This window comes from Magnolia sinica, chromosome 4 (genome assembly GCF_029962835.1).
Source record: "Magnolia sinica isolate HGM2019 chromosome 4, MsV1, whole genome shotgun sequence".
Classification (NCBI taxonomy): Eukaryota; Viridiplantae; Streptophyta; class Magnoliopsida; order Magnoliales; family Magnoliaceae; genus Magnolia; species Magnolia sinica.
Window position 1 is genome coordinate 16,761,811 of NC_080576.1, and position 72,089 is coordinate 16,833,899.

Here is a 72,089-nt window from a genome sequence, read left to right on the forward strand (position 1 = left end):
TCATCACTTGAATCATAAGATCATGGTTTCCATTTTCTTCATCGAATGTTACAATATAAGTATTTTTATTCTTACCAATCTATTTGTAGCCTACCCTTCGCATTGCCTGGATCTGCTATTTTTTAAATGGCTTTCGCCCTTGAGAAAGAAAAATTATAGAAAATTATGGCATCCAACGGTATTTTTTTTGTTAGATTCGCTGTGGAAATCTTCAAAGGTTGACAGCTATAGATAAAAATTATTGATGATCATGGAAATTTAATTTAATATCACTATCATTTATGGTTTATCACAATTAATTGGGCTAAGCTAGAAATCTACTTTTAAGTAATAATGAGCTTTTTAAGAAAATGAGGTCATGCGTTTGAGCATCCTTGTGGTGTGAGTGTGTGAGAGTGTGTGAAGGTGTCTGCATGAGTAAGGTGTCTGCATGTGTAGGGGTTGGAGGTGTGAGTGTGTGTCAAAAAGAAAAAAAAAATCATTCTACTTTTTTGATTTTTTGAGAAATAGTTTGAAAAAGGGAATCAATATTCTTTGTATTTTCTTTTTTATTTTTCTAAGTAGAAAAAAACAGTGATACATCATATTAGGTCCAGGACTCAAATATCAGGATAATCTTCCATTGAAGAGGTGTGACAAAATCTGATGGTTGGAGTGGGACGGTTTGCCTAGGAACTGGACGGGTGCTCCGTTGGTCCACCATAATTTTTGTTTTATCCGCTGTCCATTCGTTTGGCCAAATTATTTTTAGGTATAACCCCAAAAATATACCCAAAAATGAGATTGATTAAAATCTCAGGTGGTCCATACCATAGGAAACAATGGTGATTGAACACCCGCCTTTAAAAATGCCTAGGGTGGTCATGAGTTTTGGATCAAACTGATATTCCTGTTTTCCTTTATCCACATCTTTGTGACCTGATCAACGGGTTGAATGACAAAGAAACCTTATAATAGGCTTGCGAAGATTTCAACGGTGAATGTTCAATCATCGCCGTTTTCCTATGGCATGGTCCACCTGAGATCTGGATCTGCCTCAGCTTTGGGTCTCATGCCCTAAAACAACGATCCAAAATCGATAGACCGTGTGGATAAAACCATGCATTATTGTGGGGCCCACAGAGAACCGTCCAGCAGCGAAGTTGAGGTCGCCAGTGACCCGTGTCAGTTCGCAATCCGCGTCCGTTGGAGTGGATTGCACATGCACAAGATGGGCCGTATACAAATCAAGGGTCCGCGTCTTCCTCTCAACTACGTTCCCTTAGCATAGCCCACCTAATAATGCATCTGCTTGATTTTTGGCCCCAGGCGCAACATGGGTGTGACCCACCTGATAAAACGAAATAGATTTCACATGTGCAACATGGTGGCCCTAAAAAAGAATAAAAATCAAGGGTGGTATTCCTTTAAAACTGTTTTGCTTGATGTGGCTAACCTGAATCACCGATTCCTCTGATTTTTAACCCTTAACGACTAACGTAGGGTAAAACACGTGGTGGTCAGAGTGGATTTTACGTGCGTACCTGTTTGCTGGCACATAAGATCTCCCGCGGCACAGCGAGAAGAGCTCGTCCGTGGAGAAGCAGAATATAACGACGATAGCGTAGATCCTCTGCAAATAGGCGAGGACGGGACTAGATCCTTTCACAAGAATGTCCTGGTGTAATATGGAGCTTTGACAATATACAAGTGAGGCCCATCGGGTTTGTGATCCTGAACGTTGATTCGATAGGACCCTGATTGGATGTATCCTATCTCAGACGAACGAGGATTGCGTCCTACCCGCCGGTCTCCAACTGGGAACTGGCAGTAGCTGTTGACTATGTGAGTGGTATGATTGTACTATCGTATTATTTAGGAAGCATGGTATGGTATGGAAGCGGATTGGGTGGTGCACCACACACCACTGACCTGGCTGGTGTGAGTACGTGTCGTGCGAAGCGCTGACGGAAGCGGATTGGCTGGTGTACTCTACACCACCGATCTGGCTGATGTGTTGACGTCGCTGAGTTTTATAGGTTCCACCATGAGGCGTGTTTTATATCCAAACCGTTCGTTCATTTCGAGAGCTAGTTGCAAGGCTTGAGTTAAAAATTAAGACAGATCCAATGATCAATGGACCACACTTTAAAAAGCAGTAGTAGATTGAATCGTCTACTATTGACACCCTTATCGGGTTACAGAAGTTTTGGATTAACATGATATTTGTTTTTTCTCTTCATCCGGTTCTTGGTAACCTTACGACCAAATTGGATAGAAATTAAATGTTATGATAAGCCATATGAATGTTTCAGTGGTGAGAATCATTGTCCCATGTGGTTCACTTTAGCCTTAGATATAACTCCATTTTGGGATTATTTTCTAAAATGATCTCGGAAAATGGATGAACGGTGTGGATATAATAAAAACATCATGGTGGGGCCTACGTTACTTTGATATCCTTTTGACCGTTCGTACAACTCGGAGCTCGAGGAGCGTCAGAGATCGTCTTCGCACGACACGTACCCACACCAGCCAGGTTGGTGGTGTGTGGTACACGAGCCAATTCGCTTGCCATCCACGGATGGGCTTATCAGATCAACCGTTGGATCAGTGAATTTGGGCCCACTGACAACCCGAGTACACTGTGCACAACCCCTGCTCGAGGATCATACAGTTCATCTAACCCGAGTAGTTCCTAATCAACAACGAGGATATTTTGGTAAATTCAAATCTCTCCTTTTAATAAAGGCGGGGGATGGCAACATGGATGATGGGATGATACATGAATGGCATATGCTTCCATGATGATGATGATGATGCATGATATCATGACCCGCTACCGGAAGAAGATTTGACTTAATTGCATCGAAGAGATGTTAAGAAAAAGCAGGAAATGAAAGAAGAAGAAAGACGGATTCAATCCAATCCAATGCAGCTTTGACGTCCGCAAATACAACACAACACCACCATCACTCACTCTCTTCTCTCTCTGAAACAAAGGAAACGAAGCAGAAACACAGAGAGAGAGAGAGAGAGAGAGAGAGAGAGAGAGAGAGAGAGTATAAAAGAAGAAACCACAGTATCTGAAGCAGCTGAAAATAGTGTAGAAGGGAAGAGATTTCCAGGTTCTTCTCTATCTTTTGTTATAATTTCTTTACTGCTTTAGATCAAATAGCTCTCGGATTTCGTCTCAATTCCCGTTGCCTGTAAGCTCTTCTCAATCTCGACTCTAAATCTTGCTTCTCCCAAGCTCCGGATCGTTGAGTTTCAGCTCTAATTTCTCGAATTAGGGCGTGGTTGAGGGGTTTCTGTTCCGTGGATCTCGTTGTAGGGATCTTGGCTTGAAGATCGTGTTTTTTCCTGAGTTCAATTGCTTTGGTTTTGGGGAGAAAATGATTTCTCTCTGTTTTCTTTGCAGTTGAGATGAGTAAAGGAATGGAATTTGATTCATTTGAGTGTAAGACCAAAGCAGTCTTCAAAGATAGGATGTAACGTACTTAAAACCTCTTCTCTGACTGTTGGAAAATGTTTCAGATGGAAGTCTGCAGAAATGGCATTTGATTGGTGAGAGGCTTCTTGGGAAATTAGACAGAAGATTCTGAAAATCGATAGCTGACGGTTGCCCTTTCCTGGGAAATAGTGGAATTTTAGGATGTCCAGAATCAGAGGCTGTTTCTTGGTTTTGGCTTTCGTTTCTGGTATTCCCATGTTCGGTACTCATCATTCTACTCTTAGATGGAAAGAATCTTCTGTTAGATTGGGGCTGAGTGAAAACTCCGACGTTGTGAGCTATGGATGCGAGAGTAAAATGCCTGTCGGGTTGAGTAAGAGACGCCTAGTGTTGTAGGTCTTGCTGTGTAGTCTGAATCTGGTGGTGCCAAATTGGAAATCCATGTGGTTTTAGTTAGATTTGTAGTCTCTGTTGTTTGTTTTAGCTCGTATTTTTGAAAGATGGTGCCGTCAGGGCCTCCGACTCCCGTCGGTGGTGCCCAGTCCGTTTCGCCTTCACTTCTACGAACAAACTCTGGCATTTTGGGAGCTCAAGGTGGTTCCGCCCCTTCTCAGCCCACATTTCCCTCGCTGCTGTCGCCACGTTCTCAGTATAATAACATGAATGTGCTTGGGAACATGCCTAATGTTTCGTCTCTCCTCAATCAGTCGTATGGTAATGGTGGGTCGAATTCTGGGCTTTTGGGCTCGGGGAGCCTTCAACGTGGAGGAATTGACATGGGTGCCGAGTCGGATCCGCTTTCCAGTGTAGGCAATGGTATGAGTTTTACTCCTTCGCCCGCGTCGTTTGGGCCGTCAAATGTGGTGAACCCTGGTTCGTCGGGTCAAGCGCAGGGGCAGCATTTTCCAAACTCGTCTGGCAACCAGCTGGCGCCAGATCAGCAGCAGCCCCAACAGCTTGAGAGTCAGAACTTTCAGCATGGTCAGCAGTCACTACAGCAGTTTCCTGTTCCTCATAATCAGCAGCAGCAGCAACAATACCAGTCACTTCGAGGAGGTTTAAGCAATGTGGGTACCGTTAAGTTGGAGCCGCAGATGAGTAATGACCAAAATGGGCCACAGCAGCAACAGTTGCAGCCTTTACGGAGTCTGGCTTCGGTGAAATTGGAGCCACAGCAGCTCCCACCTTTGAGAAACCTGGGTCAAGTAAAAATTGAATCCCAACACTCGGAGCAACCATTGTTTCTGCAGCAGCAGCAACAACAGCAACAATTGTTGCACATGTCCAGGCAAACTCCACAGGCAGCTGCTGCTCAGATGAATCTTTTGCAGCAGCAGCAGCGCTTCCTGCAGCTGCAACAGCAGCAGCAGCAGCAGCAGCAAATTTTTAAGGCGGCACTTCCCCAGCAACGCTCCCAATTACAGCAGCAGTTTCAGCAGCAGAATTTGCCTGTGAGAGCTGCTGTGAAATCGGCTATTTATGAACCGGGGACATGCGCTCGTCGTTTGACTAACTATATGTATCACCAGCAACACCGACCTGCAGTAAGCTTTTTTGCCCCTGATTGTGATTCATATGTCTGGACATGGCAGAGTAGCAATATTGCTAGTTTCTTGTGCTTATGCTGTCTTTTATGCAGGATAACAATATTGACTTTTGGAGGAAATTCGTTGCTGAGTACTTTGCTCTGAATGCCAAGAAACGGTGGTGTGTTTCGCTGTATGGAAGTGGCAGGCAAACAACTGGTGTTTTTCCTCAGGTCTGTTGCTCATGAAACTTGGTGTATTTTTCTTTCCTCCCTTCCCCCTTTCGTTCCTTATTGTTGGCCTTTAGTTTTACCACAAAGAGTTGTAGATGATCTTGCCACATTGATTTGCTTCGGATCTGCTCATTACTCTATCTGGATTTTTCGCTCAGGGCTGGATCTGAGATATTGATGGGTTAATTGACATTGGAGTAATTATTCCAATGCAATTAGTAGCAGTCCTTGTGTTTACTTGCTCTCAATTTGAATTGCCTATCCTAACTCTATTTAATTGCTATTTTGCAGGATGCGTGGCACTGTGAAATATGCAACCGTAAGCCTGGCCGCGGTTTTGGTATGCACCTTTCCATGGTTTGAGAATTTTGTTACACTAGGCCTTACTGGATTTAATTTTGATTCATGGAATTCTTCTGCACATCCGTGTCAGTATAAATGGAACTTTGCCTCTCTAATTCATTGTATTTAAAGAGTTTTCTATGAACATATCTTATTTTATATTTTCTTTTTATGCTTTCAGAAACCACTGTTGAGGTTTTACCAAGGTTATGCAAAATCAAATATGATAGTGGAACATTGGAAGAACTTCTTTATGTCGATATGCCACGCGAATATCAGAATTCGTCAGGTCAAATTGTCTTAGATTATGCAAAAGCAATCCAGGAAAGTGTGTTTGAACAATTGCGTGTAGTTCGTGACGGTCAACTTCGGATTGTTTTCTCTTCAGATCTGAAGGTTCAACATTGTATACAACATACACTTGTAATATCTGAGGCATCTATTCAACATTTATCATTAATTTTTTTTCCCCTTATTTTCTGCTCCAGATTTGTTCCTGGGAGTTTTGTGCTCGGCGTCATGAGGAGCTCATCCCTCGAAGGTTGATAATACCTCAGGTAACCCATGAAATGGATCTACTCGTTAAAGTAGATGCTGGTTTAGGGACCTGCTGTGTTGTTGCTTATAGTCATTACAGGCAAACACATTGAGTTTTCTTTGGGATCTTTTGCCTTATGAGAGGTCGAGTAAAAATGACACTGTTCTTGTATAAAAGCTATCTAATTTGGGATCTGGTGGCTCATCTGAGTCCCAGGTTGATTACACTAGTAACTCCTTACCCACATTTATTATTTTTCTTTATATTGTTTGAAAAGTACTAATTAATTTCTTTTTCATTATTTCTGTTATTGGTAATTATCCACATTTCAATTTGTCATCTTAAATTTTTAACTAACTCTATGACAAGATTAAATTGTGATGTAATTGAGGATGCTCGGTGGTTGTCTTATGAATTATGATTGAACTTGTAATAGTCTGGACCTTGTTTGTAATGCATCATGTTAATGGAAAATTTTGGTGAAATTTTGTATTGAAAGATTGACTGTAACTATAATTGGCTGGGTCTGTATTTTCATCTTTTTTTTTTTAGTGGCAACAATAGAAATTGATTGGCACCAAACAGAGGATCTACAAAAGAAAAAAGGTGTAAAAGGGATGATGAGTAGGGGCGTCAATGGGCCAGGCTCAGGCCTGAAAATCAGAATTTTGAATAGGCTCAGCCTGACGGCCTGCCCCCAAATAGTTCAAAATCCAGACTGAGACCTACCCCAGGCCCAGCCCATTGACAGCCCTAATGACGAGTCATCCCACCGCACATAATTGAGGGAAAAGCTCCCCCAAATACACCAAATATTTTTCCATTCACAACCCTCGAAATGAGTATCCCACAAAGCCCAAAGGATACTCCCTTTTGCCCTCAGGAATGCCACATCTGCACTCTCCGATATGTTATTAAATTTTTTATTATCATGCTCTCTTCATAATGGCCATAGACTAGACAACAGGGACATACACCATAAGATTTTCTTTCTTGGAATCCCCCATTTATGTGCTTGAACGATAACTACAATAGATCTAGGCATCACCCTTTGCATTTCAAAGAGACCCAAGAACCACCTTCAGAGGTTAGACTTGAACTCGTGATTAATGACAAAAGTTATTCATTGATTCCGTATCCTAGAGGCACAGAGAGTAAATGTACAACTTGTTAACTGTCAGGACATGTAGCACCTGCCTGAGATGTTCCATGTGCTCTGTCTCACTCTGGCTATATATCAGGATATCATTAAAATATACTACCACAACCCGACCAATAAACGACTTCATCACTTGATTCATCATATGCATAAGTGCTTGGTGCGTTCGTTAGACCGAAGGGGATGACCAACCACTTATACAACCTTGGTCTTGAATGCCTTTTTTCACTTATCACGGGGTTAGATATGAATTTGATGGTACCCGCTCCTCAGATCTAGTTTAGACAACACCTTGGCACCTTCTAGCATATCAAGCATGTCGTCCAACCGTGGTATCGGGAACCGGTATTTAATGGTAATCTTGCTAATTGTCTGGCTGTCGACATACATGCACCAGCTCCAATCTTTCTTCGGCCTTAATAAAACTGGCACGACGCATGGGCTCATGCTTTCTCTCAGAAGACCCTTACGGATCAAATTCTCCACATGGCCCTAAAGTATCTCACACTCTTTCAGATTCATCCAATAGTGAAGACGGTTGGGCAAGCTAGCGTCAGGGACGAGGTCTGTGATGTTGGATGTCCTGCATGGGGGGGGTGGCCCTTTGGGCCAGATTTCTTCGAATTTATTCAGCAACGGCCTTAAACCTGGGGGAATGTTTAAGAGCTCCGATTCCTCACCCTTTACTACTACGGCATACACTCGGCGGTTTTCTTCGATTCCTCCACAAAATCCTGAATGGTCAGAAGAGACCTCTCCTCCACTTTAGAAGCTTCAAGGTGGTTCTCTGATGCTATAGGGGCACAGATCGTCTTGTGGTCGTCCTTGACGAAGACGTAGACATTGTCTTGTCTTCGGTGGGTTATGTCACTGTCCAATTTTCATGGTTGATCGAGCCACATATGACATGCTTCCAAGTTGACCACGTCACAAAGTACGTAATCTTTATAATTCCTACCAATTGAAAACAAGACGGTGCATTATTCAGTTACCTTAGTATCGTTCATCTTTTTCATCCAGCCAATCGAGAAAGGGGAATGATTTTTTGTCATAGGTAGCCGCTACTTATCCACCATCACCTTCAAGACGATGTTGTCGCTATTGCCACTGTCTATGATTACATTACAGAAATTGCTATTGATGGTATATCACGTGCAGAATATATTGTGCCGCTATGGGTGCACCTCCTTCCTTGGAGTATATAATAGCCACCTTACGATCAAGGATTCGCCATGATCCTCAGACAACCATTCTTCGTCACCAGTTCCTTCTTAAGCGACTAGTTCATTCTCATCAAGTCCAGGGCCTTCTTCTGCTGTCTCACCTTCATTGTCCCCTTCGTTAATGTCCAAGTGGGCTGCGGGGCATTGAGGGCAGGTGTTTGATAAGTGGCCCGGTTGGCCACAACAGTAACAATGGTCTGGCCTTGGTTGACCATAAGAATTTAGAATCCTGCTCGAACCTGCTGTAGTGGGCGCTGCACGTTGAGGCCTTGATGGATCGCTCATCGGGTCACAATTTGCGGTTGTAGGAGGTCGAGGACGCTCTCCTACTTTCTTTTCTCCGAGCACGTCAATGTAATCAAAATACCGTTCTACTTTGGCTAACCAATCGAAGAAGTCTTCTATACACGATAAGCCATTAAAATTGGAAAGTTTGGCCTTACCTTGATAGTCTCTTTTAGCGTGATATAGTCGATCGTCTCCACAGACCGGTCGTCGGGCAATGACGCCACTGACGTCTTTGTTGCTGGAGCTCGACTCATCTGGGATAGCCTTACGATTTGTCTTCGGAAGCGCTCTATGGAAAACAGGGTTGTGCTGTACAACGATCATGGGCGGTTGAGCGTCACGTTGGGTTCGGGGTGGAATTAGCGCATCCGTAATACGGTCGAGCGTTGCTGCAACCCTTGCATGGTCAACTGACTCTCTCAGTGGAAGTCTTCCATTCTTTCTGATAGATAACAAATCCATAGATCACTATCCACGGGATTTTGGTCCATTCCGTTGTTAATTGCCATCGGCACGAGGGGAGTCCTCGCTTTGATTCCACTTGGCGCAAGGAGGGACATGATGAGGTCGATCACCATCTTCCTCAGGGGATAACTACCACAAATCCACAGAGCTCTCTAGACTTCTCATAGAGCTTGCTCGAATCGATAAGGGATAAAAGTAGAAATAATTCCTAATAAATTCGAAATAACTTAATTGATGATAAAAATAAAATAAAATTACAACTCTTTAAATAAGGAACTCAAACCTAAGACGGTGTTTTAGACTTAGACTCCAACTTAAACACCCTAAAAATGTGACTTACTATAAATAGTAAACTTACTATTTATAGACTACCTCTATTCTTACTAGACTTCATGGTTTTTGGCCAAAACTAGTAAGTGTCCAATTTGGCCCAAGCACATTATTCTCCTAACTTTTCTAAGCCCTTTTCATGTTGGGCACGACTTCTACAACAAAAAAGGATCAAAAGATATACTCCAACTAAAACTTACTATTTATAGTAAAAATGAAAATAAAAGGGGCTTTTGACCGTCGATCTGATGGAATCTCGCAAATCCGGCATGGGCAACCTAGCATAGCGGTGTTGGTTGGCTTAAGTAGGTTCTCTTACCCCAAAATCATATATAATATGTCAAAAAACTCATCCGGGTTTGCGAGATACGACTGATTTAAGGTTCTGACGGTCCGGATCATTTCCGCCTCCGATCGGGCCTTCTCCGGTCCATCTTTGCCATGAAAGTGTCTGCGACCCGCTCAACATCACATGATCCTACCCTAGCTTACCAGGTATTGAGGTAGCGTACCACATACCCGTTCATGTAGCACATACCGGAACAAGTTTCAATCCAGGCTAACCTTGGATTGGACTGGACATTCATGGTGATAGATGTACTTAAAAGGATATGACTCTCACAGTCTCACATTTTAAAATTTTTGAATTTTTATGGAAGTCTATTCCAATCTTGAAATTCCTCTATTAAGCTGACCCTAAATTTCTGGGAGAAAGACTCTGGTGATGATGATCACAGAGTCACTAGATTGGTTAACTAAGTGATGGATTGCACCCTAAGTTTACTGGTTGTCAAAAGCTTGTCATTATATTTTGGAAATCATCCTTGGAGCGGGAGGAAGCAACCTGTGTGAGAAACTTGAAAATTGACCCAGTTTATAGAGCTCATTAGAGCTCATAAAAATACCATCATCATCAATATAATGGCCTTATCTGAGCTAGTTGGATTCAGCTGATTCTCACGATTTGTTTAATGACTGGCTGTCCATATTACATCAACCCTGCTCCTTTACCCAGGTTTGGGACAAGCTGGTGGGTTGCATCCCTGGTGGATTTTAAGAAATCAGGAAAAGGGAATCGATTCTAGAAATTGTTGTCAGGGGCTAATTTCTTCATAATTTGAGGAGAAAGAGGTTGTGGCTGTGGATGAGTGTGGGTATCTACCCTTAAACTTGGTTATTTTCTCTTCCCGAATCTGTAAAATTGATTTTACAACATTGGCTCGTGATTGCTTTATGTTTCATTAGTAAACTCCCAACGTGTATGACTGTTCTGAATGAGATTATTGAGGGCTTCCAATCGATAGATAAAAAAGGGAAAAGAAGAGGCACCTTTTGATGCCGTGGTAAAAACTACGTCAACAAGCAAGGATTTAGTTTGGTTTATTGATGAGAAAATGGGTGTGGATAGAGCTAAGTTATATGGGTTTTCTGTTGAATATGCAGATTAAGGCAAATCAACAAGTTACCTTGTAAATTCACACAATACATGTGTAGAAAAAGGCAATAGGCAAGTGAAAAGGATATCCAATGTAAGACCATATATAGTACCGAGTTACAGAAAAGACAAGTAATATGATATACCTAAATATGCTATGGCAAAGAAGTAATAATAAATCCAATTAAGTGAACCCAAGATACACTTAGAAATGCCTTTTACATTTACTGTATACTGATTTGTTTCAAATATAGTTCTCTGCCTCCATTTGTTTTAGTTTCTTTATCACCTTGCTCACATTTATTTCATTCAGGTCCAAACTAGAAGTTCAACTGATTTTTTAATTTTTATTATTTTTTTAACCTATTGCTGCATCTAGCATCCTTTTCACTAGTTGTGATGCATCATTGATTAGCTTATGACATTTCCTACTGAATTAGGCATTGGCAAAAAAAAATAATTTACTTTCTTCTTGTTGTAAATTCTTACTGCGCCATTTGATAAGGCTGTATTTGCTTGTCTTGAAATAATGGCTGGGAATTATTAGTTTCGGCAAAGGAAAACATAAAATGAAGCAGGCTCGTTTCAGGTCTTGGATGAAACAAGTGGAATCGTTATGTTGGACCAGGTTTGATGGAAAACAGAGCCTACTCAAGTGAATCTGTTTTCTATGCATTTCCTGACCCTGCGCCCTTTCAGTTCTAGGCGGCCTCAAAACCTTTGCACTGGGAGCGGGCAGTTCCACACGCATGCAGCCTAAGTTCCAAAAGGAGCTCTAGTTTGTGTAGTGGATCATCATCATCATCATTATCTAAGCCTTATCGCAACTAATTGAGGATCCTCCCAAATATATGATGCCTTTGAGGTACATTTTTATAGCTTCCAGATGATTGATAGCTGATGTTTCCTATGGGCAGGTTAGTCAGCTCGGTGCAGTGGCTCAGAAATACCAGGCTGCTACGCAAAATGCATCTTCCAACTTATCTGCTCAGGACTTGCAAACTAATTGTAATATGTAAGTCACTCTATCATGTTCTACTTCGGGCTTCGGCCAAATTACCATTTCCGATCTGGGATTTTTTTTTCTTCCTGCAGTTGCATGAATCTGTGATTGTACTGGATTGAATTTTCTAAATCAGGAAATAGTTATTACTCTGTCTGCTATTTATTTTTCTCAGCCTCAAATTTTTGTCCCTGGGAGATCTGTCTCATGGTTAATATTAATTTTTTGATTTATGAATGCCCTCATGTAACACCAACAAAGATCAACTTCATGTGTTTGACAATTAAAGCAGTGAGAATAAAAGCGAGAATAATCGTCCACAAAGATAATAAAGTACTTGAAGTCAAATAAACTAGTAGTACAATCTGGATCCTAAACATCAGAATGCACTAAAGAGAAGGGGCTACCACTCCCTTTGTCTATATACATAAGGTGAAAAAGAGACTTTATGATGCTTGCTTAACTCGTAAGTTGCACACTCCAACTCAGAGACATAAGGCAATGATGAAACGAGACTCTTTAAAACTACTCAATGAGATTGACCAAGCCTGCAATGTCACTGATAAGGTGAGATATCTATTCGCAATGCAATTCCAATTATTCCACTGTCGAGATAATAATGACCATTCGCTTCATGTCCTTCACCAATCATCCTCGTCTTTAAATCCTAAAATTCATAATATGAAGGGTAAAATGTAACAGAACTGTTCAAGGATTTGGTTAGCTTACTGACAACTAATTCAAAATTTAGGAATATGTAACATTGATGATAATGGCAGTGATGGAATAGGATAAATAGTACCCAACCTAGACACATGGGTTGTAGTTGCCTTCAACTAATGCTACAGAGGAAATATGAGTAGACTTATCTAACCGAGATGAAATACTATGCTAACTAGTCATATGGTCGAAGCTCTAGAATCAATAAGCCAAGGAACACTTTCAGAGGAAGCAAGATATATCATGCCTGATTGAGCAAGAGTAGTAGTGGAGGACACGTGGGTGGAACGATATTTTAGTAATTTGGCATACTCATCTTTGGACAGCGTAACTATATCACCTATTGTACTTTATTTGAAATGAGTTGAGATGGGCTTGGAGATATAGCCCTCAATACCGTCATCAACAAAATGAACCTAATTTGCCCAAGCTGGCCTATTAGCGAGGCCCTAACATGTATTGGCAATGTGGTTAGAAAGACCACAGTTAGAGCATTTTCGATTAACACGATCACGACCATGGCTGCCACCAATCTGAACCACGACCTCCCCAAGTATCCATACCTCCAAAACAACCTTCCCCTGAATCTCTACTACCAAATTGTCTACCATGACTATGACCACCACAACTTCCCTCCATCTCCCCTACTAGATGAAGAAATAAGGGTCAAGCGATCAGATGTAGATGAACTTGGTGTATTTGCACTAACTGCATGATGAATATGGGCAAACACCTTTGTATCATATGGAATTTCACTGCCTCCAAGAATCTGAGCTTGCATGAGTTCAAACTTAGGACGAAAACCAGATAGGAATTTGCCAACACAAAGGTCCTCTCCGCTGTCTCATGGTTTCATAATCAGTCGACAGGGGTTGATATACGTTTAGTTCTTCCCACATATCCAAGGATGCCGAATAATATTTGCCTACGCTCTTATCCCCTTGTTTGAAGCTTTGATGTCACCTGAGTACATTCCTTTAAAAAAAAATTCAAACTTTTTTCTTTAAAAGATTTTTCCAAACTTCTTTTGTTGTTTTGAAAAAGATAACATTTGCACATATTTGCACTAATGTGTTTCTGTGCTAACAAGGCCCTAATCTAAGCTTTTTCTGCCACCCAATCTGCATAATATGTTAAACTTTCAACAAACCTAAGAGGATGTCAAATACTTCAATTTTCTTCTTTCTATAAGAAACACTTCTAACGATGTGGCCCCTTGTAAATAATTTGCACCGTTAAGTTCGGTCAATGTAATTTGAAGATTCATCGACTCATATGGAGGTAGAAGACTATTCTTAGCATTATTTTTACATCCATATTTAGGAAGGAGAAGAAAACAAACACATAGAGAAGAACCAGAACTTGAACTCACCTAACACTTGGTTCAAGAGAGTGTAGATCGTTGATTTCCACGACACACGTACAAACCGGTTCATAACGAATACGATAACCGATTTACATTTCATCTACACTGGCAGTTGATATTCAAATATGGCTATGGATGGTCGTATACGCCTCAAGTACACTAACAAGATATAACCAAACATCCCAACATATGGTGGTTGAACAACAAACAGAAGTGGTTTGTGTAAATCAGCCCCCTAACAATTCAAGTTTTCACCCTGTAAAAGCAAAAAAAGGAAGGGGAGAAAGAATGTGAAAGAAAGGGGGGGAGAAACAAGGTATGAATCTGTTACCGCTTTGATATTCTTGAGTAGGATTTAGAGAGAGAATGAATATGAGGAGCAAGGGAAAGAGAGAAGAGGGCACATGGTAAAAAAATAATAAATGTGAAAGTACAAAAATACCCCGCATACTTGTTACATAAAATAAAGCCCATGAACTAAAGTCTATATTCTAACACCCCATCTCAAGGACTAAAAGGAAAATAGTTTGAAACACTAGAAAACTAGGGCTGTCAATCGGCCGGGCTTGGGTCAGGCAAAATCAAAATTTTGAATAGGCCCGGCCCGAACAAATTCAAAATCTGGGCTGAAGCCAACCCTAGGGCTGGCTGTTGACAGCCCTAATAGGAACCATAATACCCTTGTACAGTCGGTCACATGTGAGATCATCCCAATCATCCCTTATTGATTTGCGGCATCCCAAGTTATGAATTGATTAATCTCTAATAACATAATACTTTATCTGTGTCTAGGTTTGTTGCATCTGCTCGTCAATTGGCAAAAGCCTTGGAGGTACCTTTGGTAAATGAATTGGGATATACAAAGAGATATGTGCGTTGCCTTCAGGTAGTTTGCTCTATGCTAACTCCTGTCAATATGTTCTTGATGAATTGCTTGGCTTGTCAACCAGTCTTATAAGTCCTTGGAGGTAATTGATACCTAAAAATTGTTTCTTAATTACTCCCTCTAGGCCTGCCAAAATGTAATTTGTCTTGTATGTTGTCATAAAGCTTTTTGAGTTTTGCTAAGCCCCTATGTGTGTAGAGCCTTGCACATACACACTCAAGAAATATGTATGCTGATATGACACGTGTGAGAGAAATCCAAGTTTTGAATCAGGTGAGCCACACTGTTTAAATCTTCTTCCCCCCAAATTGGGCCACTTCCTTCCTCAGGCAGGCCATAGTTAATAAAACAAACAGCTGGTTGAAACTATGTTTTCTCTAGACATCCATTGTTTTGTAGACTGGATTGCCTGAGTGAAACAGCATGACTTTCAAGCAAGACGATCTAAGTGGGTTTCCAACCTGTTGGAAAGCCCAGATCTCACATAGTTGTGCCATACTGGCATGTGTGCTTAGGCGTGGATGGGCAGGGTCCAAGTGTGTGGAATTAGCAAACTTCAAGCCTTATATTGGCTTTATTCATTGATTTGTAAATCATGCAGTATTTTTCTATTCTGGGGCCATCCTATCTTGTCTTAGTTCTCCTTTGTAAATAACTTCACTTGCTATCCTTCCTAGATGCCCTAGATAAGTAAAGAATTTATGCCAACATCCTGTTTATTTGTTTGGATTTCTTCTATCATTATGTTTCTGAAAACAATGAAACTAACCTTCTATTTATGTGGCTTTGAGACAGTGGCAGTTGGTATATTTTTGGTTCGGTAGGGTATGATTTAGGGTAAGGACATGAAAACCCTATATTCCTAGTTGTCAAACCTGGGTATGTCTTATGCTAACGTGATGCTTTTGCTGCCATACCCATTCGGGTTCAACAAACACAATTAATATCGGTTAACATTGTGGAAAGTCCTAGAAGTTAAAAACATGATATGAATTATTTCATCATCCAAAGTATTTATTTAAAAATCAAACTAAAATGTGTAGTCAACCCCAATTAGCTGGGATAAGGCTTAGATGATGATGATGATGACGATGATGAATCTAAAATGTGTACTAGATGTATGGTGCCATGGTTAAATAACTCTAATTTCTCATGCATGAGGAAACCTTTTTGAATTCCAGTGGTATAATAAAACTTGAATACACATCAGTCAATGCTATGCTTCATAAAAAATTGTGAACTTACAGTTGATGGAATGATGCATTGAATACACATCAGTCAATGCTATGCTTCATAAAAAATTGTGAACTTACAGTTGATGGAATGATGCACTAAAGGAATCCTACACTAGAAATAGGCAATCCTTCAATTCATTAGCCTTCTCCAATGCCTGGCTGGGTATGTTAAGTCACAGATTTTGGATTTTTTTTTTTGAATCCCTCTTTCAAATTAATGTGAGTTTTCACATTTGAGGATCTTGTTTACCAGTATATTCCTTGAAAAACTGCAAGTTCTGATATTCAGACCGTACATGGCCTGGTGCAGGCATATAGTACTTGAGGTTAAACTAAAAGTTATAATTCACACCATAAATGATCAAGAAACATGCAATCTGATTATCGGAAGTGGACATGTGCTCATGAATCATGATTTTTAATTTTAATAGAAAAAATTATGTAAAATAAAACAGAGAAGTATTCACCCTTGAGGTGTGTTTTGGCTTGTTCCATTTAGGCACAATTAGTGTTTTTTCCCCCTTATAATCTCAGGTTGAGTTACGAATATAGGTGAGACCCAGATGTTCTGTCAGCTGATATTATTGTTATGTTGCTACTTTATCTACGGCTGATTTGTTGGATCTATTATTAATTGCAGATATCAGAGGTGGTTAATAGTATGAAAGATTTGATCGATTACAGCCGCGAAACAGGGACTGGACCGATGGGTAAGCTTTAGTTTTCTTGTTCCTTTTCTTTTCAGAGATTCTACAGAGTAACTCTTGCTTCCTAAATGTCTACCATATTATCCATGCTACTCATATTTTATAGCTTGTTTTTATCATTTTATCAAGTAGATGGAATCTTCAATATGATCTCGAGTCTTGTTTCCATTGTGTCCTGGAAAAATTATTCTTCAGAGAGTGCCTTTTTCCTGTTATTTATTGACTCGTTCCCTTGGCAACTCTGACCTGGAATTGCTAATGTCTTTAACATGGCTCGTCCTTGATGAGTAGTGGTTGCTTTTTAAAGATCTGATAATTTTTAGTGATAACCTTGCACAATACTTGTAACCCTGTCTTACAATTATTCTGATACGCACCTGTCTCGGCACAGAAACATGAAATTCGATTTAGATATGGGAATCATTTGATTGTCATGAACTGGAATGTTGATTTTATTGAGCCTATGTAGTAAACAATTTCCATTTTCTTGTTCAGCAAGCTTGATCAACTTCCCTCGAAGGACCGCTGCTGCATCTGGGCCCCACAGTCAAAGTCAACAGCCTGAGGAGCAATCCATGACACAGAACTCGAACAATGACCAGAATTCCATTCAGACAAATGCAGTGCAGCTTGCTGCTAGCAATGGGGTTGTCAATGTAAATAACTCCCTCAATCCCACATCTACCCCCACCTCCACCAGTACCATTGTCGGACTTCTCCACCAAAACTCGATGAATTCCAGGCAGGAGAACTCAATGAGCACTTTAAACAGTCCATATGGTGGGACCACGGTTCAGATTCCGTCGGCCAGCTCATCTAATTCACTACCACAATCCCAAGCCAACCCATCTTCCCCTTTCCCATCGCCGACGCTGTCTGCGTCTAATAACCCCCAACAAACATCACATAATGCCTTAACCTCAGCCACCACCTCCCACTTAAATTCTGCAAATTCACCTGCAAACATCCCCATGCAACAGCCTTCGCAGGCCAGCGAAGCTGAGCCAAATGATTCTCAGAGCTCCGTTCAGCAAATCATACAAGAAATGATGATGTCGTCCCAGCTAAATGGAGGTGGTGGCATGGTTAGTGTCGGTTCGTTGGGGAATGAGATAAAGGGCATCAACGGAATCACACACACAGGCAACACAGTGCTGAATGGCCTAGTTGGGAATGGGATCGCCAACAATTCAAGTGTGGGATTTGGCAACATGGGGCGGATTGGCTCATCAGCTACACCTAGTGGAATCAGAGCTGCAATGTCCAACAATTCTGTGATGTTGAATGGAAGGGTCGGCATGCCTTCGATGTCTCAAGAAACTACGATGAATCATCAGCAGCAACAAGATATGGGGAACCGGCAATTAGGTGGGCTTGGAACAGTCAACACCTTCAATAATCTCCAGTTCGATTGGAAGTCATCTCCTTGAGGGGTTATTGGTCCATTTTAATCTCATTTCCCACACAGCTCGAGCTGCCCGAGGAAAAAGAAGCATGTTGCCTGCGGCCATGTGAGTCGAAGTCCATAAAAAACTTAGGTTTTCCATGGCTTCCCTTTTCTGTATAATTTCGGGAATGGGAAATACATATGGCTTAGCCTTTCCAATGGGGGAAAGCTGTACCTTCCCTTGTTTGCTTGCGTTTGGGATTCTTACTGTTGTTGTAACTGGGCAGAATCCTTGTATTATGGGGTTTCATTGCATATATTCTACTAACAACCTCAGGAATGGGACAACGGAGGGAAGAATTGTATGGAGCATCACAGTCTGGTTGGGGTTTGATGCTTTCCACTGTTGTGTAGGTTAAAAAGAAGATGAAAAAAAAGATGGGAGAGTCACATATTTATACATAGGTGGAGGGACCGTTGAATGAAATGTATCACTTTTGTCATTTTCATTGTTGCATTTGTAAACTAAGCGTTATCTAAAAGATATGGACTCTCTCTCTCTCTCTCTCTCGCGTTATCTAAAAGATATGGACTCTCTCTCTCTCTCTCTCTCTCTCTCTCTCTCTCCATATGACTGTCTGCACACAAGGCCAATTTGTTACAATTGTCCATTGTTTACAAGCCATAAATCACAAGATTAGAATCTATTAAATCTTACTTTAGAATACATGGGATCTATCCAGTAGATGTTTTTAGATGATGTTTGGACCTATTTTGTTTCTTTAGTCAATCTTGACTGTTCATTTTCTTGCTACCCATTGGATCGCCTGATTGGCATGAATTTTGCACCATGGTTCGCTCCTAGTTACATGAATGAATGAACAGTTTGGATCGACAATGGGTCATGCTGTGTGCCATTTAAAAGGTTTGAGGATGGTAGCAAAATCCCATATTTACGCATACCATGCAGAGTGTGTGACATGGAGAATGCCATCTAAAATACCATCTAATCAGCACCATAGGAATAGGCAATATGGGAAAAAATGGTAGACTATTAAAGTCATTGGTTGGACATTTATGATCATCCAAACATGTTTGATTTGCTCTGGCCTCACGGGTCCGTAGCGGCCAGGTTAGGCTTCTCCGCCAAATACAGAATTAACCCTGGCTTAAGTACTGATATACCGTGGAGGTGCAAATCAGGTCAGATATTGGTGGGAATCATTTCTTGACATCCTTAAAAATGGATAACCGTCAAGTCATAAATGTAATCAAGATGAAAGTTGCAGATATGTAATCATGTAAATACAATAAGTAACTTTAGATGGATGCTAAACTAATGGGGAACATAAAACAATAAGTGATTATGACAATGCCCAAACTCTAGCACAGCCACTGACAGACCACCGTATACTGCAAATCACATGAAACGAGGGTAGCAATGGTTCCAAAGCCTGGTCTAACCCTGATCAAACTGGCCAGGTCTCAGTTAAGGTTAATGGTCCAACGCCTGGTCTAACCTAATCAAACTGGAAGGGTATCAGTTAAGGTTTTCGTGACAATAGATCAAAGTAAACCATGTTTTGACATGCCGTAGGAATTGGTTTATTTTTTCTTTTTTCATGCATACTTCCTGCAGTACATCACTGACCGGCTCATCATCATCATCATCATCATCATCATCATTATTATTATTTGCATGCACACATCCTGCAGTACAGCAATGGCTGGCCCATTACCGTATTGTGGAATGAAAGGGATGGATTTGTGCTTGCATTGTACTGATGGGGAAAATGTCGCATGCTCCAAATAAAATTGTATAGTACTAATCTTCTTTTCCATTGAATATACAAAAGATATGTGGGTGGAAATAGTCTTAAATTACATAACTTAGAGAGCTTCAATCCTTCATTGCCTTGTACTATGTTGAGGAGATCACTTCTGGACATGCTTGAGGCACTCAAGAAATGGTAAACCCTTCCAAATTTAGAGATCCTGTTTCAGCTCGTTTCTGTTTTGAGACACCCAATGACATACCTACAGTAACTAAAGTCTCCAGTGATCTTTTGCTGTTTGCAAGGAGATCCTCGTCAATCTCTATCGTGTCCTGAAGAAATAAAAATAATTAGGTAATTTGGCAGGGATGGTCACTTGTTATTTCCATCATGAAATCATTTGACAGGAGTTGTGGAAGACATTATGTCCTTGATGTTAAAAACATAAGGAAACATACCATACCAATTCAGGGAGCACTTTTTCAATCAGCCAGAAACACACTACATGTGGGACATATACCTTTCCGTGATCCAAACCATTCAGGTACTGGACCTCATCATAAATGGATCAGCGCCAAAAGATCATCATTGAAAAATTAATTACCCATGTAATTGGTGTAAATCATTTTCCCTTTGGATATGTACTGCTGGATAAACCGTTTGTTTTGAGGGTGTGAAGTTGAGATTAACCGATGGATTTTTTCGCTATATGCCATACATAATTATGGTCTACCAGATGAATTGTCTAGATGACACAGAAGGAAGGTACCACCATTACAGTTGCTTAGCCATTTTGTTTGGCAGAACATCACATAGCACCTCTTAAAACAAACTAGGATGATCTGTGCTCTTCTGGGTCATGGGAAAATGACGTGTCCAGCTATTTTTGCAAATTGCTAGATAGCATCACAAGCTTCTCCAAATGAGGGATCGTAGGATTGCTTCCCCCAAGGCTTGGGTCAATATACTCGAGTTTTCAGTTCTGACAAGTGGGAGCTATGGGTCAGTAATTCAGATCATCGGTCTTGTGTTACACTGGATGGACCCTGCCCCAAAATTCTCCCAGATTAGAAAGATCATAACCGCCATTCTTGGGCTTTGTTTCAATTAAATGTGTACAATTGTCGTATCTCTTTCAACCACATGTTTGTATTCCACAAATTGAAAGGTTAGGACTTAGGATTGTCCCATCCACGAGATATCAGGGAATAAGTCCATACACGGTGGCACACAATAGACCAATGGTCTGAATCACTGAACCATGGCCCCACTTGTTGGAATTGAGAACTTGATCATAGTGTACAAAGCCCTGGGTTAGGATCCTACAATTCCTCTCTCAAATACCTGCAAAAGCATTATCAACTAGTTGAAAAAGAAAAGTGAAAACAGTTGAAACATGACATATTTGAGTACTCCTATTTTCCATGTTTTACGATAAACATGGGGACATCCCGCGCACACGTGCACGCATGCCGGGCCCCCTACGCATGTACGCTAGAAGGAGGGCCCCACCATCGATCTAGATCGATGATAACGTCCACGGAGGGCCTCCTAGTTAGAAGACAAAGTTTTGGTTCAAGAGAGTGGACCCGATAGCCAAGAAAAGCCCATCATGGATCTCATGATCGTGGCCCACTAGTCGGATTGATTTCATATTTTAGGTTTTACTTATTTATGTTATTTAGAACATCATGAACGCTTTAGATTTATTTGATTGGTTTTTATTTTAGTTTACTTCATTGCCAAGTAATAAGTTGCGCACATGGTGCGAGTTTTGGGGTATACGGTTTTCCTATAAATAGGCACCCCTTGTAGTTCTTTTGATTCACTGAAATTGAATAAAAATTCCTGCGTGGTTTTTCTGCTCTTTGAGTTTCTAAGTTGTAGAAAAATTAAAGTGGGTACGAAGTCCTCCCTTTTCGAATGGCTGAGATTAAAGTGGATGCGAAGCCCTTCCTTTTCGAAGGGCTGACAACCGTAGTGCGAAGCCACATCTATCCCTATCCGTCCCTACCCTCTCATCTATATATCTCATCTTCTATCATCATTATTGTTTTGAATTTCCTAGCTTTTGCAGCTATTCATCCCCCTACAGCCAGTTTCCAGAATCTGGACCTGTAGGAGGGCTGAAAGTTCGACGGAGCACTACACCTTAACCTTACGACAGATCATCGTCAAACTTGGAGGGATTGCAGGTCTCCCCTGGCCGACCAAAGCCTATGTGTCACTTTGGGGAGACGGGCTTCCATCACACGTGCGGCCAGCCCACCTGCGCACGTGCGTCAGCCCCGGGCCAGCATTTGTACGCAAGAGCTTTCTCTGGGTCAAGTTTTCCTCTTTTCATTCCTATTTCTTAAACTCTAGCCTTAGTTTGCCCTAAATCCCCAATTTCTATCTTTTTTCTCACCCTAGGATTCCTTAATTTAAATTTGGTGAATTCCTTGGATTAGGGATTGATTGTCATGCATGTGTAGATGATTTCTATTTCCCTTTGAGTATTATTTGGTTCATAATTTTTATTGATCCAGCCCTAACGTGTGTAGGCCTGGACCCACATAGATTCCCCTTAATTGAATATTTGGACTTTTGTGTGAGATGTGGAATTTGTGTAATTGTTTATGACTATGTGATCTTAAGCCTGAAATCTTGCACATCATATCTGAATTTCATGTCCTGCATCAAATTTGGTATCAGAGCTTAGAGTTCTTATAGGGGAATACATTATTTGTTTAGGGTTAGTTTGTTTGAGTCCATCATGCATCTAGTCCATCACAAGTAGCTTTTAGGAGTCCATAGTCCCTTATTTTATTAATTATATTGCTGGAGTAGCATTGGATAGTCCCCTTATATAGAGTCTCATAGGATCATTTAGTCTCATATAGTCGTCGTAGAAAGTCCTTAGGTGGAGTTAGCAAGTTGTACACCCATACGTACGGGTCATGGTTTTGGCTAGCACCCTACACTAAACATGGAACAATTGTTAGAGTCACTAAACAAGCTATCCCAGCAAATCGAGTCTTAGTGTAAGTGCTTGGAACGAAGCATAGATCAACGCCTTGACCAAATAGAGGCCTCCCTCAGGACAAACCCTACCATTAGCGAAGATGGTCAATCTTAGGCAGGTGGCCAGGAGGATAGACCAATGAATGGAAGTGGCCAAGGAATCAGTCATGAGCGTGCACCCGTACCCCCACTCCATGAGAGACATCAAGATCATTATTTTGAGGGGTACAACATGTGCAGCCTCGTGGCTAGAGAGAGTGCACCAGAGGCTAGTGTAGAGTTACCCACTGAGGTCATTCCGGTAATGGATGAGTTTCGTGATGTCGTTCCTAATGATCTACTGGATGAGTCTCCCTCTAGGATACCGTAATACCTATAGCCGAGTTTGCGTTTAATAGTTCTGTCGATAGGTCCACAGGTCTCAGTCCTTATGAAGTCGTTACTGGTTATAAACCTGGGAAACCTATTGATCTTGTCCCTATGTCACTGTCTCATAGGCCGTCAGAGCCTGCAGAGTCTTTTGTGCATCACATTCATTCATCGCATCAAGAAATCAGGCAGAAGATCATGACTAGTAATGAACATTACTTACTTTCTGCAAACCAACATAAATGTTTCAAGGAATTCAATGTAAGAGACTGTCATGATCCGCATCAAGCCAGAGCTGTACCCTCAGGGAGCCGTTCGAAAATCACACGTGTATAGTGTTGGATCATTCAAAATTATAAAACGAAACGGTCTCAATGCGTATGTGGCAAATCTTTCACCCTCCATGGAAATTAGTTCCACATTCAATGTGGAGGATCTAGTTGCATTTTAAGGGGTCATTGACGCATTGTCCAGCCTTTCGCCTAACCATCCTGATTCCCCATACCTTTTCCTTGATCCATGGCCCCCTCCCGACCCATTTTCTCAGCCTCTACGTCCCATTCCTACCCATCCCAACCCATTTTCCTAGCCTCTACCTCCCATACCTAGCCGTCCCGACCCATTTTCCTAGCCTGTACCTCTCATACCTACTTTTCCCGACCTTTCTTCCCAACCCCTACCTACCATACCTAACATTCACACACTCAGAGAAGAAGTAGAGGATATCCTGGACCATCAGTTAGTTTCAACATTGGACGACGGATTTCAGAAGTTCTTGGTCAAGTTGAATTCACGTCCAGATTCAGCCAATATGTGCCTCGCTGAGGAGGAGCTTCAGAGACTTGATCCTTACATTTCGGAGCGATTCAAGAGTTTTATTTCTCCAGTGGCGAAATCTTCGTAGCCGGGGAGAATTGATGGGGACATCCCGCGCACGCGCACGCACACCGGGCCCCCTACGCACGTACACCAGAAGGAGGGTCCCACCGTCGATTTGGATCGATGACGACGTCCAGGGAGGGCCTCCTAGTTAGAAGACGAAGTTTTGGTTCAAAAGAGTGGGCCCAATAGCCAAGAAAAATTCATCATGGGATCTCATGATCGTGGCTCACTAGTCGAATTGATTTCATATTTTAAGTTTTGATTATTTATGTTATTTAGAACATCATGAACGTTTTAGATTTCTTTGATTGATTTTTATTTTAGTTTACTACATCGCCAAGTAATAGGTTGCGCACATGGTGTGAGTTTTGGGGTATAGGGTTTTCCTATAAATAGGCACCCCTTGTAGTTCTTTTAATTCATTGAAGTTAAATAAAAATTTCTGCGTGATTTTTCTGCTCTCTAAGTTTCTGAGTTGTGGAAAAATTAAAGTGGGTGCGAAACCCTGCCTTTTCAAAGGGCTAAGATTAAAGTGGGTACAAAGCCCTCCCTTTTCGAAGGGCTAAGTACCGTGATGCAAAGCCACGTTTATCCCCATCTGCCCCTCCATCTTATTTCATCCTTCCCACAACCATATTATCGCCAAATCCGTTTGTTTTGCAGCTGTTTATCCCTCTACAACCAGTTTTCAGAATCTAGCCCTGCAGGAGGGCTGAAACTTCAACAGAGTACCACGCCCAGACCGTAGCTCGGATCGACGTGAGATTTGGAGGTTTTGCAGCCCAAGCCTGGCCGACCAGGGCGAAGAAGCCGATTTGGGAAGGCGGGCCTTCATCGCACGTGCGGCCAGCCCACCTGTGCACGTGCGTCAGCCTCGAGGCACCGTCTGCACGTGGGGACTATTTCTGGGACAGATTTTTCTCTTGTTTTCCTCTTTTCATCCCTAATTTTATAAACCCTAACCCTAGATTGCCCTAAATCCTCAATTTCTATCTCTTTTCTCACCCTAGGGTTCCTTGAATTGAATTTAGTGAATTCCTTGGATTACGGATTGATTGTCATGCATGTGTGGATGATTTCTATTTCCCTTTGAGTATTGTTTGGTTCATAATTTTTATTGATCCAGCCTTAACGTGTGTAGGTCTAGACCCACATAGATTCCCCTTAATTGAATATTTGGACTTCTGTGTGGGATGTGAAATTTGTGTAATTGTTTATGACTATGTGATCTTAAGCCTGAAATCTTGCACATCATATCTGAATTTCATGTCCTACATCAAACAGGCTTGTAATGTCTACCAGTCTGTGTCCCTAAGGGTGCTCTAGTACTTGCACGGAAAATGGAAAGAACGGGAAAAAAAGAAAAAAGAAAAAACCAATCAACTAAAAATGAAGGGTAATTTCATGATTTTTTTAGACTACGATTCATACATACCTTTTCAAAGACGCAAATTACAGTACTGCCTCCAAACGAGAAATATCCAAACTGTCAAATGAGTGAAAGAACAGTGTTATTGAAGAAGTGCTAAATCCATGACAAAAACAAACCTAAATAGAGACCAGACTTATGAAAAAAGAACCTCATCTCCTTTCTGGACACGTTCCCCTTGCTTTCTAGTAAAGGTGATGCTCCCCACCATCGTTGCTCCAATTGCAATAAACGCAACCTGCAATGGAAACATCAACAAACCAGATAGCAGAAAGGATTTTCACTGGAACATTTGAAATTAGAAGTATTACATATATTTCTAACATATTTTATTATTAAGACATTTTAAACAAATTTTCTTCTTTTCTTTTTATATCATTTTACATGAGCTTTTAGAATATCATGTCGAACACAGATCCTGTCCCCATACCCATGTTGTTTCGCATCTGACATGGGTACCTTGAGGGACTGGAAGAATCTGCATATCATAGTCCAGAGGCATCACATAACAGGTAAAGTTCGAATGATATGATAAACTATAACAAATGAGATGCATGCCAAGCTCACTATGGTAGCCTACTTTCTGTCCAGAACCATGATGTTGAATCCTGTAGCACCCAAACGTCTCATCAAATCATAGAAAATAGTTGAAACTTGAAATTGTCTGAGTCATCATGACTAGTACAGTCACTGAGATGGGATTCACTACTACATGCCACGAAAACATTGGAACTTGAAAGAGTTGCAGCAATATCATATGGCAGATTCAACGGACCTTTCCAAAATCTTCAGTTGAAAGAAGAGAAACAACTCTCTTATTCTCGGTGAAGACGTTACAATACTTGCTATTTACAGCTATAGGATTCACCTAGCAAGATAAGACATTAGAAAGCATGGATCACATAACTACAAAAAAAATAAATTGAAAAGACAAAAAAGACCGTACAAGGAAGCCATTCAACTATGTCAAAAGAGATCCAGTTGGATGTACCGTGTACAAGGATCCGGGAATATCAACAAACTGCTCAATGGTTCCAGAGACTGGAACATGGAAACGATGGTAATCCTGCATCCATTTGTAGTAGAAATAGTAGGAACTACTGGTGAATAAAACTCAGTGGGGTACAATTCAATCTCACTAAAAACCATGGCCATTTGACGTTTTTATAATGGTAATACCTGGGGTGCCAACCGAAATATCACCAAGGATCCATGGCTAAAAGCACTGGAGCATATATCTTTTCCCAATAGACCTTCAACTGAAAATTTCCGACCCTGGGAATAACAAATATTGTTCCTAACAGTGATAAGAAAACCATATAGTGGCCAAAGTTTGATGATAGGAAAGCTTGATTCTCATTCACTATCACCCCATATGAAGTAGATGCATGCCACTTGTAGTGGTTAGTAAAGATGCAAAGATTTTTTGACAATGTGGTTTAAGGGCATTATTAGGGAATATAGGGCCTCAAAAATGATACAGAGATCCACACACAATGATAGGGACATCTCGCGCACACGCACGCCTCCTTTATGCACGTACGCAAGGAGGAGGGCCCCTCCTTCAATCTAGATCGATGACGACATCCATGGAGGGCCTCCTAGTTAGAGGACTGTGTTTTGGTTCCTTGGGGTGGACCCGATCATCATGTGGATCCCATCATTAGATCTCATGATTGTGGCCCACTACCCTAGGTGACCTAGAATTTTGAGTTTTGCTTATTACCGTTATTAGGAACATCATGAACGGTTTAGATTGCATTGATTAGTTGTTATTTTTTATTACTTCGTCTTTAAGTAATAGTATGCGCACATGGCACGGCTTTAGGGGTATAGGTTTTTCTTATAGATAGGCAACCCCTTGTAGGGTTTTTTTTTTTTTTCATTGAAGATGATTAATATAATTATGCGTTTTCCTGCTTCTCTAATTATCTGAGTTGTGGAAACCTAATTGGGTATGAAACCCTCCCTTCTTCAAATGGCTAACTATCGTGGTGCGAAGCCACAGTTATCCCAAATCGCCCCCATTTCCTACCCTCCATATTCCTCATCTCTTACAATCATCCTATCATCAAATCCACCCACGTTTGCAACTAATCTTTCTCCTACAGCAGATTTCCAGATCTGGCCCTGCAGGAGGGCTGAAACTTCGGCGGAGCACCGTGTTCAAACCAATTATCCGTTTGGCCTGAAATTTAGAGGGAAGGTGGCCCATCCCTGGCTGACCAGGCCCTAGTTGGCCGATTCCAAATTCGTGGGCCGTCCAAGCACCTGCGTCAGGCCAGTTTACTGTCCACACGTGTGGGCTTATCACAAGTTCCCTCTCGTCTCTATTTCACTCCTCTTTCGCCTTGTTTCCATAACCCTAACCCTAGATTATCTCAAATCCCCAAGTTCTATTCCACTTTTGAAACCCTAGATTTTCTCGAATAGAAACGTGAGGATCCTTTGGATTGGAAAACAATCCTTTGCATGTGTGGATGAATCTACTATCCTTTGAGCATTGTTTGTTCTATAATCATTAATTAATTCAGCCCTAACATGTGTAAGCTTGGACCCTCATAGATTCCCCTTGTTGAATGCTTGACTTTATGTGGTATGTGGAATTATTGTGAACGTTTCTAAATTAGTATGATCTAAAGCCTGAAATCATGCATGTCATATTTAATTTCCATGTCTTGCATCAAATTTGGTATCAGAGCTTAGGTTTTTCATAGGGGATTGCATTGCATGTTTAAGGTTTAGTCTACTCGCGTTTATTTTGCATTAAATTTCATCATATAGGGTTGTTTAGGACCCACCATTCACAACATAGACTGCTGAATTTTCTATCGTTAAAAATTCCCCAATTTTCATTGCTGAATTTTCTGTTAACAAACTGTTTGGACAATTATGTTGCTGGAATTTTGGGAGCGTTGCGTAGTTTCCCTCATATAGTCCTATAGGAGCATTTAGTCCCATTTAGATGCATATAGTTGCATTGGAGGACCTTTGAGTTGAGTGGGTAGTTGTAGATGTACTGGTCGCAGTTTTGGGTTGCACCCTGCATTAAACATGGAGCAATTACAAGAGTCAATGGACAACATAACCCGACAGTTTGAGTCTTTGGGTAGGCGCTTGGAATAACGTATTGACCAACATTGGAATTAGCTTAATGTGCGCGTTACCCAAGTAGAGACATCCGTTTGGGCAAACCCCGCCATTGGGGAAGATACCCAATCTTAGGCAGGTGGTCAAGAGGATAGACAAGGGAATGGGGGCGACTGAAGAAACAGACATGGGCGAGCACCCGTGCACCCACCTCGCGAGGGGCATCATGATCATTATGACCTAGATGCGCAACTCCTCAAGGGAGTTAAAGTAAAGACCCCTACGTTTAATGGCCACTTGGGCCCTAAAGCTTTTTTAAATTGGTTGGCGCATATGAACCACTATTTTGAGTAGTACGACATGTTGGATGCTCGTCGAGTCTAATTTGCCAAGATGAAGCTTGTGGGCCAAGCAAAGAAGTTTTGGGCTAATGTGGAGTGAAAGAAAGAGAGGTTGATGGAACCACCAATATCCATTGGGGAGAAATGAAAGAAACTCTTAAGCAAAAATACCTCCCTTTCTCTTATCACTTGAGGTTGGTTGAGGAATCGAAGTCCAATTCTAAGCCTCTCCATATACTAAATACCAAAGACTTTGAGCGAGAGACTGAGTCGGACTCGATGGTGTACGCCCTTGTGGCTATGGAAAGTACACCAGAGGCTAGTGCAAAGTTACCCACTGAGGCCATTCCGGTAGTGGATGAGTTTCATGATGTTTTTCCCGATGATCTACCGAATGAGCTTCCCCTTATGAGGGATATACATCACGCCATTGATTTAGTCCCTAGAGCGACTCTACCAAACATGTCTGAGGTGGTTAATAGGAGTCTGGGAATTTTGCTCAGGTGTTTAGTGGGGGAGCACACCAGAATTTTGCTACCTATCGCCGATTTTGCATTTAATAGTTCTGTCAATAGATCCACAGGTTTAAGTCCTTTTGAAGTTGTTACTAGTTATAAACCAAGGAAGCCTATTGATCTTGTCCCTATAGTCCTGTCCCATAGGCCATCAGAGTCTGCAAAGTCCTTTGCACATCGCATTCATTCATTGCATCAAGAAATCAGGCGAAAGATCAATACTAGTAATGAACATTACAAAATTTTTGCTGACCAACATAAACGATTCAAGGAATTTAATGTAGGGGACTCTGTGATGGTCCGTAGCAGGCCAAAGCGGTACCCTCAGGGATCCATTCGTAAATTACACGCACGTAGCGCTAAACCATTTAAAATTATAAAACGAAATGGTCTCAATGCGTATGTGGTGGATCTTCCACCTTCCATGGGAATTATTTTCACATTCAATGTGGAGGATCTAGTTGCATTTCAGGGGACCACTAATATATTGTTCAGCATGTCACCTAACCATCCTGATTCATCAGACCTTTCCCTTGATCCATAGCCCCCTCCCGACCCATCTTTCCAGCCTCTACCTCCCATACCTACCCTTCTCACACTTAGAGAGGAGATAAAGGATATTCTAAACCATCAGATAATATCGACATCACACGGCGGATTTCAAAAGTTCTTGGTCAAGTGAAAGTCATGCCCAGCTTCAGACAGTACGTGGCTCACTGAGAAGGAGCTTCAAAGACTTGATCCTGACATCTTAGAGCGGTTTAGGAGTTTTGTTTCGCCAGTGGCGAAATCTTCGTAGCTGGGGAGAGTTGATGGGGACATCTGGCGCACACGCCCGCCCCCCTTAAGCACGTACGCGAGGAGGGCCCCACCTTCGATATGGATCGATGACGACATCCATGGAGGGTCTCCTAGTTAGAGGATTGTGTTTTGGTTCCTTGGGGTGGACTCGATCATCATGTGGATCCCATCATTGGATCTCATAATCGTGACCCACTACCCTAGGTGACCTAAGACTTTGAGTTTTGCCTATTACCGTTATTAATAATATCATGAACGGTTTAGATTGCATTGATTAGTTGTTATTTTTTATTATTTCGTCTTTAAGTAATAGTATGCACACATGGCGCAGCTCTTGGGGTATAGATTTTTCTTATAAATAGGCAACCCCTTGTAGGATTTTTTTTTTTTTTTCTATTGAAGATGATTAATAAAATTCTGCATTTTCATGCTTCTTTAATTCTCTGAGTTGTGGAAACCTAATTGGGTGCGAAACCCTCCCTTCTTCGAAGAGCTAATTATCGTGGTGTGAAGCCACACCCATCCCAAATCGCCCCCATCTCCTGCCCTCCATATTCCTCATCTCCTACAGTCATCCTCTCATCAAATCCACCCACGTTTGCAGCTAATCTTTCTCTTACAGCAGATTTCCATAATCTGGCCCTGCAGGAGGGCTAAAACTTCGGCGGAGCACCGTGTTCAAACTAATTATCCATTTGGCCTGAAATTTGGAGGGCAGGTGGCCCATCCCTGGCGGACCAGGGCCTAACCGGCCGATTCCAAATTCGTGGGCCCCACACATGCAGGCTGCCATACACGCAGGTGCGTCAGGCCGGTTTGTTGTCCACACGTGCGGGCTGATCACAGGTTTCCTCGTCTCTATTTCACTCATCTTTCACCTTGTTTCCATAACCCTAACACTAGATTATCTCAAATCCCCAAGTTCTATTCCACTTTTGAAACCCTGAGTTTTTCCGAATTGAAACGTGAGAATCCCTTGGATTGAGAAATAATCATTTGCATCTGTGAATGAATCTACTATCCTTTGAGCATTGTTTGGTCTATAATTTTTAATTGATTTAGCCCTAACATGTGTAGGCTTGGACCCTCGTAGATTCCCCTTGTTGAATGCTTGACTTTATGTAGGATGTGGAATTATTGTGAACGTTTCTAAATTAGTACGATCTAAAGTCTGAAATCTTGCATATCATATTTAATTTCCATGTCCTGCATCACACAAAATGCTACAATAAGTACACCACGTAGGTTCCAAAGGAAAGGATTAACAGTAAGTTGAAGTTCGTAGTAGCTAGGTCGTAACAAATTAATAGTAATAATGATTCAAGAGAATTGATTTCATTGATCAAATGTGACGTGGGTATGTGTGTGCATGGGGATACGATAAGAACCAAGGGGAAATGAGTGGGACAAACCCTTGGTTTACCTATCTTATATTGATGATAAGATGCTGATACTGCAGACCAAAATTACAATGCCAAGTAATACAATACCCAATCACAAAAATTTACATAAAATGACAATAGCAACTTAAGAGGATTCTACCGTCTCTGCCACTCAAGTTGGTTCACTTCATGGAAATCCTCTCATGCAAATCTTACCCAGCATGAACTCAGACAATTTACCAACCTTCTACAGTTTTTCCATACCATCTCCTTGACCCTGTATATTCGTATGGCCTGTACCCATACCAACACAGCTATAGCATTTAACTGTTTCGAATTTTTTTCCCCGTCATCAAACTTCTTTTGTTTTACATATCTGGCATAGTCTGCGTATAATATTTTTGCCTCTAGATTTTCTTCTTTGGTAAGCTCAGATAGAACCGATAACGTCAAATATTATGATCCTTTCATGCTGACTATAGGGGTCTCAACCCTTCCCCAAGATATTACCTCTAGTTGAATAACCAGTTAAGTTACACATTGAAAGACCAATAAATGTTAACCATTGCATCATAACACTTCAACTGGAAATGACTTCCAATGACTTTGTGCATGCAAGAGAGAAAACTAGAAGCTTTTTGTCTCAGAATGTCTTCAGCAATATAACATAAGGAAAATACTTTCAAATAATTTATTTTCTAAAGAAAAAGAAACCTCAAAAGAATTGTGCTTCTTGCGTCTCTTAAATCTCTGTAAGGTGGAAAGTTAGAGATTTCACCTTAATCCAAAATCTTAAACTGTCATCAATTGATTGAAATGCCATTAGACGGCAATCGGAAGCACAAATAGCAATATCGTCATGTTCTTTGTGGGCAATTGGTCTTGCATCAGGCTTCAACTCTCTTATGAAAAACTCATTAAATGTCTGCAAATAAGGTAAAAATTCATTTCTACATAAGAATGCTAGATGCAAAAGAACTCATAAAAGATGTTGATATGGTTCTGCATGCGCGCGCGCATGTATGCATATGTATATGCTACTTTGGATTATATTCAACTTAGTAAATTGAGAATAAATGAACATGCTAACTAGTTTGCCAGTATATGGAAGGAATTGATGTGTTTCACTAAGAGATTTGCATGCGTGGTATGCATAGTAAAGGAACTAGTTCGCTTGAGCTATTTGTCAGATCAAATTTTGATGAAACCCTCTCTCAACAGAAAGATATTGGCATGAAACATGCACTCCATGCTAACGTATGATCCCTGTTGCCAGGATTCCTTCCAGAATCTAGCTCCATTATCCAAATATGGAAGGGGATGGCAATTTCTACAGAAAATCATTTAACTAAAATATCCTAAAAAGGACTTAAAATTTATCTACCAAAACTGGAAATATCTTCAATCCAACACGTAAACCTAATCCAGGTAAGAGGGTCAAATTGAATTTTGACCACAGCTACTGAAAATTCATTGACCGGGGCCCAAGCAAAACTTTAACCATTTAAGCTGCCTTCAGCATGACACTTCATAGTTGCTCATAGGTATAACATCTGCCTACAAGCGTTCTCAATGTTAGAAAAGCAAAAAATATGAAAAAACAAATAAACCAAATATGTTCAAGCAGGTAGGGTAACCCAGATCCCCATGAATATCCAAAGTTCCCAATCAGGTCTGGATCCAGATTTTGGGTCCAAAGATTCAGATCTGATTAGAAATCAGGTCAGGTCACTATGATTTTTTTTTTTTTTTGGCCCTTCACTTATATTTATTATTCAAGAACCATACAAAATGCCTGTTTCTAGTATGAACCCAAACCTGATTCCAACCCGATTTTGGATCCGAGCCCCATCCCAAATCCTAATTCATGCTCAAAATTAGACCCAACAGGGACCAACGGGATGACTGTTGTACCAAAATCCTGATGGTTTCAAGCAATGTTGTCGAATCGCATATGCAGCCGCATTTTATTTTTATTTTTTTGAAAAATTATATATATATATATATAGGGAAATGCTCACCTGCGCACCAGTTCGCATGGAACTAGTGCGAACTTTTTTGAGAACCCATCATACGTGATGTGGATCCGAAATCTGAACCGTTCATGTGAAGCAGCACCTCGTGAAACCCCCCGGGCCCAAGTTTTACTTTGATCTGAAACTTTGATGGGCCATGAAGAATGAAAACAGTTTCCTCCCATGATTTGCATTTCTCTTTGCTATGGCCCACCAGAATTTTAGATCAGGGTGAAAATTTGTCACATGGGGTTTCATGGGATTCCGCATCACATGGACCATTCAGATTAGACACCCATGACACGTGTGCAAAGGTGCGCACGTGCGTAGGTGCGCACGTGAGCATGACTCTATATATATATATATATAATATTAAAAAAAAAGTAAAAAAATAAAAGAAACTAAGGAGAACTTTTCTAAGTTAATAGATAACTAATTTTACATATTTAAAATACATTTGAGAGAGATAAAATCAATTAAACAGTGAATTAAACATCAAGTCATCGACATTTAACAATATAGATAACAAGAAGTAACAACAAAATCAACAAGCTATTTATTTATTATTATAGAAAATCAACAAGCTATCTTCCTTGAAACTTGAAAGTGCTTGAATCTTGATCTTCCAACTTCCAAGAGAGGGGAATGTGAGAGAGAGAGAGAGAGAGAGAGAGAGAGAGAGAGATTAAGATCACTTGGAAGTAGGAAATACAAGAAAGAGAGATTAAAACCACTTGTAATTAAGAGAAGTAGGAAATACAAGAAAGAGAGATTAAAACCACTTGTAATTAAGAAATGTAAGAGAAAAAGAGAGTAAGAGAGTTTTGGAGTGAGAATATTACAAATGGAGGAGATTTGGAAGCCTTTTTATAGGCAAAATGTTGTTTTTTTGCAAAAAAATAAAAATAAAAAACTCAATGTGCCATGGCCAATATGTGATCGCATATGCTGTATGCGATCGCATACATCGCACATGTGATCGCATATTTTCGCATATGCTACATATGCGATCGCATATTTGCCATGACAACACTGGTTTCAAGTCCGATACCTCATCTTGTATCAGTAGTTCCTGAATCCAACAGGACCCAAAACTAATTTGTGTGGTTGGGTCTGGAATCTGGATACAGGTACATCAAGACTGACCTGAACCTGACCACTGACATGCCTACAACTAGAAGTAGGTATTACAAATTCACGGCTTGAGTGATTGTAGAGAGGTAGAAAGAATAAAAGGAATACTGTTTAGTGAGAAATAAATCACGCCCTACCCGAGCTGCAAATGTATGATGATGTATTAAACATAACATCCAGAATATATTTCCATTTAGGTCATGCACGGTTCAGGGAAAATAAAAAAAGGAGGAGCCTTCTAGTACTTCAAAGCCTATGAACTCAGAAAAATACCTCAAAATGTTCAATAGGGTACTTAGCATCAGCCACATTGATTTGATCCTGCAAAAGTGAAAGAAAATCAATTAAGAGAACATGGCCTGATGACTGACTGCATATAAACTCTGCACGTTAAAATTATCTTTGATAGTCATGACGAGGAGAATGAAATGCATTTATTTATCTAATGAAAATCAATTCGTTGGGCACAACAAGAAGTTTTATTCCCAAATGCTATTAGAGGGTTTTGCAATCATTATGGAAATTTCATTCTCACTGCGATTAGTATCTTCCCTGGAAGAAAAGGGAATAGAAAAATCTCATAATTTACAATCTATTCATTCAATATTTCCCTTTAGGAATTGTCTTTACATGATTTCCAATGAGTTCATCAAATAAGGAGATTGGATGGAATTCACCGGAATGATTTAAATGGGGTGCCCCAAAGAATGACCTCCCGGAAGGTAGAGTAGAAATTAATATGATAAGCAGTAGGAATGAACGAACATGTTTCAAAAAAAAGTAAAAAAATCTTCTTCTCGGATTCTTTTTATTATTATTATTTTTTATTTATTCTATTACAATGCAACAATCAAATCTATCAGCTTTTTCGAACAAAACATCAATCAATTTGATTTTGAATTCCAATTAGAGTTGTTTTAATTCAATTGAGTAGGCCTATTTATTTCTGGTTCTAGGGCCAGCAGTTCTAGGGATCAACTCAGTTTTCTCAAACTGTTTCTCATTATTAAGAAAAGGTAATGAAGGGGTTAATTTGGCTTCTTGCTGAGAGGAATACCTATCCATACATACATAAAAATAAAGTATGGACTATTCTGCACCAATAGAGCCAATGACTATTCATGATTTCATATTGAATTTCTTTTTCTATTCAATTCCATACTGGTCCAAATTAGAGGAATGCTATGGTAAAACTTCATTTGAAACAATGTGGTAGAAAGCAATGTGCAACTTGAAAGACATGGTAGGCTGTGGATTCTTGCATCCACCATTTTTTTAATATATCAAATGACCATTAAACTCATGCTTTCATTGTTGTTCGCTAAATATCATCTGAGAAAACACTAAAGTTGGGTACTTTCTACATATCAGCTTAACCAAACACATGCTGCAAGAAAATTCACTTTAAATCACTATGAAACAGGTACATGTCTATACGGTGCAGTATTTCCATGAACTCCATACCAGGTTCTTTGTGATGGGATGTATCATTTGTGTAAAACTTGAGTTTCTAAGAGGAAGAAAACGGATCCTACCCAAGCACAAATGGGTTCTATGGACAGGTAGAGTACCTCAACCCATGTACCTGTCCCCTGCCAGATTGCCAGAATTCAACTTGGTTCAACATCAGTAAGAAATTAGAATATTGAGGAAATTGCATCTCCTGATTGCTAATATCTTTTTATATTGTGTTAGGACAGTCAGATATAGCAGGCAAGTGCTTGAGATAGTCGGAGGGCTGGAGACATACAAGTGTCATTTGCATCTGAAGACTCTGAGCAAGCAATCCCTGTTCATGATGTGCATGTGTGATTTTCAGAGTTTTAGGTTTGTTGAAATAGTGTCTAATTGTTTCTAAAAGAAATTACCAATGCTAATCACCAGAGCCAAAAGTTGGATCCAGTGGAACAAGATCAAACTTCAGTTGAATGCAATATTTGTGAAATATTTTTGTTATAATTCAAGCCAAAGATGTGACTCCCAAAATGCTAAGAGAATGGAACACCAGCAACAATTTCCAAAAAATTGCAAATCAGCCAAAACCTTAAGTATTTTTAATGATAACTTTCCATTGTTTCTCTATTTTTTTGTAGATTTGATTCATGACATTCTTTTGCTAAATGAAAGATATTAAAGTTGTTAGGAATCTATACTACTGCAAAACAAAACTTCTCTCAATTATCAAGGATGATGTCCATGCCTTAAAAAATTCAATAAACTTGGGTATGTCTTTAGCAGATTCAGGTGAATTCATTCGCCTCCCTTGCTTCTCAGAGATGCTCTGCAGGAGTTCTTTTGCCCCTGCGCCCAAATGGAACACCATTTTCATGCCCTAGCCAATAAAGAAATAATCTTGAAACATGAAATCAAATAGAATCCAGACATAATTTACACTCAATTTTGTGATAAATAATTTGGACCATTCATGTAGTTTTCACAATGCAAGAATTTAATATGATGCAATGAACACATTTCCTTTTCTCAAAGCTGTCATCAGTCATCACTTCCAATTAGAACATATAAAAAGACGAGTTTGTGTTAACCTGCGGAATAAATGGAACTTCTGGTTCACATCAATGTATCTATTAAACCACCAAATCACTGGAAACACCAATCTGACGCATTTGATAAGTTCTATAGAAGAAGCGTTTTGCAAGCTTCTCATGTGCTTGTATCTATCTAACTCTAATTTAGAAAGCATATTAATTGTATCTTTTCTTTTCTTTTTTCTTCTTTTTCCTTTTTTTGGAGGTATATAATGTATCTATTTTTACCTGACTGAATTGAACACACAGGTTTTCTATATACACACTAAATTGATAGAGAAGGAAGGCAAGCTCCCTTGGCTCAGCCCTTAATGTGGTTTATCCAATTATCACAAGAGTTCCATTCAGTGGTTGCTAAAGATACCAAGGTGACGGTTTAACTCAACAGATTTTATTTTATTTTTTCCTTTTCACGGAAACACAAAATAGAAGGGTAGAAATTCAGGGAGGGCTTTAGAAAATAAGCTTATATATAAATTTTTTTGTCATATGAATAATAGAGCCATAGTGAGTCCTCTTTGTCTGATTTTCTATGCATGGATTGTGGGAGAGAGTCGTTTCGAGCCTTAAGGATTTAGTTCAGTAGACTAGGGTTGTGAAGATATTTGAATAACAGTTAGGATAATGAATGAGAGGGAAATTTGAATAACAGATAGGATTATGAATGAGATCAAATGTTACGATCCCAAGGGTTTTATAGCCTAACTTAATGTGTTTCATCAGTCCTGGGGCTTTTGGTGTATTGGTTAGGAACATAACAATTGGTAATGGAGCCAACACCACGTCCTATATTCGAGTCACAGAGGGGCGACCAGTGGAAAGGGCAACCTGGACCACAGTGAAAGCTGACATGACTTTTTTGAAAGCTGACATGACTTGGAGAGGGCTACCTGGACAATCAGAGTGTAGATGCCATGAGTAGAGAGGGCTACCTAAACAACCAAAGCGAAGTTGTCATGCATGGAAAGGGCTACTTGCATAAGAGCCCAGAGTGCTGCCACAGAGTGGGCTGCCATGGATGTCGGCTGTGAAGTGTGGTGGAATGTTACTATCCCAAGGGTTTAATAGCCTGACTTAACGTATTCCATCAGTCCCGGGGCTTTTGGTGTATTGGTTAGATTCTTAACATTGACATCCTCCGCTGCTGCTTATTGAGGCTATTTAGGTTCCTTCACATTGTTCAAATGAGTATAGGTAGCTATGATGTCTTAAACCAATCCCTGTAGGGGTTAAATTTTGTTTCCAACATGTTTCCGCTACTTCTCAAGACAATGAAACCAGATTTTGAACATCGTGTTCCTGAGCATCTAGCATGTCTAAAATTGCAATGGAGTTTTAAGTGTTCTACAGCCAGAAGATCAGCTACAACTCTATTTTTACAGATAATCCTCTACTGCATCCTGCAAAACATTGCAACTGTTCCTCACTCATACATCTAAAATATTAAAATTTAACATAAGGAGCGAAACAAAATAATAGTAAAATACAGACAAAAAAGAACTGTGTAAATTAAAATACAAACTCAATTCCGGGGTTTGGTTGAAGCCGTTATTGTTTTATGGGATAAAGGTAAAGATGGGGTTGATTATAAGCACAAAGGTGAATAGTCGGCTTCAATCTGATGCTCCCATGTAGGTGATGATTATTTGTGGGTTCTTACAGCATTGTACAGTCCAAACAATGCTAGGAAAATGGTTGATTTTTTTTGGTTGGAGCTCAATGTGACAGGTAGAAGATAGGACTTGGTGTGGTGAGGGGGATAGGACTTCAATGTCAATCGCTTCTCTTACAAGAAGCTCAGGGATGCTGACCGTCTAGTTGTATAAGAAGATTTGCATATTCTGATGCCGAAAATGAATTGATTGACATTTAAGTAGACCAGGTTCGCGTGGACTAACAATAAGCAAAAATTAATTGTGTGCAAGCCCAACCAATTCCTGGTGTCAATAGACTGGAAAGCCAATTTCAGGAAGTCATTCAAACAGTCCACCTGAGTACCGAATCCAATCACTCCCCAATTTCATTGGAGTGATGGATCGAGCCTACAATTTCCTCTTTTGACAATTGGTGGGTTGAGACTCGTGATTTGAAGCAACTCATGTCATTGCAGTTGTGTAGAAGGTTGGGCCAGTTTCAGTTGGCTAAGAAATTGCAACTTCTTAAGGCCAAATTAAAGACATGGAGCAAACATTTTGGAAAAGATAAGAAAGGAGATCTTAAGCAAAATTGCCATGTTTAATATGATCAAAGAAGCCCGATCATTTGGCAACAATTTTTAAAAGGGAAAGGCAGGTCTTAAAGCTAGAATATTAGGAAATTATGAGGAGCGAGAAGTCTTTATGGAGACAAAAATCAATGCCTGCATGGTTCAAAGGAGGGGGACAAGATTACTGCATTCTTCCAAAAACAAAAGGCAAAAGATAGTAGAAGGAAAACTTATGTTCACAAACTCATTGCTTGGGGTTGGATTGTTTGAAGATCCTTCACAAATCAAAGATAAATAGCTCTCATTGGTTGACAGTACCTGCATTAATAAGTGTGAGCCCTACTTTTGATTGATAAATAGCTCTCATTGATAAAATAATCTTTCCATCTATAAGTTCTTCCACTAGCCTCTTTGTCTTACGATCAAAAACCTGAAAGGACAAAACATTAAATGAGAAACAGAGACTAAATTGGCCATCGAACTATGATACCTAGGCACCTGACAAAGTATATATGTGGAGACCAGATGAGACAGATGCCTGAAGGGGGCATAGCATAATATTTCATTGGTGAGGACTGAGGACGCACAATCTTAGTTGCATAAGAAACATAGGTAGTTTTCAAGACCTTTTATATGTTCTACATCAAATACCAAACACATGAAAATTTTGAAAAATAATCAGCAAGGCAGAAACATATGTGCATGGAAGAAAACTTGACCTCGTATTAGCAACTCAAATAAAACATGCACAGCAGAAGAATTACTGACGAGATGCTGTTGATTTATTATAGATGCTATTTCTTCATCTAGACACTGTCATCAAAGAGCCCCTAAACACAAATCAACCGGCACTTAAATTTTCTTCAAATTTTAACACTGAATAATTAATTCTTGTTCAAGAATAGACTTCCACGGATGTTGATTATCCACATTATCCAAATTGCATCAAATATCAAGAATAAACAAGGCCTCACTCAAAAGTCCAAGTTGCAGCACTCTCTCCAGACAATATTTTAGAAAAAGGACTAAACCAGCTGGTTCAATCAAGTTGGAACTTGGAACTGAATAAATGATCAGGTTTACATCCAAAATGCTTTAACCAATTTTTGCAGATGAACTTGCTAAACCATCCTGGAACTTACACCTGGTCTGCTTTCCAATGTGTAAGAGGCGATTGAAAGGTAAGATGACTAAAGTGCTGATGGATGGTAGTAGACATGGAAAAAGAATAAGGCCCATTACAATAATAATGTCCTAGACCATTCACAAATCACGTGCACTAACTGTCACATTTTAGACATAGGATAACCATCTTGAAAGCTAAATTGACGGTAGTCTATTGTTCTTTTGTGAATCATTCTGATAGATAACTAACCTTGCAGGAGACTTAGAACATGAAAATGAAAATTAGACACATTCTGCGTTCATTCAACTGCGACTTTTTTTATGCAGCAGTTGACAAACCTCTCAATTTGCCTTCAGCAATTCATTAAAAAGGAGGTGTATCAAGGAACACAGAGTCCTTGAAACTAAATTTCTAAATGGGAAAAGGTACTTGATTACTGCAACGTCTACCCAAAAGCTAAAGAAGCAAAACAAAATACAGAATGTTTCTTCTGCCATCACTCCTTTCTTTTCACAGCTAAGATGGGCATGGCCCTCACACATTCAATTGCACTGTTGACACCAGTCATCCCATCAGGGAAACACAAATAATAATTAGATTGTCTTTTTCAAGCCACTTCTGCCTACCATGAGTCTTGAACTGAAAAGAGTGATGCATACCACTATATGTGAAGCGCTTGATCCAGACTTCAGGCCAATGTCATATGAAGAAACATGAGCCCATTCACTCAGCTTAAAAATCCACCTAGAGAAGTATAGATAATGAACATATGTGAAATCCAAGTTGCATAGAAATATGACAATTGCCATGAAACAAAATAATCACGACAGGAAGGCAAATGGATTGGTAAGATAAGACCAAAAATATCATGCACACAAACAATGTCAATAAATTTCTCACCCATATGAAGCTTGCTTATCAGTTATGAATCCTCCAGTCATAACCTGATTTCCAGTTCCCTCGTCGAAGCATAAAGTCAAATGAATAATATCATTTAGCCTGTCATAACTGCCTAGACTCTCACCACAAACAGGGCAGCTACTTATAAGTGATTCCCTGCAGTATCATTGTATAGATCCAACAAAATGAGAGTACTACTAAGTATGACATGATTTAATGCTGAGGCATGAAGTTATTAACATCATCTAAATAATAAAGACATTAACAAGAAATGCAGAATTCATCAATGCTGAACACAATGGATAGTACATGTTGAAAAAGTAAATGATTTCAACATCCAAGAATAATATACCTTCAAAGTAATCAGCATTGGTTAACAAATATTAAAATGTTACTAGTCACTCAAGCGTCTAGATTAACATAGGTGGTCACAACTTGGTTTTTTTTGTGCCCATTCAAGCACCAATACATGTCTTCAGGGAGGGAAATCAATGGGCTGGGCATGGATGAAGAAACATCAAGATCTGAATAGACCTGATCTAACCAGTTCAAATCCAGGCCCCAAGCCAACCCAGGCACAGTCAGTAGACAATACTATTTGCAGGCTTGCACATGCACATAACTGCAAACTGCATTGAATCAAATGCAGGGTGGACCTGGGCTGATAGTGGTATAGACAAATTGATGGAAGACAAGAAGAGACCTGCCAGAGGCTGGCATGCATATTGTTGGGAGACACTAGGGTGACATCATGGCACAAACAATCTCCATCTTAGTAATCTCCCTTAGGGGGTCGTTTGGCAGCATGGATTTGAGTTTACTTGAGTACATTCGGAATCCAAAAGTTGTTTAGCAGCGTGGATTCAATGGTATTTGGAATCAAAGCTATTTGGAATACAAAGTTTTGGTGTGTTTTGAAATCTGTCCCCCTTGCTATGATTTTAAGTGAAATGCCTTTTTTGCTCATTTTTAAAGGCAAAAGAGTTACACATATAACAAAGGTGTCGCAAGGCTACTAATCCATTGTATACATGGCATGCTGATGATATCCCAAAACAATCAAATTATCGGCTGTATCACTAAAATTACATCAACGGAATGATCCAAACAGTCCAAACTTTGACCATGTAAATCAACAGTAGAAAAAACATTTGTTAGTCTCTTATTTTTTATCCTATGCTTGTGGCCCACCCAAGGCTCAGAATTTCGTCATTTTTGGCCAAAGTATATATTTCAATGGGCTTATTACAATCATCATGTCAAATATCACATATGTACACTAATTTGGGAGATTAAAGTTGATATAGTAATCAAATTCAAATTTCTATAAATATACTACAGAATTTCAATGCATTACTATTTTTAGATTCTAATGCATTCTGATTACAAGCTGCCAAACACAACTGAGGATTCAAAATCACCTTAATTCGTGATTTGAATTCCAATGTATTCCAAATACAAGCTCCCAAACGAGCCCTTTAGTGTATTCCACAAAGCTTAGTTTATTATCTTATCTGGGATTGGAAAAGCAGTGTTTTGGAAGCATATGACGGTTTACACTTTTGCAAAAAGCACTAGGTTGACCCTTGTGCAATGCATATTAATTGTAGGTGCTTAAGAGTCAGCCACTTTTAAAGGTTCCTCGCGTGAAAGGCCCCAGAGTAACAAGGGAAAGTGGGTAGGCATCATGACAGAGTTGTGTAGCTTGGTTTTCCACCATGGGCTTGATAATTGAGGGCCTCAAGTACATTAGGGGCACAATTTGAGGTCCAAATGGGACTACGATGGTGAAACTTCTACTCATCACCTGTCTGGCAGGAAAGTTCAGGTAGACCCTAAAGAGTGTCTCGACTCAACTGCTAATGAGCTGCATGCCCAAATTTCAGACCAACTAATTGGCAAATTTATCATGATAAAGTGAATCCATTTGAGAGTCAAGAACCATTCAAGTCAACCAGACACGCCTGCAATGAACAATATAAAAAACTTGCACATTCTAGTTGGCATCTTTTCTTCATAATGGTGCAGCTTGAAAATAATAACAATTCCCCAATAGCATTAGTGATCATACATTTGGTTCAGTAAACACTTTAGCTACGAGACACAAAGGAAGTCACCACTTCACTAGTATTTCCAAAGATCTTACGTGAATATTGTTGCCACAGTTGGGAACGTAAGAATATCTTTAGGATCAATTTTAGTGCTCCTGATGAGCTAACTTCAAGACTAACTCAATCATGATAAGGCTTCCATGGCTCAATGCCATGGTTCCAAGAATTCTCACCGTGCTCACCACCTAAGTTCATATGATGACGATATCCATTATAACTTTGTTAAAAGTTCAAACACAATCATCTGTCGATAGAGCCCATTCCTCACCACAGCGACAGTTCCTCAACAACCTAATGTGGCAAGCACAGGCTTGGACAAGTGTCAGAATACTGTGATGATGTCATCTATGATAGATGGGTACAGTCCATCTATTCCATTTTTTTCCCATTGAAACTTAGCTGCATGAAGCAGGACTCTTGATGCAGTCCCAGTGCTGACAAAGTGCAAGGTACGTGACTTTAAATGTGAACAGGAAATGAAGTCATGACAGTGGCCACTGGCACTGGGACTAAGAGGAGATGCAGGAGGCACCTTGGTTAGAAGATTTTTGCTATTTTTACTCTGTCAAGAAGCTGGGATCAAAATTGAAATCTTTAGGTTGCCACACAGAAAACCATCCAATTGAGCAGTAGGATCAACCTAATGATAGTTGACACAAAATCATTGTTGTGTTTGTCAGAAAGGGTTATCCACATGGATCAACATTGTATTGATCATGCAATTTGTAGTTACATGGTCTGTGGCTAGCAACAGAATTACCCATATGATTCGAGATAGGCATCGTAACCAAGTACAACACTTTTAATATTTTAAGTACAAAAGCCATCCACAGGGTGCCCCATGCGGTACCCAGGTAACATGGGCTGGTCATGTGTTTTGATTGGCCCATGTCAATTGATTCTACCATTAGTAAACTAGCTGCTCACAATTCTCAGTTTTAATTATTTTCAATATTATAATGTTTCTATGTTTATGCTAAAACAAAAATGGACTCAGCCAAGGCAACACAAGAAGTCAACAAAGCCTTGAGTAAACTTGAACTGAGACTCTGACTCAGTCAGAGTCCAGTTTCCACTTATTCAAAGTTGCTACATTGGAACATTCATGATCAAAAGAGTGCATGTGAATGCTGCATTCATAGCCTTAACATTGTCTAGGCAAAACCTTTTGTTGTTAACATCTACCAACTCTGTACCCATGCAAACTAAAGGATCAATATTGAGAACTGCAAGAACAGAGACAGTCTCTTCAAAATTATGACATTCTTGCTCCAGTGATTCCATTCATTCTGACTTCTGGGTCAAGAAATATCTCTTCTTTACTAAACGACATAAGAGCTCTACATCTTCCAAGGAAAAGCATTATGAAATGGAAATGAGAGAAGACCTAGTTCGAACATGACAAATCCATCAATACCAAAGCAAAGCATTATGTCAATAAAGCAATTTGTGCAACATGACAATTTGGTGAGCTTGAAATGGTTGTAATTTCCATGATAGTGCTTACAGAGAATAAAATAAATGAACTATGAGATAATGAAGTATTATATTTCAAATCATGTCCACTGAAATTCAGTAAGTCATTACTCTTCTTGTTGAGCAGCTAGAAGGCTTGCTAACTCATCCATGCTAACAACGCCATCCCCATTCTTGTCTGCTTCTTTGAAAAGCTCTTCTTTCTAATACACAATGGCATGAGTTGCTGAGAGCGGCTTATTATGACCAACCAACACAATGATCTTAGGTAAAAGATGTAAAAATAATTCAATATGCATGTAGGGAATAAACTTAAGTCTAGACCTTGTTAGCTGCCGCTTGATTACCAAATGCATTGATCAAGTCAGTAAACTCTGAGAGCGAAAGCATGCCATCTTCATTATAGTCCTATATTCAGCAGCCAAATACTAAAGAACGTAAGGATTTGAAATTTATATATGAAAGCATTGGGATGGGGAACAACTAATGGCATAGTGTTTGCTCAATGCTTTTCTGAAAGTATATATCAACATGACCTTCAGGAAAAGGTACTGTGAACTATTTCAATCAATGGACCTGTAAGAACAAAATCTTCTCCATCATGATTTTTCCCTTATTAGGTTTGTATAAGGCCAAAGTTTTCCATTTTTTATTGTTCAAAAATAAATAAATAAATAAAGTTTTCCACTTTTTAATCCAAATCTTCGTTGAGAAAATTTAGTAAGGGAAGAAAAAGCAATATAGCATGAATTGAGAAAAGATCTGCAGTTAATAACGGAGGGAGCACCTAAGGGTGGCAATGGGCCAGGCTAGCCCCTAGCCGGGCCCTGGCCCTGGCCCTACAGGGCCAGGCTAAGGCCCAGGCCAGCCTTTTGAGGAGGAGAGAATAAAAAAGTAGGTCCCATATGGGTGTGCAATCCAAGTCATCCCTCAAGTGGGTCCCATAGTGTGGATTCCCTACCAAAAAGATCATGCCAATTCAAATTATGTAGACCACATTTTACAAAATAAGTGGACAACCAAAAAAATATTGACCAAGATTTTCTTAGTTGTCCATTTGTTTCTAACATCTGGCTGACCATTTGAGTGGGCAGGCCTGACTTTTTTTGCCAAGGCATCTACATGGTGGGACCCTCAAGACGGACGGACTGGATCTCACACTTGTGTGAGAATGCTCAATGTCACGGTGCCCGGACCCGGGCCATTTATTATTGGCCCAGGCCTGGTTCGACATGGGCACCAGCCTAGATTTCAAACCGAGGCCTGTGCCTAAGGCCCTGGCCCTACAGGGCTGGACCATCCATCCCATTGCCACCCCTAGGAGCAACCTCTCTAGCTAAAGAGCTGGCTTCAAATAAGCCTCCGTAAAGTTATGAGAGAGAGCAATCCGATGACTCAAGCACATCTCCCTAACCCCCTCTATAGCTGGCTCCCACAGGTACTTAACAGAAGTGTCCATCCCTCTATTGACATTAGAGTCGCCTCCCACAACCAAAGACCTTAGGAACAGTAAAGTTCTTCCGAAAAATTGGCATAATTCATATTTCTGCTCCAGTGGAATCACAAAACCACACAGCGCTTGAGATAATCCTCAACACCCTACCCAAAGGATCCTGAAGAATTGCCTCCCAGAGACTGTATAGCCAAAAGAGCTGTCAAAGTTTAGCTCAATGGCGTCTGCTGAACTCCAATTGGCTTATACACTTTTTGAACTCTCTTTAAAGTCACCTCCATTGACCCAACCAAAGTCCTTGCAAATCAACATCCAGTAGATAATCCCTCCTCTACTCCTAAGCTCACCTGTCTTTGAAAATTCTGTCAACATGCTCCTTCTGATAGATGCAAGGACTGCCACCCACAAGAGATTCCAAAAGAACCAATTCCTCAGAAACTAAAAGCCTACTGGCCATTGTCCAAGCTTCCACGAGCCACAAATGACTTTGGAATTGACAAGCAACACCAAACAGTTCAGGAATCTCAGGAACCAAACCATAAAACCATAGAATCAATCAACATATTGAATAAAAAGTGATCTGAGGCCTTTTCAAGAATTTAGCATTTCCAAGAATTGCTAAAAAAAATTCCAACTATACTAAATGATTTACTGTTTCAGCACCATGTCAAAGTCAATGCGACATATCAAATTCGACAAGGGAGTATGTTGCTGATGTAGAAATCAGAATACATGGTATCGCACAGGGAAAATAATAAATTAATGAACATGATAATAAGTAGCATGCTAAAAGAGTGAGGCTAACATTGTTTGCATGTTTCCATTCCATGTCATATCCATAGCAGCTTTTACATCATTACTCATTGATAAACTACAGATTCATGGACTTGGGAAAGAACCAAGTACTAGTAAGAACCCCCCATGATAATTCAGTAATTATTCTACATTCTGGCATTCAAAAACATTATCATGAAAGTTGCACAAAAGGTGAATGGAATAAAGAAGATATGCACAGAAATGGAAGATAATTTAGAAGGTACCACTATAGCCAAGATACGTCGTGCAAAACTTTTTTCTGTCTCAATTGGATCCTGCCATGCCATGTATAATTTGTTAGAACTACGATAAACAAGAATCTTAAAGAATTTGTTCAACCTAGCAATCATTGGTAAAGGCAACAAATTGTCCTGATTTTCAGCCTACCTCAACAGAACATGAGAGAGAAATGGTACCCACGACTTTGTCGGATGACGATGGATCCACCAAGTCGAGCACCTCAAACTGGTAATCTGATTCCTGTAAGAATCACAGTTTGTTGTTTGAACAAAAAGAAAAATATGGACCATTAACATCCCAACCATGTGTAAGGTTTAAAAATTAACATGAGCTGAAAAAAGAAGAAGAAAAAGACCAGCTAGCAAATTAAATCAACTGGCTAGTTTATAAATAGAAGCTCCCCTTCAATAATCGTAGAAGGGAACAAGGGGTTCTTGATCTGAAGGAGCTTGACCCTAAAGGTATGCCTAGCTACAATTTCAAGTTCATATAACAACTACCAGTACCATGGAATAAAACATTGTGCATAGATGCATATTCATGGAAGGCCTCTGTAAAAATTTCAATGACAATGCTCAGCCTCATGAAAAGGAAAGAATGGAGCAGGGATCTTTTCTAAACATTGACATAAGCCCAACCCCATTTAGTTGAGAATTGAGATAAGGCTTAGATGATGATGATGATGACGACTGACATAAGATTGTGTGTGCAAATCCTTTGTAGAAGGAATACAAATGGGAGAAATCTTACCCGACTAAGAACTTCCAAGAGATCGATCTCACAATATCCAATCAAATTGTTCCTGGATAATCTATTCGTCTGCAAAATAGTGGTGCAACATATCAAGGCCAATCTACTGCTTTCATGAAGAGCATTTTCACCATGGACATAGACATGCATGCACGCGTGCACACAAAATGAATAAAATTAGGCCACGATAGGAGGTTCCCAGCTTCCAAGCTAAGTTATCACATAGCACTGAAACACAAGCGGCATCACCGGACCTTCCCATACATCTCCCTTGAGAATTGAGGTAGAAAAGGCAAGAAAATGGACAGCTTCTTAATGCAGTTTTGCACAGCAGCAGGAAAAGGCACACAAACTAGTTGATACCTGTAGAAAAGTAGAATGATTGTGTGTCTATGTGCAACTTTTTGTGTTGTGTTTTTGCTTTTGTTCTTGTTCTTGTTTTTGTTTTTGTTTTTTTTTTTTTTTGTTTGAAAGGGTCTGTGTGCATTGAGTGTTTGGGATTTTATATGTATATTATTAAGCCTCATTTATTAGGGTGTCTATGTATATGCTTTGGCACTCCCTCAGGACACCATTCCTTTATGTTGCCTAGGGTTAACAACATATCATTAGGGTGTGAAAGGAGGAGATGATTCTCTACACAGCATTCAGATCCCCACCACCTCCCTCATTTCCCTCCTTTCTTTCCCTACCTTCTACCCTCTTTGTTTCTTTTTTTACTCCCTTTTGTTACCATCGTCCACCAAGCAATCGTATCTTGTAAAGAAGGATTATTCACCGCTTGCTGCAGTGCGACTACAATACTGCTAAAGTGCCACTACAGTGGCATTCTTACAATTCTGAATTTTTAGAAACTAAAACAAAAAAAATAATAATAATAATTGTATAAATGAAACGTATAACGAAACGTGTGTGTGTCCTAAAATGTTGCCAAGTGGCTACGGCCTGAATTGCTGACAAAGTTGCCATGTCCAAGTAGGACTTTGGTACAAAATTCTATTACATGAGGCAAAGTAATTAAAAAAAAAAGAAAAAAAAGAAGGAAAATTAAAAAGATTAGCTTAAGAAAATCACACACCTCAAACACTGATATCCGTGCAATGTGAGGACCATTTCTTTCCAGTACAAGTTTCTTTTCCTATAAAAAAGACATCAAGGAAGAAATCAAGTAATTGTTTTCAGAAAAGATCATTGGAAAAAAAACCAAGGTGTTCCATGACAGTCATGGTGGTTATAATGGCCACCGCCATTACCATTGTGATATGGGCCATAACGGCCATTATGGCCTTATTTTATTTTTTATTTTTGAAAAACTTATGGGACCAATACAGGGCATTTTCTGTAATGGCTGTTAGAGCCGTTTCGGCCTTGTGACGCGTAACGGTTACCAATGTTACTGTTACATAACCGTTTTGGCATACCATGGAAAAACCCATACCAAAGTTTCCAGTTGCACAACCAATTAAAAAAAGATCACAACAAAACCTTTTACTAAATAAATATATTATCTCCTATAAACAGGGACAAGTACTATTGAGAAGAACACCCTGATCCATAGCTCAAGTGGTAGACTGAGTGAAAGATACCTCGTTTCAACACTGAGGTCTTGGTATCGATTCCCTAGTGGGGGTGGCTAACAGTGATGTGTGAACTGACAGTGGCTTGTACTAACAAGCTAACAATTTAAAAAGGAAAAAAAAAAAAAAAAGTACCACTGAGAAGAGTATAAAATATGGCTTTTTCTGCTCAATGATAAACCACCAGTTTTCAGGAAAACTCAGTGGTTTACTACCATATAAAGCGAATTGATGAAAAAACACATTCACGTTCAAACAAACGTTTTTTTTTTTTTTTAATGAAAAAAGAAATGCTGAAACCACCAGAACTGCGTGAAAATGAATAAAGCTTGAGAATGTTTTTTTCTTCATGACAAAGCTTGAGAATATTGCCATCAGCTGCAAGTAACTAGCACTTTGTGATAGAGGGATTTTATGATCCAAGTTTCAAGGGCTCAAGGACATGCATAGCATCCTAGCCTCTTAGTTTCTATAAAAGTGCAACATGGTTCATGATCTAGATCAGTTTTCAGATTGGTCCCACCATAGATGGCCCATATTATTGGGGAAAAAAATCCTGGCACAGGACAGTCTTAACCATTTGATCGGTGATTAACGAATGGATGGTTAAGAAAAACTGCGGCAGTGGTCCACAATCAATGGAGAAAAAGGTCAGAATGGACGGCTCGGATCTTTAAATCTGGGAGACTTTTTGGGAATGGACCATCCACATCAAGGCCCATAAGAACAACAATCTAGATCACTAACCATTCCCTAGTTATAGGGACTCCAGGCACAAGGACTATAAATGTCCTCAGGGTGAAGACAGCATAATTTCTCTTCTTCGAGAGACAAGTTATTGCTCTTAGTCTTTATCAACACAATGCTCAATGAAAATATATTTTTTATGCTTGTGAACAAATCAAAAGAAAAGGACAGATGAAAATTTCATATGATTGCCATATAATATGGTGCTTGGGTTTACTCACAGACTTCCAAACGGGCTTGTCTGTTCTGCAACATCATTTACGTAATCATCACCAAAAAAACAAAAAAGAAGTGTTAATTTCAAGGAAATGCTGCACATTCATTATATTGTACTACAGTGTATAAAAATGTTGGAAAATGTCAACGAAATGAGCTTAGTCAAATAAATTCTGATCTAATTTAAGATCAACCATGTAAGCCCATGCACACACTAACACTAAAATTATTGATTGACCTATGAAGGAAATAATTATTGCCATTGCACACATTCATGGAATAAAAGCACGGTCCAAATGTTGAATAAGGAACGCAACGTATTGCTATGGTAATGCTTTCCAACATGCATGACTCAACTAAAAAACCCAATAAAAAAATGTCATTAGCCAACTCCAAAGGGCCATGGTTCCTATTATATATTTGCAGAGGAATAGGTAGTGCAAATTGGGGGTGGTTTTGAAAGCAGTCCTCTACTTTGCACCAATTTGGTATCAAACAAGTTTGTTCTCTGGCATTAAGACGGGACCGCGATTCACTGCCACTGGCACAAGAAATTATAGTGTTTGAGACCATGATGTGCAAGTCAATCAAGTGAAGATGATGCAGATAACAAAAGATATGGCAACTAGTGGATCAACTGGTGCAAATCTTGATGCAAGGAGAAGACCTGAGACTAGAACACTGCATGCGTTGGGGTGGATCTTACGAACATTTATGGATTTCTAAATCTCCTGGCAAAACTGTGTTATTTGTGGAATCCGTGAAAAGGAACTTGAAAGAATCATTTGTTATAATCATGATAATGAAGAGGATGTAGGGGGCTCTTAGCGGATGGTATTATAAAGAAAGGAATGAAAGAAAGAACTTGAATGTCAAAAGAATGAATCAAGGAGATATGGCATAAAAGACTAGTGCATAAAATAGATGTACATCAATTGCTTGACAAATTTCTGGAAAGAAATAAAACCCTAGTCACCACTCAAATGATGAAAGATGAGCAAGGTTGGTTAAGAATGATTATATTCAAAACTTGTCGTAAAAAAATGGTAAAGGATCAAGATAATTATTGATTGTGTAAGCTGTGAGAATATAGTTTCTCAAGAGATAGTTGAGAGATTGAAACTGAAAGTGTCAAAGGCATCGACAACCATATAAATTCTCGGGTTCAAGAAGGCAATGAGGTAACTGTTTCTGAATGATGACTTGTTACTTATTCTATTTGAAAAAAGTATTAAATAATAGTATATGGTGTAATTGATAATTCCACCTGATATTTTATATTAAGAAAATCATCAATTCCCAAAAAAAATTAAAAAATCCATAACTCCGCCTGATAGAAAATGTGCCAGTTGATCACGAGCCAGGTTAATGGAGGAGGGTTAATGTTATAAAGAACGATCCCTATTTCAAAGATAGGCAAAATAGGATTCACAAAACCCACCCCAAATAATTGGGGGAATGCAATAATGATGATGATGATGATGATGTGGTCTAAATCTTGTACCACAGAACACGTGGTATCATATTGTGTTGGCCATGGTTGATTGATCGAAAACCAAACATCAGGGGGAGAGAATAGTTAACCCTTGGAATGAGATAGAGTTAAATTTGTGTTGCATTCAATGAAAGGATAAGTACTAACCAAGCTGAGATGAAGACTTTGAGTCTAACCATAACGAACCAGGAAGAAGTGAAGAAAGCTTCTGCCTAGTGGGTCCATATGCTAGAAGGGTGGTGGAAGCAAAATGTCGATGGTTGCTCTCTAGGAAACCAGCATCCCTAAGTGGTAGGGGTACTACTAGGTATCAACAAGGCCAGATGAAGATCATATTGCGTTTGGGGATTTTAACCAAGTGGAATGGGAAACAATTAGGACAGGCCTTAAGAGTGGCTAAGAGTGCTCTCGGTCTGGAGACTCCAAAAATGCCATTTGTTGTGCTAGTAGCTCCTTGTGGATTCCTTGGTACTACTTCCTTTGTGTAAATAAGATTTGAGGGCTGCGATATCCTCATTTAGTTTCCTTTTTCCTCAGTCCCTGGACAGGTGAATCATATTGCGGATGACCTGGCTAAGCATGGTGTGGCCAGGCATTCCCTGCTTGTAGCTAACTCTTATCCATTGCCTTAATGGATAGAGTGTCTTTTGTTGCTTCAAGTGCTCTAGGTCTTACTCTCTGAATGCGATAAATATCCCATTCAAAGATTAAGATTTACAGTCACTAATTTCACAACTTTTCTGAGATTTAATCGTTCCGGATATCAACAATTAATGATGAAATTCTACAGATATACATATGCATGTGTATATGTGTGGTTCATACCCACGGCATATGTTTATGATGATCCAGAATTTTCATTCACCAGGGGCAAGACTGCAAGAGACCAAAAATCACATTGCTGGGACAATTCAAACTGAACCTAACCATTTAAAAAGTGGTGTACAAAAATATCTGGTAGATCCAATTACCCAAAAAATGGCCAGTCCAGTCATCACATGAGCTACAAAGTACCCAAAAAAAAAAAAAAAAAAAACAGCTAAAGAGCTTTTTAGCCACTCATTTATTTTGTACATTGTGTCCCACACATGATGCGTAGACTGGCCTGACTTTTAGGCCAAAGCATCTACAAAAGATGCCCACCTCGAGGCATCTTGGATCTTGCACACACATCAGATTAGTAACTGTCACAGCATGAAAAGGGTCTACGCGGGGAATAGTAAGATCCTCAATCCAAAGCTTTGCAGCGTACTCATGCTTTCAGTTCTGACAAGTGGGGCCCATGTTTTACTACTCTACACAATTGGTCTGTCGTGCCCCACTGTGGATGACAATGCCCCAAAACTCTCCAAGATTGGAAGAGCCTGCCCACCCATCTTTGCACTTCTTTAGTTGAGGGCGGACTGGTGCTGTATCTCTCTTATAAACCGTCCATTTGTAGGAGCCAGATGGAGAGGTTAGGATTATCCATTTCAGTAGATTCTCAGGACATATTACATTCATGGTGGGGTCTAACAGAGCAATGGTCTGGATCGCTTAACCATGAACCCCACTTATCGGAACTGAAAACCCGAGTGCACAGTGCAAAGCCTTGGGCCACAAGGATCAGATAATTTCTCGGGCTATACACGAGTGTGTGATAGCAATTAGCAAACCCCACACAAGATACAGATAAATGACATTTAAACCCTTTATATTGGATGCCCACACCCTCTTTTTCCTACTTTAGATACTCGAATTATAGGTGTAAACTTCGGACTATCCAGTATTATTAAATAATAAACCTTTGGTATTATCACGATACCTGAAGCAGAAAAAAGAGGGTGTGTGCGTCAAAAAAGAAGGTGTAAAAGATCAATTCAACGATAGAAGAAACGATTGCAATCAAGGCCTGGAAACAGTATCCTTAACTGATCGGACTTGGGCGTACGAAACGTCCGTTCTCCCAACGAGACGCAAGCAAACCATCGGTCCTTGAATTTCATCTCCGCCTGTGAGAAGAAGAGAAATTCGGGAGAAATTCAAGAGATTGGAAAAAAGGGAGCTGAAGCAGTAGTAGCAAAGAGCGCTTACTTCGATGAGTTGGATATGAGCGATTCCTGTGAATTCCTCAGGGGCGATGTTCTTGAGCTGGTTACTGGAATCGGAGGCACTGCCACGGCGATGTAGGTGCAGTCGCCTCCGGATTCGAGAGATACGCGAGGTTTCAGATCCGTTACCGGCATCAGAAGGTTCTGCACCGTTCGATTTCGAACTTCCATGGCCCATCTCTCTCTCTCTCTCTCTCTCTCTCTCTCTCTCTACTGGTGCGACTCTGTTTGAGAGTGGTTGGACTTCCATCTTCTAGCATGTGCAGTAGTGGAAGGAGTTATATGATACTCAGGCTCGTATGACGCTTGATACGCAGGCGCTCAGAAATTGTACACGTGACGTATATTAACTCGAACAAAACCGATCAGATCGTGCAGCACACCATCGAAAAGTCACTATCCCAAGATCAGTTTGGTTGAACAATCTCAACCTCTGATTCGTGGACGCGAATCCGTCGAAACAGAACCGTCGGACATTTTCATTTTTAACCGTCGATAAACGTCCGGTTTGAAAGCAAATTAAATAAGGTTACTGTTTGGTTCATGATACATCTATACTGAGTAATATAATCTGGACCGTTTAATTTGACCATTCGCTTACTATTTTCTTTTTTTCAGTAATTTCTAAGTCCTGGCATATCATCTGTCCTTCGCACTCTACCGAATGTTATATATAAAAAAAAAGGTAATTATTTTAGAATAGAGCCAGCGGACCGCCCACCATTTTCAATTTTTTATTAGATCCGAGCAAAACCTATCTAACCAAGTTAGACTTCTACTCATATAAAAATGAGAATACTTTTATTTTTTTCAACTGCTTTATTTTAAAAATTAAGGATATTTTTAACCAAAATCTTATTTTTGTAACCTAAAAATTTATTCGATCGGAACAAAACCTACTTAAAGAAAGAGAAAAAAAAAAAGGCATACAAGGAGGGTGCCTACAGTGCTAATTTTTTCAAAAAAAAAATTTGAAAAAATTGGTAAAGAGCCACCCACCAAAAGATTGGGTCTTCACCCCATAATGCACTTTAGATGATGATGATTTGAACCGTTTATATATAAGTGCCATCTTAAGAAACAGTTGTTGAACGGATGATATTGTAGAAGGATGAATTTGGAACGTTGAAAATTAAAGTTTGTATTGCTCATAATCAAATCCAAGAGCCAAATCTCAGGATCATCAATCAAACATGATTATAAGGTTATAGCTTTTATAAGAGGGTAATGACAACATGAATGTCTCGGATCATCATCGTCGTCCAATATGTGGTTAGCGACAAAACCCAACCCATACGGTACGGTACTGCGGAGGCACTAAACCTTTTTTAGACTCATGGGATCAAAAGCGAAAAGGCCTTTTTTTCATTATCTTTACGAGAGGAAAGCAAGGCAACCTGACATTCTCGATAAATAACGGAAATACCAAGATTCGGTCAGACGGCGGTGAAAATGAACCTTGATACTGTAGCCTGTATTTAGACAGCCACTGGAGGCTGTTTGATCCGTGGGATTAAATGGCGAGGAATTTCATTAGATGGGATTAACACTCTTGTTGCGAATGATTGCATGTCTGGAAATACTATTGTATTAATCTTCAAATTTGAGATAAAATTCTAGCAGGGGGAAAAAAAATTTGAATTAAGTAAAATCTTGTTTGGTGAACCATGGAATTATAATCAATGAACCAAATTCATAATGGATGTTGCTCACTTATACCTGCATATAACTATATTGTCATGTATAAAGGGCGTATATGAATGGACTGCATGAATAAAACATATGCATCAAGTGGATTCCACATGTACAGTAAACTTTAAAATTCATTGAAAATCCCGCATGGGACCCAATGCAATTCGGTCCCACATAATCCCAACCCTTCTCGTCTTCCCCAAACATAGGACGAAATTTGCATGGAACAAGATGCAATTCCATCCCACTTAATCCCATTTAAGCCCACATACCAAGCAACGACGCAACAATGCGGATTGCATGGGGCCCACCACAATGCATGTGTTTTATCCATTTGCCAGCCATTTTGGGTCATTAGCTGAACCATACTTCAAGGAATTCTTATGCCAGCTGTGGCTCTTGGAAGGCCTCTCGCTTGGATTGTCATGACTATCGGTCCATCTAAGGAATTACTTCCTAGTAGCTTGATCTTATGAACAAGTTGGATGATAAATAAATATCATTGTGGGCCTTAAGAAAGCTTCAATGGTAGATGTCATTATTTCCATTGTTTCTTGGGTATGGCCTACTTGAGATTTGAATATGCTACAATTTTGGGCTCATGGCCTACAATGAGCTGGAAAAACGAATGCATAACGTGGATGAAACACATCATGGTGGGCTTCATGAGAGTCCTCCCACCATAGAAGCCAATGTTGGCAGAGTCAATCATACAATCGTGTTCGCTAAGAATTATTCACATGACATATAAGTAACTTAAATTGAACAATTTTTCATATTTAGCAGTCGATGGCCAAAAGCACTTGGAAAAATCGTACACTCAAAATATCAGGTGAAGTTTTGGTTCGTGACACATCTAAGGACCTTTTGAATGGGAGTAAGTGGAGGTAAATGGGAGAAATTAAAAGTAAATAAAGGTAAGTGACATTTAAGGTATATTTGAATAGAACTAAATGCCTGAAAATGAATTGAAATAAGAGTACATGAACCTCTAAATGAGAGGATTTTGGGAGTAAATGGAGGTGAAACGCTTTTTTGAACTCTCTGGTGAGTGAACAAAGGTGGTGCTACAACACATGTCCGCCATACACATGTCATAATGATGATGCTCCAAAATAATTCAATTACTGGCTACAATACTAAAATCACACTAATAAAATGATCTGAACCATCCAAAAGTTAGCTATATAAATAGACAGTTAAAAGATGTGGGCAAGTTGTTTGTTTATTATCATTATATAAATTTCTCATTTTTGGCAAATGTATATATTTTAATGGGCTTATTATGCTCATTTAGTTAAATATCATAAATGTACATTAATTAGACATATTAAAATTAATTTGAAATATAGCATATATTTCTATGAATATATTGAAATATTTCAATGTATTTCAATTCCTCCTATTTACTCCCATTTAAATAGAAATTTTGAATTTCAAATGTATTGCATTTACTACCATCTAATTACAGTTACGTAAGCCATTTATTTTCAATTAATTTATCTCTAACTTTTTCATTTACTTTCATTTAGAAACTCCCAAATGAGCCAAAGTGAGAGACCGCTCCTGCCCTTGATTGTGGTCGCACTGTCAAATTGCCGCTCGCTTTGTCTGAAAATATCGGAGTTGTCTTCACAGTATACTGACTCCAAAGTAATCTAAAGGGGTGTCCAAAAGCTGACAAGGAATGTTGTGCTGCCTCAGACGTCATCAAGTGACAAAGTGGGGTTTTTGGTTTTTCTTTTTCATTAGAGATGGGAGTGGATTTACCACTGAAAGTATGTGGGGATAACATCATGTATGTATCTTATCCACACCATCCATCTGGTTTACAGATAATTTTATAGCTTCAGCCCAAAATTGAAACACATCCAAAGCTAAAGTGGACTACACCAGAGGAAAAATTGAAAATTGAATGGTCACGGTTGAAAACTTCCTGGGGCCACAAAAGTTATGGATCAAGCTGATATTTGTGTTTTCCTTTATCCATGTCTTGGTGGCCTTATGAACCGGTTGAATGAAAAATAACCATTACTTTAAGCCTTAGGAAAGTTTCAACAGTGGATTATGTCATTATCCCCATTGTTTCCAATGGTGTGGTCCACTTGAGGCTTTAATATATCTCAGTTTTGGTCTCATAATCTGAAATAAGTTCATGAAATGGATGGACGACTTGGATAAGACACATCCATCACGTGTGGGCTCGAAAAAGCTTACTGTGTACGCTAAGGTGTACTAGTTAGCATGCAGTCGGCTCTCTTCGGTGTGCTACATGAATGACACACTAGTCAACACGTGGCAGCCAGTGAGGTAGATCAAGACGGACGCGGATTTCCTGCGAAAGCCTTTCGCAGGAAGTTCCTGCGCAAGAATGCTGTGTGGGACCCACAATCATGTTTTTGGGAGATGTACTCCGTTCATCCGTTTGGTGAACTCATTTTAGGACAAGCTACAAAAAACGAGGTGGATCCAAGACTCAAGTGGGCCACACGAGAGGAAACAGTAGGGATTCAGTTAGAACGGTTGAAACATTCTTATGACCATAAAAGCCTTGTTTCAGGCTAATTTTTTGTATTTTCACTTCATCCTTGTGTTAATAACCTTATAAACGGTTTGGATGGCATATAAACATCAAGGTGGAGCCCAGGAAGCTTTCAACGGTAGGTATTTCTTTCCCTCTCGTGTGGCCCACTTTAGTTTTGGATCCACTTTGTTTTTGGTCAATTTTCCTAAAATGAGCTCACCAAACGGATGAACGGAGTACATTTCCCAAAAACATGATGGTGGGCCCCACACAGCATTCTTGCACAGGAACTTCCTGCGAAAGGCTTTTGCAGGAAATCCGCGTCCGACCAAGACGGACGAGGATTTCCTGCGAAAGCCTTTCACAGGAAGTTCCTGCGCTGGAGACTGAGATGGAGCCCACCGTGATGTTTGTAATGAATCCACTCTGTCCATCCGTTTTCTGACATCATTTTCGGTTAATAAGCCAAAATTGATCAAGATTCAAGACTCAAGTGGGCCGCACTAAAAGAGAAGGTGGTTAGGAAAATTCCTACCGTTGAAACCTTCCCTGGGTCGACAGTGATGTTTACATGCCATCTATACCGTTCATAACCTCATTCCTACTGGGATTAACTGAAAACACAAATATTAACATGATTCAAAACTTCTGTGGCCCCATGAATATTTCAACTGTGGACGTTAAATTCTCACGTCATCGGCCCACTTAAGCAATGGATCCGGTTCAAATTTTTTCCCTAATAGTCTAAAATTAACACAAAAAACGGATGAACGGGGTAGATTTCTCATAAACATCGTAGTAGGCCCCACCTAGGTTCTCAGCGTAGGAATTTCCTGCGAAACGCCTTCGCAGGAAATCCGCGTCCGATCAAGACATGCGCGGATTACATAATACCCTCGCCTGTTTGGAGCTCAGGACAGGCGAAGGCTCGGAGGGCCACTAAGGGGCTACCGTGATGCATGAACTTTATCTACACCGTCCATCTATTTTTTTCATATTATTTTAGAAATTTATTCCAGAAATAGATATATATCCAAGTCTAAAATGGGCCACAAGGTAGGGATTAAATTCCTACCGTTGAAAAAATCTTAGAGACCACGGGTAGTTTTGGATCAAGTTGATATTTGTTTTTTCATTTAATCCAGGTGCATATGACCATATCAAGGGTTGGAATGGAAAATAAACCACAAAGTGGGCCCTAAGAAGGTTTCAACGGTGGGCGTCCTTGACACCGCTACTTTCGAAGGTGTGGTCCACTTGAGTCTTGGATCTGTACTATTTTAGTACTCTAGAATGATATGAAAAGATGGATGTACGGTGTGGATAAGAGTCATACATCACATACGGTGGCCCCTCAGCATCCCTCGAAGCCTCCGCTTGTCCCGAGCTCGAACAAGCGGAGGAAGTACCTAATCCGCACCCAATTAAGACGAACGCTGATTAGGTACTACCCCACCTATTCAGAGCTCGGGACAAGCTGGGCTTTGAGGGTCCGTCATATTGTATTGATTTCATCCGCAAAGTCCATTCATTTTTAAACATCATTTCTAAAATATAAGGAATATTTACTGCTTAAGTGAACCACACAGGATTAAATTACTACCGTTGAAAAACCGTTGGGGACCACGGAAGTTTTGGATGAAGATGATACTTGTATTTTCACTTCATTCAAGTGTATATGACCATATCAACATATTGGATGGAAAATAAACAACACATTGGGGCCTAAGATGGTTTCAATGGTGGGCATCTTTAGCACCGCTGCTTCGTGTGGTGTAGTTCACTTGAGCCTTGGAACAGGCTTATGTTTGGGGTAATAGTCTAAAATAATATGAAAAAAAATAGATAGACGATATGAATAAAGGACATACATAATAGTGGCCCCTCAAAGCATCTGCCTGCCGCACTGAACAGGGGTAGTACCTAATCCGTGCCCAATCAAGACAGGAGCGGATCAGCTATTATTGGGTAACGGCTTAATAGGCGTACCCTAATCGTGTGGGTCCCACTTTAATATATTTGTTATACATCCACTATGTTCATTTGTTTTTACATCTCATTTTATGACTTTATGCCAAACCTTGACGGGTTGTTTGACGCGTGGGAATAGATGGCATTAGGTGGGAGTGGCTTTGTGAAACCCTTGGATATTAGCCTGGGCGTGTTTGGGACTGACATTGGAAGTGGGTTTTAATGCTCTTCTTGGAAGCAACGCCTGGGCGATGGATTTCTCAGAACCACCATGAATTTGTCGCCTGAGCAATGGATTTCTCAAATCCATCCTTGGATTTGTCACCTAGGCATAGTCACTTTCACGGAACAGGAGAAGCTTCGTATACGGGAAAAGTAAATCCCATGAGTTCGTACTATTTTCCATCATCTCACACAGGGGTCCGCTACCCAGGTTGTCCGAGCAAATCTCGACGAAGATCTTGTTCTCCTTCTTGGAGCAGGCCTACCACTGGACATGGTAGGTCGCTTGCAGGTAGAGAGATCATCCAAGATCTCACAAGATCCCCTTCATAACGTCGAGCGAGAGGGCCTTGGAGAGATGCCCTGTGATCTTCCTATTTCTGGTATGTCGGTGGTGTCATCTTCTCCTTCTTTTTTCGAGTCTCCTATTTTATTTCTATAATTGAATGTTGATACTCATATGTCGATCTTGCAAATTGAAGATGGTGGTAGGACGCGTTGCCCTGCGCGTAGCCCGTTACCAAAGGTGTTTCAAATGCTTTAGGTAATAACCATCACCTACAATAGACACCCATGACAGCAATTGCAGCCTGCACCTTAGAGAGGGAAGTAGCTTTTTCCTTTGTGTATACCAGATTTTAAGATGTGTAGGCTATCTATTTCGGGGGTTTTCAACACAAAGCAGTCCTGCTCAACTGTTATTCCAAGACACCTAAATACACATCCCAAACTGACATGCTTGTGTGAGAATGATAAATGCCTTGGTTGAATCCTATGTTAGTGCATCTTAAGAGTGTGTTCCAACTATAAATAGCCTCTAGTGGCAAGTATAATATTTCACCGATTGTGTGAAGTCCTCCTTTCATCTGACTTGATAAATACTTTTAGCTTTCCTTCTTCATACAAGTATAGCCAACATCAAATCATCTGATTCTGAGAATAACTCATACACAATTGGGCCAAACTATTGAAGGCCCTTGGATCTTGCACGGACCCTCTTCATTGAAGAGTGTTGCATATCTTTTTGCATGTACACTCATTCATTTGAGTCTTAGATACTAGTTGCTCACTGATCAAATTAAGCATCCACCAAAGGAGAAACATCAAGTTATTTATAGGGGCCTTGCATTCTTTCCTTTATATTGAGAAGTCCTTAAGAATTTTCCTCTATTTTTGAAAAATGAAAAAAATAAATAAATAAATAAATAAATATATATATATATATATATATATATATATATATATATATATATATATATATATATATATATATATATATATATAAAGAAATGAACAGAGAAGAAAATGATTGCCATATTTGGATAAACCAATTTTGTACAATACCTAGTTGTGGTTAGAGACTTGGAGATTTTAAGAAAATCAAGAAAATCCCACCTTATTATCTTTACATTCTTGGTTGGATGATTCAAATAGCCATATAGAAAACTGTAGTTGAAAAGTCAATAAATCAGAGATGCACTTTGGTAGTTTTGAAGACATAAAAGAGTGAATTTCGGAATCATCTCAATCATCAAGAAGCTTATTTATTGTCTTGTGTGTATATCTTGATTGATTGACTGATTGCCATGTGATTTCTTGTTCTATCTTATATTTCACTGCAATGTAGTTTCTTTTCCTGTGATGGCAATCAATCAATCAAGATGTACACACAAGACAATAAATAAGCTTCTTGATGATTGAGATGATTCTGAAATCCACTCTTTTATATCTTCAAAACTACCAAAATGCATCTCTGATCTATCAACTTTCCAATTGTAGTTTTCTATATGACTCTTTGAATCATCAAACCAAGAATGTAAAGGTGATAAGGTGGGATCTTCTTGATTTTCTTAAAATCTCTAAGTCTCTAACCACAGCTAAGTATTGTGCGAAACTGGTTTATCCAAATATGACAATCATTTTCTTCTCCGTTCATTTCTTTATTTTTATCTTTTTTTCATTTTTCAAAAATAAAGGAAAATTCTCAAGGATTTCTCAATACAAAAGAAAGAATGCAAGGCCCTTACAAATAACTTGATGTTTCTCCTTTGGTAGATGCTTAATTTGCTAAGTGAGCAATTAGTATCTAAGACTCAAATGAATGAGTGTACATGCAAAAAGATATTCAACACTCTTCAAGGAGGGTCCATACAAGATCCATAGCACTTCAATAGTTTGGCCCAATTGTGTATGAGTTATTCTCAGAATCAGATGATCTGATGTTGGCTATACTTATATGAAGAAGGAAAGCTAAAAGTATTTATCAAGTCAGATGAAAGGAGGATTTCACACAACCGATGAAATATCACACTTGCTTCACAAAAAGCTATTCATAGTTGGAACACACTCTTAAGATGCACTAACATAAGATTCAACCAAGGCATTTATCATTCTCACACAAGCATATTAGTTTGGGATGTGTATCCGGGTGTCTTAAAATAGCAGTTAAGCAGGACTGCTTTGTGTTGAAAACCCCTAAAATAGATAACCTACACATCTCAAAGCCTAGCATACATTGAGGAAAAGGCTACTTTCTTCTCCAAGGTGCAGGCTGTAATGACTGCCATGGGTGTCTATTGTAGGTGATGGTTATTACCTAAAACACTTGAAACACCTCTGATAACAGGCTACGCACAGGGCAACGAGCGTCCTACCACCATTCTCAATCTGTAGGGTTGATAGATAAGTATCAACGTTCAATTATAGAAATAAAATAGAAGACTTAAAAAAGAAGAAGAATGAGAAGATGACACCACTGATGTACCAGAAATAGGAAGATCACAGGGTGTCTCTTTAAGGCCCTCTCGCTCGACATTATAAAGAGGATCTTGTGAGATCTTGGATGATCTCTCTACCTACGAGCGACCTATCATTTCCAGCGGTAGGTCTGCTCCAAGAAGGAGAACGAGATCTCCGTCGAGATTTGCTTAGACCCCCGTGTGAGATGATAGAAAACAGCACGAACCCATGAGATTTACTCTTCCCGTATACAAAGCTTCTCCTGTTCCATTGAAGTGACTATGCCCAAGCGACAAATCCAATGATGGATATGAGAAATCTAATGCCATCTATTCCCACGTGCCAAACAGCCTCTAACAATATACAAATCTTAAGAGGACTATGCCAATGGAAATAAGATAAGATACGAATCTTAGGAGGACCATGCCACTAGAAATAATAATAAATGACTATTAAAATCTTTTTGCGGGCAAAAAAGTTTTGGATAAACCGAATCTTTGTATCTTCCCTTTCTCCATATCTTTTTGACACTATCAACTGGTTGAATTCTAGGTAAACATTACTAAAACCATATCATGGGCCTCTTGGAATTTTGAATGGTGATACACACAATCATCACTGCCTGTGGTGCAGTCTACTTGGGATTTGGATCTGCATAATATTTGGAACACAGTACTAAAATGAGCTTACTAAACAGATGGACGGCGTGGATATACAACAAATCATCAATGTGGGCCCCACGTTAAGGGTAACACCAACTGAGATGTTACCCAGGTAAGGAAACGGATTGGCTACTCCCCTTGACACTAGCCAATGGCTGGTGGTCAGTGCTCTGTGGGCCCCACCATGATGTATGTGTTTCATTCATGCTGTCCATCTATTTTTACAGATCATTTTAAAATATGAGACCAAAAATGAGGTATATCCCCACCTCAAGTAGACCACATTACAGGAAACAGTGTTGAATGTGGGTCGACTATTAAAAACATTTTGGGGGCCATAAAAGCTTTGGATCAAACCGATTTTTGCTTTTTCCCTTCATCTGGGCCTGTATGACCTAATAAACAGACTGGATATCAAAGAAAAAGTACAGTGGGCCTTAGGAGGATTTTAATGGTGGATATCCAATCGCTTTATTTTCATGTGGTGTGGACCACCTGAGATTTATATACCTCTAATTTTTGGGATCAAATCTAGAATGATCTTTAAAAATGGATGAACGGAATGGATGAAACACATACATCATGGTAGGGCCCACAGAGCACTAACCATCAGCCACAGGGCTGGTGGCAGGGGTAGTAGCCAATCCGTCTCCCCCAGGTAACACCTAACAAGCGCCCGATCAAGATGAGCGTGGTTTGGGTGGATCCCCTGATGCGTACCTGTGGGGTCCTGTAACGTATGTGCCTCACATCCACACCGTCCATCCATTTTGAAAGCTCAGGGCATGATCTGCAAAAGAAGCATATCTAAATCTTACGTGGATCATACCATAGGAAACGGTGGTGTCTGAATCCCCACCATTAAAAACTTCATGGGGCCACAAGAATGCTTATTTGCCATCCAACCTGTTGATAGGATCACAAAGGCCTGGATGAAGAGACCACACAAATACAAGCTTGATCCAAAACGATTGTGGCCCGTGAGAAGTTTTTAATGGTCAGTTACCACTATTTCCTGTATTATGGTCCACCTAAGATTTGGATCTGCTTCATGAGTTTTCAAAACGGATATATGGCGTGGATATAAGACAAATACATCACAGTGGGCCCTACGTTCAGATATCCCACCCAACTCGGTGGACCCGGGCCCGATCAAGACCGTCATTGACATCCAGACCATTGAGGGAAGCCCATCATACAGTACCAGACAGCGGCCATTAAATGATTGGTGAGGATGAAAGAGGAATTCCATGGTACATAGCCTCATCTTTCAACTAGTACACGCCTTTCAAATCTGACGAGTGATATCCAAAGGTGCGATATCCAGGCCATTGATCTGTTGGGAAGCGGATTAACTGGTGCACCACACACCAGCTATAGAGCTGGTGTACTGACTTCAACAAGTTCTGTTGGTCCCATCATGAGGTATGTGTTATATCCAAACCGTTCATCCATTTTACGAGCTCGTCTTAAGGCCTGAACCAAAAAATAAATAGATCTAAACATCAAGTGGACCACACTGCAAAAAGCAGTGGGGGATTGAACCTCTACCATTCAAACCCTTTTTGGGGTCACAGAAGTTTCGGATCAATATGAAATTCGTTTTTCCTCTTCTTCCATGTATTTGTGACCTTATTAACAGATTAGATGGAAAATAAACGTTAGGGTGGCCCCTAAGAATTTTTGAACGGTGAAAATCATTATCCTCTCTGCTATTTTTGGTGTGGTCCTTTTGAGCGTTGGATATGATTCATTTTTTGTCTAATGCTCTAAAATGATATCGAAAAATGTATGAACGGCGTGGATATAATAAATACATCATTGTGGGGCCCTGTAACTTTGATCTCCTTGGAACCGTTCGTACAACTCGGAGCTCGAGGAGCGTCGGCGCTCGTCTTCGAACGACACGTATCTACAGGAGCTATATAGCTGTTGTGTGGTACACCAGCCAATCCGCTTCCGATCTGTTGTGTCCCACCTCGAATGAAGAATGCCTTAGAACTTCCTTGACACGACAACTCCCACCTTACAAAACGAAAACACCTTCCATGCTGCGGGCCACCGGTCTAATAATTCCTATATACAACCGACCAGGTCCAGTCCCATTTCTTGAACGGTTGGGATCCACTCCACCTGCCACGTGCTAACTATTGGTCGGTGAATGATTCATCATCTATGCCGACCAGTCAGGGGGTCGCTGCCCTTTCTGAAATAGAGAATCATGTAATACTAAGGCAGTGTATGGCGCTTGCTACGCAGACAGTGCAAAATAATGACATGTGGTGTACGTTAACTCAAACTCAACGGTCTAAATTGTCTAACCCAGACCCTCTATCTCACAGTTCTAAATTCATGTCGGTTGAAAAATCCTAACCTCTGATTTGTGGACACTTGTTTGTTAAAATAAGATTATTAGATATTTTCATTTTTAACCGTCCAATCGACATCCACCAATCCGAGAGTCAGATATCTAAATGATCTTAGATTTTTACTCATGAAAAATCTAAAATCAGTACCCGTAATTTGAACAGTTTAATTTGGATTAATTGTATGCCACTTATGTAGGTTTTAAGTAATTGCAAAGCGCATGTATATCATCTCTAACATTCTGCCAGAGTATCCAAATTTTACTTTTCCAATATTCCCTTCCTGTCGCGCTTTAGCACTGCCGAAAAAGGCTACGGCGACCCACACGTTCCCAGCCACTCGTTGATCATGTCATTATCACTTCTCAGTGGTTACTTTAATTATAAAAGTAAAGCTGCGTTTAATTTAATGGTAGACGTCAACTATGACGACGTAACTATTGAAATAAAGAAATAATTATCTGGATATTACTTTAGAAATTTAATAGGTTGTAAAAAATTGAATGAATCTCCCCAACCAAACAAATCAATTAATCCATCTTTTCATATCATAACTTTAATTATTAGGAGTAGCGGTATATCTATATGTTATCTAAGTTTATGCTTTTATATTTGGACTCAGTTTGGTCGGGCAGATTATGAGGGATCAGGAGGGATGGGTTCATAAAATCCCATGGTACGCCAAACAAACCAAACAAAGCCGATAAACTTATCCCGAGATATAGCAAACCCATGGATCTTAAACCAATCCACTGGCATCAGCATCATTACCTTAAAATTGATCCCATCCCTCCTAATCCCATTCAATCTATCCGGCCAAACAGGCCCTTGACTAGTTTCGTTTCAATATAAGTAGTTTTTCATTTAGAAAGGGTCTTAGTAGTTTTTAATTACCTAACATACTAAAAAAATTTTTGTATATAAGGCAAAGCGTAACTCATATTCGGAGAATAACCCTACCTTCACCCCACCTTCAGACAAGTGCGAGTAAATAGGCAATCAATCTTCTTTAATCTCAATCATATATACAATCTTAATTATTCCACGTATCTACATATCTTAATGCTTAGGGTCAAAGTTATTCGATTTGAATCGAAATGCACAATTAATTTTGAAACGCTCGCACACACCACATGAGACAAAAAACAAGCTGAGAGACAACAATATAATAATTAGATGATTCATGCCATACGAAACAAATGAACTATTGATATTAATTATTTATAATTTTGTGTAGATGTGTGGTGCAGCTGATGATAACATTATCTTGCTTTTATGTTGAGAAATGTACGTTTGAGGATAATCAAAAGAGCAAACCTATCCTTCACATGTGTGAGGCGTATGCATCATCAAAGTGCTGTGGGACAAGGACTCCTTTTTCATCGTAGGTCTACCAATGACCATTGGACACTGGGTAGTGACTCCACTATTACCCAAATTGCCGACGGAAAAGCTCTGTAAGCCCAGCCTTGAAATCTCAAGTGAATGGCACTGTAGAAAATGGGTGTGGCTTCAGTGGATCCCGGGATCTACCAAGGTGGGCGGATCCCTGACTATGGGGCCCACTGGGATGTATGTGCCTTAAATACATGCCATCCATCCGTTTTTACATATTATTCTAAGGCATGGTCCCAAAAATGAAATAAATCCAAATTTTAGATAGATCACACCACAAGAAATAGTTGTTATGGACCATTAAAAACTTCTTATGGACCACAAAAGTTTTTGATCAAGTTGATATTTATTTGGTCCCTTTATCTAGGCCTTTTTGACCTTATCAACAGTTTGGATGATAAATACACGTTCTAATGGAAACCAAGAGGTTTTTAATGGTAGGTAGTCAATCACATGGGTCGTTTGACACCATAGATTTTGGGGGATTTCAAACCCCCCGGGTTGTTTGGCACCATAAGGTTGGGGAATTTTAAATCCCCCTCAAAGAAGGGGTTTCAAATCCACCATGAGAGCTTAGATTACATCAAAAATCCTTACAAGAGTTGCATATGTAATATGTGTCACTAGACTATGAAACTATTGGGCACATGGCCTACTAATGATATCCCAAAATAACTAGGGTATCAATTGCATCACTATAATTACTTTAATATGATGATCAGCACTGTCCGAACATTGTCCATTTAAATCAACGGTAAAAATCGTTGGATAGTCACTCAGACATGATCTTGTGCTTATGACCCATCTGAGACTTAGAATTTCATCATTTTCGGGTGAAGTATATATTTCAACAGGCTTATTACAACCATTCTGTGAAACATTACATATGTTCACTAATTAGAGATATTAAGTTAATTTACTAATTAAATTCAAACCCTGTAAATATACCATGCATAATTACTTTTGGATTAAAGTTGATTCCCAATCCAGAGTGCCAAACACAATAGGAGGATTTCAAATCCTAGGAGGTTTCAAATCTAGGAGGTTCCAAATCCATGCTCCCAAACGGGCCCTTAAAAACTTCGTATGGGTTACAAAAGTTTTGGACCAAGCTGATATATATTTGGTCCCTTCATCCAAGCCCTTTTGACCTTATCAACATGTTGAACAATAAATAACATTCTGATGGACCCCAATAAGTTTTTAATGGTGGGTAGTCAATCACCACTAGTTCCCATGGTTTGATCCATTTAAGATTTGGATTGTTTCATTTTTGGAACCATATCCTTAAATAATTTGTAAAAATAGATGGACGTCATGGATTTAAGGCACATACATCCTGGTGGGCCCTACAATCATGCATCCACAAGCTGGACTCACAGGAAACCAAAGGGATGAACCACTAACCCTTATCATTTACCTTTATTTACTCCCGATTACACTCATTTAATTCCATTTACTCCTATCCAGACAGCCCCTTGAAAGCTTTTTGCAGCCATAGAAGTTTTGGATGAAGTTAATATTTGTGTTTTTCCTTTATGTAGGTTTACTTGACTTAAGAATAGAATGGATGGCAAATAGACATTATAGTGGGCTCCTAAGACGTTTGCAATCTCACAATCTCCTGTGGTGTGGTTCACCTTAGCTTAAGATCTACCTCATTTTTGGGCTCATTTATAAAATGAGCTAGCAAAATAGATGGATGGTGGCCAACTTGGATAGTGGAGGGGTCCGTACTTAATCCTAGTTCCGTGGGTACCCATGGACACGACCCAATTCTCATGGGTCAGGTTCAGGTTGTTAGAACCATTTGGTAATTGGCTCAAATTTGGGCCTATCATTTTGCCCCATTTTAAAATTGGGTCTAGTGGGATTCAGGTTAGGCTCACACTCAAATAAAATGGGTCGGAGCCAGGTTAATTTTATCACTAATATTATATATTAAATATAATTTTTTGATTGTAATTAACCTATGTAATTGAATATGAAATAATGTTGGATTTTAATTGAATCACGTAATGGTTTATTTACATTGTTGATTTGAGAGTTTTGTACTCTCATCGTAGGTCCTTCGTCCAAATGAATCAAGGAGCTGTTCTCTTAAGTTAGCAGCGGCATCAAACTTATGTCATAACTTTTATCAAGAATCTGAATAATATGACATTCCTTACTCATGTTACTGTGTCCCTTGATAGAGGGGAACGGCAGGAGATAATGGACCTGACCAATACTCCATTGGTACATGGAGTTGATCAGATTAGTTTAACTCCTGGAGAATGAGACTCGGGCCCTAAAAGATCCCGACTTGAACCGGCGAGACCTGAACCTGATCAAGTGATGGGCACTATATGATGGGACTTGAACCTGACCTGTTGACATCCTTATTTTCTAGTTTCACTTTTGATAACCGCTCAAATTTGCGTGTTTGGTCTGTGGAATTGAATGGTATTGCATTGTATTAGATGTGATTAACATCATTATTGCACAATAATTTCATGTTTGAAATACCATGTTATTGTAGCCATCTAATCCCATGTTCGGGATATAAAAAATTTTGACAGGAGAACACCAAATTAAGCAAAATCATGTTTGGTAGACCATGGAATTGTAATTAACGGACTAAATTCACAATGGATGTCGTTCACTTGTACACATATATAACCAGAATGTCACATGTAAATTGTGTATATGGATGGATGGCATGGATAAATAGATGCATCAATGTGGGGCCCACATGTGTAGTGGATTTCAAAATCCATGGAAATCCTGGGTGGGACCAAAATGCAATTCCGTGGGATTGGGTCCTTATTCTTACTCAAGTGGTAGACTCTCAGGAGTTTCAATACCTGGTTGAGGGTTCAGAGTACCCATAGGTGGTGATATTCCACTACGGCATGAGTGTGTGGTGGTGTGTGTGCGTGTGTAAAAAAAAATTCCATGGGACTCGATACAATTCCATCCAACCTAATCCTAACCTTTCCCAACCTCTCCAAATGTTGGATCGAATTGTAATGGACCAAATGCAATTCTATCCCACCTAATCCCATCTAATACCCCGCGCCAAACGCTCAATAGCACCGGTGCATATATGGATTCAGACTCCACATGGGACTTGACTCCTCCTCCTCGCAGCACACAAGGAAGATCGGCACCATTCATGAAGCCCTACAGCTTCTGTACACTGGACAAAATAAAGGTTGTAGAGAAGATGGACTAACCGGTTCAAATTCACGTATGGCCCACTACAGGTGATAACGGGGCATGGGTGCTCTTGAAATCTAGGCCCTGTGCCGAAGTAAGTTTGGCTCATTGGCCCGTTCAATCATCAAGTGTGGTAATGTTATCAAAAAAAAAAAAAAAGACAGTTTAAAGATACTTGTGAGCGTTTCTCCTTTAAAATGTGTAATTTAAAACCCACATTCATCTAAGCTTACAATGTTAACCATTTATACGATGAGACTCAACGTGGATGGAGGGAATTGCTCTGAAAAAAAAATCTTAAATTGAGTCTTTCGTACCGTTTGGATTTGGTAGCAAGGATAAATTCATTCTATGGAAGTAAATGATAGGGCAGGAATTTATATTAATTGGATAATCCTAGCCATTCACTAAGTGGCCTACAAAGATATAATCAGAAAAAAGTGGACCACTGTTCGAAATTGAAAAACAAAAGTCTATTTAAATCCAACCGTTAAGTTTGATATATTTGATCTACACAAATTTTGACCCATGGTTCATATGTATTAGTTCCCAACTC

General features: G+C 39.7%; 2 protein-coding genes across 8 annotated transcripts; one reads left to right on the plus strand and one right to left on the minus strand.

Annotated features, from left to right (window-relative positions):
- Nucleotides 1-2,824: 2,824 nt before the first annotated feature.
- On the plus strand, nucleotides 2,825-18,843 carry LOC131242608 (transcriptional corepressor SEUSS). 2 transcript variants are annotated; one of them, XM_058241356.1, is made up of 10 exons: nucleotides 2,825-3,107; nucleotides 3,517-4,977; nucleotides 5,073-5,192; nucleotides 5,484-5,532; nucleotides 5,716-5,930; nucleotides 6,023-6,091; nucleotides 11,890-11,987; nucleotides 14,854-14,947; nucleotides 16,823-16,892; nucleotides 17,385-18,843. In XM_058241356.1, the coding sequence occupies exons 2-10, from the start codon at nucleotides 3,934-3,936 to the stop codon at nucleotides 18,317-18,319; spliced, it is 2,694 nt and encodes an 897-aa protein (XP_058097339.1). In that variant the 5' UTR covers nucleotides 2,825-3,107; nucleotides 3,517-3,933; the 3' UTR covers nucleotides 18,320-18,843. The 2 variants fall into 2 exon arrangements, with proteins under 2 accessions (XP_058097339.1, XP_058097338.1); XM_058241355.1 differs by having other exon boundaries at nucleotides 2,825-4,977.
- Nucleotides 18,844-20,077: 1,234 nt separating this feature from the next.
- On the minus strand, nucleotides 20,078-54,979 carry LOC131242609 (phosphatidylserine decarboxylase proenzyme 2-like). Of its 6 annotated transcripts, XM_058241357.1 has the most exons (21): nucleotides 54,745-54,979; nucleotides 54,583-54,662; nucleotides 51,182-51,206; nucleotides 49,715-49,774; nucleotides 48,637-48,705; nucleotides 48,034-48,126; nucleotides 47,871-47,921; nucleotides 45,702-45,785; nucleotides 45,489-45,580; nucleotides 41,791-41,946; nucleotides 41,550-41,634; nucleotides 40,083-40,194; nucleotides 37,213-37,313; nucleotides 35,286-35,333; nucleotides 32,642-32,788; nucleotides 26,914-27,009; nucleotides 26,726-26,800; nucleotides 26,510-26,602; nucleotides 25,886-25,972; nucleotides 25,741-25,791; nucleotides 20,078-20,383 (listed from the first exon to the last, which is right to left on the minus strand). In XM_058241357.1, the coding sequence occupies exons 1-21, from the start codon at nucleotides 54,937-54,939 to the stop codon at nucleotides 20,237-20,239; spliced, it is 1,947 nt and encodes a 648-aa protein (XP_058097340.1). In that variant the 5' UTR covers nucleotides 54,940-54,979; the 3' UTR covers nucleotides 20,078-20,236. The 6 variants fall into 6 exon arrangements, with proteins under 6 accessions (XP_058097340.1, XP_058097341.1, XP_058097343.1 ...); XM_058241358.1 differs by lacking the exon at nucleotides 49,715-49,774; XM_058241360.1 differs by lacking the exon at nucleotides 51,182-51,206 and having other exon boundaries at nucleotides 54,745-54,884.
- Between the last annotated feature and the right edge of the window lie 17,110 nt (nucleotides 54,980-72,089).

Excerpts from the sequence above, each read along its gene's own strand:
- LOC131242608 (XM_058241355.1), top strand. The coding sequence starts at position 3,934 with ATGGTGCCGTCAGGGCCTCCGACTCCCGTCGGTGGTGCCCAGTCCGTT. Across the intron at positions 5,931-6,022 it reads TTTTCTCTTCAGATCTGAAG|ATTTGTTCCTGGGAGTTTTG; the intron begins GTTCAACATTGT and ends TTTCTGCTCCAG. Across the intron at positions 16,893-17,384 it reads AACAGGGACTGGACCGATGG|CAAGCTTGATCAACTTCCCT; the intron begins GTAAGCTTTAGT and ends TTTCTTGTTCAG.
- LOC131242609 (XM_058241357.1), bottom strand. The coding sequence starts at position 54,939 with ATGGGCCATGGAAGTTCGAAATCGAACGGTGCAGAACCTTCTGATGCC. Across the intron at positions 26,801-26,913 it reads TATTTCGGTTGGCACCCCAG|GATTACCATCGTTTCCATGT; the intron begins GTATTACCATTA and ends AAATGGATGCAG. Across the intron at positions 25,973-26,509 it reads CAACTGAAGATTTTGGAAAG|GTTGCGTTTATTGCAATTGG; the intron begins GTCCGTTGAATC and ends TTTCCATTGCAG.